We start from the raw sequence: 72,089 nt of genomic DNA, 5'->3' as shown, positions 1-72,089 counted from the left end.
GACCCCCACATGTTAAATGATCAGTCCCACAAGATTTCCCTCCACTTCAGATGCCAGTTGCAAATTCTGCACCACATGTAATTCTGACCAAATAACTGTAAACCAGGAGTTCCCATGACTGCCTCCTCTGTAATTTGCTAGAACGGCTTACAGAACTCAGGAGAACAGTTTACATACTACTACCAGTTTATTACAAAGGATATAACTCATCAACAGCCAAATGGAAGAAATGTACATTATAGGGCAAGGCATGCGGGAAGGGGCACCCAGCTTCCCTGCCCTTTCTGGGTAAGCCACTCTCCCTGCACTCCAACACATGCTTCAGCCCAGAAGCTCACCCATCCTGCTGTCTAGGTCTCTTTTTATGGAGGTACCAATTCATGATCGTGTAAATCATTGGTCATTGGGGATTAACACAATCTTTAGCCTAGTGCCCCTTCTTGGAGGTCAAGTACATAGAATTGAAAGTTCTGACCCTCTGCTCACATGACTGGCTCCTCTGGCAACCAGCCTCCATCTGGAAGCTATCTAGAGGTCCACCAAGAGGGACCTTATCAACCCAGGACCTTAAACCCCAGTATGATTGAAAGCACTCACAGCACTTCTGTGAGTTTATTATAAATAAGGAAGAACTTTCCTCTAACTGTACCACTAAGAAATTTCAAAGGTTTCAGATGCTCTGTGCCAGGAACCAGGGATGAAGGCCAGATACATATTTCTTATTATATAACCATATCATATACATTAAATATTTTAAGGAATAGGTAGACTAAAATTTCCAAATTAAAAGTAAAAGCCATAGAAGTTTCAGAATTACACTTTGGGCACCACTGGGCCCCTGATAGCTCAATTGGTAAAGAATACGCCTGCAATGCAGGAGACCCCGGTTTGATTTCTGGGTAGGGACAATCCACTGGAGATGGGATAGGCTACTCACTCCAATATTCTTGGGTTTCCCTTGTGGCTCAGCTGGTAAAGAATCTGCCTGCAATGTGGGAGACCCGGGTCCAATCCCTGGGTTGGGAAGATCCCCTGGAGAAGGGAAAGGCTACCCACTCCAGTATCCTTGCCTGCAGAATCCCATGGACAGAGGAGCCTGGTAGGTTCCCAGTCCATGGGGTCGCAAGAGTCGGACACGACTTAGCGGCTAAACCACCACCACCATTGGGCCCTGTAAATCCAATCTGGTAAGCTGATGCACTCTGCCTTATCAATCAATGGGGCTATAATACAACTCATTTGATGTTATGTCATATCCTGCTATCCCCAAACAGCCACACTGAACTGATCAAATATGTCTACTATTTTCCTTTCTATTATTACTGCTATGAATGTTATTAGGCTTCCCACTTGGCACAGTGGTAGAAAATCTGCCTTCCAGTGTAGGAGATGCAAAAGACATAGGTTTGACACAGGTTTGATCCCTGGGTTGGGAAGATGCCCTAGAGTAGGAAATGGCAGCCCACTCCAGTACTCTTGCCTGGAAAACTCCCTGGACAGAGGAGCCTGGAAGACTGAAGTCCATGGGTCTGCAAAAGGTAAGACATGACTGAGTGCACACACACATGCACACATACACACACACACATGCATGCACATATTAATATCATTATTACTCTTTTCAACAAAGACATTCATGACGAGTATATGATGTGTACTAGGCAATCGCCTAGTTTCCATTTGAAGTTAAGCCTGATAGTCTTAAGTGAGAATCAGAGGAGAAAATGGAGCTGTGCATCTAGAAAATCTAGAGAGCTTTTAAAAATTGACACTATAATTCTAGTGTTTTATAGACAAAATCTATGTCTATAATTATGATTATAATTGCAGACTTTCATTACTCATTTTGAATATTCTGACCTTCCACAATTATTTTCCACGACTCTGATTTGAAAGGTCTGGGATTGGGTCCAGGAATGTATAGTTTTGAAAGCTCATCGGGTGATCCTTCTGTGCAACTAATTTGCAAACCCTTTAATCACACAGGTGGAGGGATTAAAGCCAAGAGGGTAAAGTAACTTATCCTTTTGAGGTGAAGTTTCACCATTACAATTTACATGTTCAGAACTTCAAAACTTCTACATCATTGATATTTTAAAGGAATATTTTCAAGAATGGCTGTGTCAACTAAGGACAGGAAGATCAAGGAGTAAAACTCAAGATATGTAATTAGGGAGAGACGAGATTCCCAGAGGAACAAAAATAATGAGATTAATTCATTTTCACTTGCATTATTGTCTTTCAGAGAGCCAATGACCCAGAAAGGAGGTAAAACAGGTAGTCTTTGCACTGTTATAGGTTATAAAGATAAATATAAATATACCGTAACTGAAGGTCTTAACATTTCAGTGACTACCCGCAATCACACAATTTTGTTGCTAGAACTCTGTCATAAACCCCAAGTCAGTACATCAAACACCACATTCTTCTGACATTTGACGCTGAAGTGAAAGAAAGTGGAGTCACTCAGTCGTGTCCGACTCTTGGCGACCCCGTGGACTATAGCCCACCAGGCTCCTCCGCCCATGGGATTTTCCAGGCAAGAGTACTGGAGTGGGCTGCCATTGCCTTCTCCAGGGGATCTTCACGTCGCAGGGATTGAACCCAGGTCTCCCACACTGTAGGCTTCTGAGCCACCGGGGAAGTCCATTTGATGCTAAGTGACTGTGTAATTTCCAATTTTACCTCAGGTTGAACACTGTAGTGGGGAATGTGTACATAAGGGAGCTCATACTGGAAAAAAGAAAAATCTTAAAGAGCTCTATCTGTACCTTGTAGAAATCTTAAAATATAATGTGTTTAAAAAATATTTGATATTTCATAGCTGTCAAAAGGGACTTCCCCAAGGGCTCGGTTGTGAAGAATCCTCTTGCAATGCAGGAGAGGAGGGCTCAGTCCCCAGGTTGGGAAGATCCCCGGGAGGAGGGCCTGTCAACCCACTCCAGTGTTCTTGCTGGAGCATCCCATGGACGGAGGAGCCGGGTGGGCTACAGTCCCCGGGGCGGCGAAGAGTCAGACGTGACTGAACGACTGAGCACAGCACAGCACACAGATGTCAGAAACGTCCCATAAGCGTCTTCAGCGCAGCCTCGTCCTTTGATTTATTTTTTGCTGTCTTTCCTTCAAGCAAGTTTACTTTAAAACTGTAACCATATTATTTGTCAACTTTTCTCCATAGCATGGATATTGTGTTTATTTTTAATACAGTTTCATGGGTACTTTATTTATTCAATCCCACTCTCCCAGTGCATCCTACCTTCCCTCTCCACCTCAGTACCCATATGTTCCTTCTCTGCATTTGCTCTCTACATCTCTCTACTTAGGCTTTGCAAATAAGTTTATCTGTATCACTTTTTCTGGATACTATGTTAAAAACCAACCTCTATCCCATTGGCATGCCATAATTTAGAAACCAAAACAAATCCTAAGCATAAAATAAAGGAATAAAATGTTTTTTTATTGTATTCTATTTTCTTTTCTAGCAGAATATGTCAGGTAATAGCAATAACAGGGTAGAACTCCCAAAAGCGTTCATAGAATTTCTTAGCCAGAATCCTTAATCTGACATTCAAGCCCTCTATGATGTGTCTCAATACCTTTATTTCCAAACTTCTTCCTCACTGCTCTTCTCATATCTATCACTTTCCCCTCATGAACTGAATATTTGTGCCCCCCACCCCAGTCATATACTGAAACCAAATGCCCAGTGTGATGGTTATTAGGAAGGTGAGACTTTGAGAGGTAAGGAGCATTCAGTTCAGTTCAGTTCAGTTCAGTCGCTCAGTCGTGTCCGACTCTGCGACCCCATGAATCGCAGCACACCAGGCCTCCCTGTCCAACACCAACTCCCAGAGTCTACCCAAACCCATGTCCATCGAGTTGGTGATGCCATCCAACCATCTCATCCCCTGTCGTCCCCTTCTCCTCCTGCCCCCAATCCCTCCCAGCATCAGGGTCTTTTCCAATGAGTCAGCTCTTCACATGAGGTGGCCAAAGTATTGGAATTTCAGCTTCAGCGTCAGTCCCTCCAATGAACACCCAGGACTGATCTCCTTTAGGATGGACTGGTTGGATCTCCTTGCAGTCCAAGGGACTCTCAAGAGTCTTCTCCAGCACCACAGTTCAAAAGCATCAATTTTTCGGTGTTCAGCTTTCTTCACCGTCCAACTCTCACATCCATACATGACCACTGGAAAAACCATAGCCTTGACCAGATGAACCTTTGTTGGCAAAGTAATGTCTCTGCTTTTAAATATGCTGTCTAGGTTGGTCATAACTTTCCTTCCAAGGAGTAATAGATGAGGTCATAAAGGTGAAACCCACATGATTGGGGTTAGTGCCCTTGTAAGGGTCACAAGAGAGTTTGTTTCCTCTTTCTACTCTCTTCCATATATGAGACTACAACAAGTCAACAGTTTGCAAATCTAAAGAGGGTTCTCATCAGAATCCAACTATGCTGGCACCCTGATCTGGGATTTCCAGACTCAGAAATACAAGAAATAAATTTCTGTTGTTTATAAACCTCATCTATGGTGAATTAAGACATTTCACCTGAGCAGTTCAGGCTACCCAGGTGGTACAGTGGTAAAGAATCTGCCTGCCAATGCAGGAGCAGAAAAAGACACCCAGAGATCAAAAAAAAGAAAAGAAAAGATTCCACCCCTGGGTCGGGAAGATCCCCTGGAGAAGGAAATGGCAATTCACTTCAGTATTTTTGCCTGGAAAATTCCATGAATAGAGGAGCCTGGTGGGCTACAGTCCACAGGGTTGCAAAGGTTGCAACTGAACATAGGAAAAATGCACCTGAACAATTCCGTTTTCCCATGTAGTTCCTGGTCTTTTTACAAGAATATTTTTCCACATTCTGTTCATCTTCTCAATTTCTGGGGTATTTAAATGCTCCCTGTCCTTCCACATGTGTTGCAAGCATCACTTCTTTATTTCCCTCAGTGAAGGCTGTTCTCTTCCTCTTATATATGACATTCATAATTTCTACCCTAAACTATAGTTCTTTCTGATCATTGTTTCTCTTACAGAACGCTGCTTCATACAGTTGTCAATTATTCCTTGAATAAATTACTGAATTGATGAAATAACTAGGGGCCAGATTTTTAAATTTAGGATTCAAATTTAACTTTGTTCATTATTAAACATCTTAGTATAAACCCCAGTTTCCATGTATGCCAAAAAAAAAATTTTGCAAGAAAGTAAATCTCTTTGATTTCTGACATTTTTTATTTATTTTTTTTCTTAAAGTGATTACTATGAAGGTCACTAGGACCTATTTTTTAAGACCATAAAGAAGAGAGTGAGCAATTCGTTTTGACAGTTGTGGTACTTGAGCCAATATTTTCCAATTCGCTTTTCCCATGCCTGTATTCTAAATTAACTAAGCACAAGGAGATGCCTCAGATATAGCACTTTATTTAAAATAAGACACTGCTGTCTTAATAATTAGTAAAATGCAATAATTGTCCCTTGTTATGGTTCCATTTTATTTAAATATGATAAAAGATGCAGAATTATCTCACTCAAAATAAAAATTGAAAAAAAGTACTTATTTTAAAAAACTTAGAAATTCCCAGTTATTTTTCAACATTTTCTCTTAATGATTTTTCTTTCTGAATCTGAAATTGAGGGAGATATGTTTTATAAATATAGCATGTTTAAACAGTTATTTGTCTAATGTTTAACAGTTAGTTACAAAAGGAGCTAAAATTATAAGGGTGTGTATGATTTTTTCTAAACATTCTGCATTCGCCAAGAAATACCTTAAATTGTGTTTCTAAGAATTTTCATGATAAGTGAGAATCTTAACTTTAAATATAAAACACTAAAATAAGTAAAGAAAATTAGAGGAGAACAGAGAAGCCTGGTGTGCTACAGTCCATGGGATCTCAAAGAGTTGGACATAACTCAGTGGCTGAAAAACAAGGGCGTCAGATAATATAACTTGTTATATTATGTTGGGAAAATACTGTGCTGGTAGGGAAATTGCTGCTGTGTACTTAGGATTCTTTTGTCAGTTTTAAGTCAGTTTAGTCACTCAATTGTGTCCAACTCTTTGCAACCCCATGGACTGCAGCATGCCAGGCTTCCCTATATATCACCAACTCCCGGAGCTTACTCAAACTCATGTCCATCGAGTCAGTGATACCATCCAACCATCTCATCCTCTGTTGTCCCCTTCTCCCACCTTCAATCTTTCCCAGCATCAGGGTCTTTTCCAATGAGTCAGTTCTTCACATCAGGTGGCCAAAGTATTGGAACTTCAACTTCAGTGTCAGTTCCTCCAATGAATATTCAGGACTGATTTCCTTTAAGATTGATTGGTTTGATCTCCTTGCAGTCAAGAGTCTTCTCCAACACCACAGTTCAAAACCATCAATTCTTCAGCGCTCAGCCTTCTTTATGGTCCAACTCTCACATCCATACATGACTACTAGAAAAACCATAGCTTTGACTAGATGGACCTTTGTCGGTAAAGTAATATCTCTGCTTTTTGATATGCACTCTAGGTTTGCCATAACTTTTTTCCAAAGAGCAAGCGTCTTTTAATTTAATGGTTGTAGTCACCATCTGCAGTGATTTTGGAGACCAAGAAAATAAAGTCTGTCACTCTTTCCATTGTTTCCCCATCTATTTACCATGAAGTGATGGGACTGGATGCCATGATCTTAGTTTTTTGAATGTTGAGCTTTAAGCCAGCTTTTTCACTCTCCTCCTTCACTTTCATCTAGAGGGTCTCTTTGCTTTCTGCCATAAGGGTGATGCATCTGCATATCTGAAGTTATTGATATTTCTCCCAGCAACCTTGATTCTGAAAATATTTCTCCTGGCAATCTTGATGATAAGTTTTAAGTTATATTTAAATAAACTGATGGAGTGGGGTAAGTATCTGTGTGTAAATTAGAGTATGTCTTATTGATGCTATGGGATAAAACTAGTTATGTGACAAATTCTGTAGTAATATTAACATGAAAGTGAAAGCGTTAGTCAAAAAATGAAGTAAATAACAGCAGGCCTTAAATCAAAATGCCAATTTGTTTCTACATATTTATTCTAAAGAAAAAAATCCCAAATGTGAACAATGATTTAGCATCTCGGCAACATTTAAAAACTCAACAATGTTTACCACAGGAAAAAACGGAAGCAGCCAGTCGCTAACAAAAGTAAAACCTTTAAATTATGACTTCTATATAATGGAATAGAATGCAACATAATGGTTCTTCCCAGGTGACTCAGCAGTAAAGAATCTGCCTGGCAATGCAGGAGATGTAAGAGACACAGGTTCAGTCCCTGGGTCAGAAAGATACCCTGGTGGAGGAAATGGCAACCCACTTCAGTGTTCTTGCCTGGCAAATTCCATGGACAGAGAAACCCGGTGGGCTACAGGCCATGGGGTCACAGAGTCAGACATGACTGAGTGACTATGCGTGCACATGTGCATGCAACGTAAGATCACAGAGAACTGCTCATGTTATATCAAGTTTAAAATCAGATTCTACCTATATTTTCCTCTAAAAGTTTTATAGTTTCTGACCTTACATTTAGGTCTTTAACCCACTTTGAGTTTACTTTTGCATATGGTGTTAGGGAGTATTCTAATTTCATTCTTTTACGTGTAGCTGTGTGGTTTTCCCAGCACGATTTATTGAAGAAGCTCTTTTCTTCTTTGTATATTCTTGCTTCCTTTGTCAAAGATAAGGTGCCCATAGGTACATGGGTTTATCTCTGGGTTTTCTATCTTTTTCCATTCTATGTTTCTGTTTTGTGTCAGTACTATCCTGTCTGGATCACTGTAGCATTTTAGTATAGTTTGAAGTCAAGAAGGTTGATTCCTCCAGCTCCGTTTTTCTTTCTCAAAATTGCATTTGCTATTCAGGGTCTTTTATGTTTCTATAAACATATGTTCTAGTTCTGTGAAAAATGCCCTTGGTAATTTGATAAGGAATGCATTTAATCTGTAGACTGCTTTAGGTATTATAGTCATTTTCATAACAATGATTCCTCCAATCCAAGAATCTGATATATCTCTCCATCTTCTTGTGTCATCTTGATTTCTTTCATGAGTGTCTTATAGTTTTCTGTATACAGGTCTTTTGTCTCCTTAGGTAGGTTTATTCCTAGATATTTTATTCTTCTTGTTGCAATAGTGAATGGGATTGATTCCTTAACTTTTCTTTCTGATTTTTCATTGATAATGTATTGTAGTGCAAAGGAATTCTGTGTATTGATTTTGTATCTTGCAAAGTTACTATATTTATTAATTAGCTCTAGTAATTTTCTGATGATTTCTTTAGGGTTTTCTATGTATAATATTATGGCTGCAAGCAGTGAGAATTTATGTCTTTTCAAATCTGGATTCCTCTTATTTCTTTTCCACCTCTAATTGCCATGGATAGGACTTCACATCCTCCATCTTCTAGAGTAATGAAAATAAAAGCAAAAAAAAAAAAAAAAAAAGGCAACCTAGTTAAACTTAAAAGCTTTTGCACTACAAAGAAAACTATACACAAGTTGAAAAGATAACCCTCAGAATGGGAGAAAATAATTGCAAATGAAACAACTGACAAAGAATTAATCTCCAAAATATACAAGCAGCTCGCTCATCTCACTATCGAAAAACCAAATACTCCAATAAAAAGAATCACTGGAGGAGATAAAGGCATTTCTTCAAGGAAGACATGTGTGTGTGTGTGTGCGCTAAGTCACATCAGTCATGACTTTGAGAAGCCCAAAGGAAGCATATAGATAAACAGTAAACACACAAAAAAAGTCTCAACATTGCTCATTATTAGATAAATGCAAATCAAAACTACATATGAGGTATCACCTCACACCAGTCAGAATGGCCATCATCAAAAAGTCTACAAAAAATGAATGCTGGAGAGAATGTGGAGTAAAGGTAACCCTCCTGCACAGTTGGTGGGAATGTAATTTGACACAATTTTTATGGAGAACAGTATTTTCATCCCAATCCCAAAGAAAGGCAATGCCGAGGAATGTTCCAACTACCACACAATTGCACTCATCTCACACACCAGCAAAGGAATGCTCAAAATTCTCCAAGCCAGGCTTCAACAGCATGTGCACTGTGAACTTCCAGATGATCAAGCTGGATTTAGAAAAGGCAGAGAAACCAGAGATCAAATTCCTAACATCTGTTGGATCATCGAAAAAGCAAGAGAGTCCCAGAGAAACATCTACTTCTGCTTTATTGACTATGCCAAAGCCTTTGACTGTGTGGATCACAACAAAATGTGGAAAAGTTTTAATGAGATTGGAATATCAGACCACCTGATCTGCCTCTTGAGAAATCTATATGCAGGTCAAGAATCAACAGTTAGAACTGAACATGGAACAACAGATTGGTTCCAAATTGGGAAAGGAGTACATCAAGACTATATATTGTCACCCTGCTTATTTAACTTATATGCAGAGTACATCATGAGAAATGCTGGGCTGGATGAAGCACAAGCTGGAATCAAGATTGCTGGGAGAAATATCAATAACCTCAGATATGCAGATGATACAACCCTTATGATAGAAGTCAAAGAACTAAAGAGCCTCTTATGAAAGTGAAGAAGAGAGTGAAAAAGTTGGTGTAAAGCTCAGTATTCAAAAAACTAAGATCATGGCATCTGGTCCCATCACTTCATGGCAAATAGATGGGGAAACAATGGAAACAGTGACAGACTTCATTTTCTTGAGCTTCAGAATCACTGCAGATGGTGACTGCAGCCATGAAATTAAAAGACACTTGCTCCTTGGAAGAAAAACTATGACAAACCTAGACAGTATTAAAAAGCAGAGATATTACTTTGCCAACAAATGTCCGTCTAGTCAAAGCTATGGTTTTTCCACTACTAATGTATGGATGTGAGAGTTGGACCATAAAGAAAACTAAGGACTGAAGAATTGATGCTTTTAAACTGTGGTGTTGGAGAAGACTCTTGAGAGTCCCTTGGACTGCAGGAGATCCAACCAGTTAATCTTAAGAGAGATCAGTCCTGAATATTCATTGGAAGCACTGATGCTGAAGCTGAAGCTCCAATACTTTGGCTACCTGATGGAAGAACTGACTCATTTGAAAAGACCCTGATGCTGGGAAAGATTGAAGGCAGGAGGAGAAGGGGATGACAGAGGATGAGATGGTTGGATGGCATCACTGACTCAATGGACATGAGTTTGAGCAAGCTCTGGGAGTTGGTGATGGACAGAGAAGTCTGGCGTGCTGCAGTCCATGGGGTTGCAAAGAGTCAGACACGACTGAGCGACTGAACTGAACTGAAAGCTGCAAGGGAAACTGAAAATATAATAAACTTTACCTGGGAACTTATGTGTCCACTTAAAACGGGAGAGAACCACTGGTCTGTTACTAAAGTGAAAATGAGGAAGAGAAGAATGGGTTCTGCAAACATGTAGAATTTTGCCAAGAGTTGCATAAAAATACTATTTTTATGTATCAGATAGTCATAATACTTATGGCTAGATGATGAGATAACAACTTATTTTTAGATTTTTTTCCAACCACTTTATTTTTCCAATTTTACTTTATGTTATTGAATATTTCTCTAAAACCCTTCTGAAATTCCTTAAGACATCCTTTTGGGTCTCAGTCAGTCCAGTTCAGTCACTGAGTCGTGTCTGACTCTGTGACGCCATGAACTGCAGCACGCCAGGCTTCCCTGTCCATCACCAACTCCCGGAGTTTTGTGGAAAATAATTGTAAATGGTTCATATGTGCTGTTAAAGAATATGTTTTCTACTAATTGGGTTCATATATATCTTTTTTCATGTATATCTGGTGTATCAAGTTTGGTATTATGCTTTTCAAATCTTCAGTTCCTGTACTAATTTTTGCTTAAGAAAGAAGTAAAAAAAATCTTCTACGAAAATTATGAACTTAAACGTTTTTTGTTACCATAACATAAATATTTGTTTTCTATATTTTGAGGCAGTGTTGTCATTTCAAATACGTGTATCATTGCTTTATACTCTTAGTGAAATTTTTCTTTTGTCATTATGTACTAAGACCGTTACTATTAATGGTTGCATTTAATTCTTTTTTGTCTGAAATTAATATTGCCACACAAACTCTTTTGCCTAGTATTTGCTTAGAAAATATTTTTTTTATTTCTGTATTTTTAATGTTTCTAAGTCATATCGCTTTGTATGTGTGGGTGTGTGTCGCTCAGTCACGTCTGACTCTGTGACACGGTGGACTAACCTGCCAGGCTCCTCTGTCCATGCAATTCTCCGGGCAAGAGTACTGAAGTGGGTTTCCACTTTCTCCTCCAGGGGCTCTTCCCAACCCAGGGATCGCAACCAGGTCTCCTGCATTGCAGGCAGATTCGTTACCATCTGAGCCACCAGGGAATGTAACTTTATATATGTAAGTGTATATACACATATATGTGCATATATCTTGTTTGCTATGTAATTTCTTTTCTTACATAATCTAATTTCTGATAAGTATACTTCTATCAGTTTTTGTCTTTTATTTTTCCTTGTATTGTTTCTTTTTCTGCAATCTATTGGATTGAGTTGCTGTTTCTAATTCTCCCAAAGGACCCACTTATTCAGAAATGGTGTACTTCCTATTCTTTATCTTTTTTCATGTCTCTAATAGATAAGTAGGGTCTTTTAGATCATCTTTGTTTCCACAAATCAATTTTGGTAAGCTGATTGCTTTGATCTATTGAATTTAGCAGCATTAAATTTTTCACAACATATCACTTTTCCTTGAAATGTTTGTGGCGTTTGGAGAGGGTGGAACTCTAACATCCCAAGCACCTCTCAGCAGCAGGTATCTTAATTGTGCTCTGAGCTTCTCCATAGCAACCACGACCTGGAAACACAGCTTAGTCCCACTTTCCATTCTTTAAACAGCTAAGTTTAATTTTTTAACATGGATACTTAACAATGTTTGAAGTTAATCAATATCTTTATTGTCCTGTTAAATAATAAAATGACCTTCAAGTCCTGCGGCACTGATTTTCCATCCTCAACTACTTCTGTATCATTGCAACCCAGTAAGCAACGTAATCTATGTCTGAATTTTAAAACAGAGTTTTCCCAGCTCGATCTGCCATATTGACATGAGGGTTATTTTAGAAATCTTCTCTCATAAACTTTTATATTGTACAACAAAAAAAAGTAGATTATTTTATAGGGAGAGTTCAGTTCAGTTCAGTCACTCAGTCGTGTCCGACTCTGCAACCCCATGTACTGCAGCACACCTTGCTTCCCTGTCCATCACCAACTCCCGGAATTTATCCAAACCCATTTCTATTGAGTCAGTGATGCCATCCAACCATCTCATCCTCTGTCGTCCGCTTCTCCTCCTGCCCTCAATGTTTCCCAGCATCAGGGTCTTTTCAAATGAGTCAGCTCTTCACATCAAGTGGCCAAAGTACTGGAGTTTCAGCTTCAACATCAGTCCTTCTGATGAACACCCAGGACTGATCTCCTTTAGGATGGACTGGTTGGATCTCCTTGTAGTCCAAGGGACTCTCAAGAGTCTTCTCCAACACCACAGTTCAAAAGTATCCTGATTATCTTATAAGAGTATACTTTGGAGCATGATTTATAGATTTCAAGGCCTAAAGCTGAGGATCATGAAAAAGAAGGAAGAATCTAGAAGCTAAGCCTCCCCATCTCATCTCAGCTGTATTTCCATCTAACCTCAGAGCTTAAGCAAAGGATTGCCTACTGAAGCGACATTGTTGAGAGGTTCCAAAAGCTCTGCCTACTACCAGATCTGCCCATTCCCCATTCAGCCTAAAATCTAAAAAAAAAATCATCGAAACACTTCACTTCTATCATTTTGTTTCAAAACACCAAGTATGTAGTGGCCCAACATAAAACATATTCTGCATATTAATACATAGAATATAATTCATAATGTTTTCTACTTATCGTCATCTGGGTTTAATCAATACATTCATTTTTCTTTTTTTTCCCTAGAGTTCCTTGTCAAGAGAGCTGAGCTGGAGTCCACTATGATAATCACAGTCAGGAATCAATTTACATCTGAAAGGTATATTTACTAAAGTCAAGAACCTAAAGTAGAGTATGTTTCTGGTAATATATAAACTAAGACTACATAATTGAGATTTACCCTTTTTGACTGCAGCATTTAAGATAAACTTCTAGATATCTCAATAATGATGATGATAATTTTAGAGTCATTTCTGTGAAAGTATAAGAAATGGCATTTATATTCATCACATTCTTATAAGTGACTACTATAAGGCCATCTTACAGGGGAAGAAATTGAGACTATGAGAAAACATGTAACTTGCACAATATCATACATTAAAATATGGCAGTACTGGAATTCAGTCTTCCTGATTTCAAAGGTATGCATTTAGCAATTAAACTAAGTTACCTCCTTACTCTGAAATGTTCACACAGCATCTATACCTTTCTCTGTTCCATCCCCAAAAGGACTCCAAGAGCTCATCCCCTTTGTTTGCTTTTCCTGTACAAAATACATATGATACAGCAAGACCATGGTGTATAATTCTCACATATGCCTCAACATGGGTGCAACTGAAACCTTCTTTAATTACTGTGAGCACCCTCTAAGTGATACTGTTCAATGTGAAAGGCGATGTTGACATCAAAATTGTCACCAGGTCTGAAATAGCTGATTTTGTAACAAGTGTAACATGAGCAGTTGGTGGCAGCTTTTGGATCTTTTCCAACACAGAGGGCCCCATGCGAGTGGCAACTTCTTGTCTATTGCTTACTTTAGATAGCAGTCAGTAAGAATTTGGATAGTTAAAGAGTGTTCAATTTTTTCTTGGCATTTAGCAAGTAGAAAAAATGTCAGCACATTTCTTGACAATACCAATTTTATCATCCTCAAAGGGCTAAGATAGTCTGCTTTTTGTTGAAATCATTTGAAAAGAATCTCTAGCACTCTCAGTTTAAAGAAAAATACTTCTTTTTCACTTCTTATGTAAAAGAGTTACTGAGTGAAAGAGATGACGTTGTCATTTTTAAGACTGTCTTTTGCCTCTTTCCCAAGTGTTAGCAAGAATCAACAATAAAAAAATATTAAAAAGTAAACACTGTTTAGAAAAGACCTGCTTTCTAGCACTACAATGGCGCATATTTAGGACCCACTGGATTCTTACCTCTCTTCTCATTGTTCTCCTTATCTGACTTCTTTTATATTTTTAGCCCACTGATTACCTAGCATATTTCTGAATAAAAATATCCATGTATACAAATACCTGGATTTCTTTTTACTTCCTTAAACATCAATACACAAATATTCAAAGCAAGTGCTGTTAGCTTCTCTTCAGAAAATGTTTGTAAACATTCAAAAAATGTTATGCTTCATGTGTAATCTTATATTAGAAAAAAAATTGATGACAGTAAATTCTATTTTCTCTTGTGGATAAAAGGATTCTTACTCTTAGCATTTATTAACAAAGGTGTCCAATGGCAATAAAGTGTTATAACTCGTTCACACAGAATTTCATTCTCATAATATATTTGTTAATTTGGTAAAGATTAAAGAATTTTTTAAGGGAAAAGCTTATTTTCAAGGAGAAGCATTATACACAAAATGCTTCAGTGAATTAGTGCTTTGTAGTTCAATGACTGCCATAAAAATTGCTGGAATATGTTAAAAATTAGAGAAAAGCAGAAAGTGTTTGCTATGGTGAGAAGGCAACTGTTCAATTAAATAGTTGGTTTCATAGAAACAGAAGCTTAAATAAATCAGTTCATCTTTTCTAATAAACTCTGTCCAACTCAAAACAGTTTGTTTGGTCAGGTTTTTTCTTATATTTAGAGAAATTAGAATAAGTTCTGAGATTACGTTGAAATATGAGAACAAGGGAAACATCCAACCAAAGCAGAGCAGGTGACCTAATCTAACATATACACAGACGCCCCTTTGCACACAAGCATACCCTCAAATGCCCCACAAATGATTATGAGTCTAAAATTCAAATAATAATCAAACATATGCATGCTTCCCAATCTTTGATAGTCAATATTTAAAAAAACAAAGTAAATAAAATATTAACTTTTCAAAATATACACAATGAAAAGTACAATATCTGGCACACTGGTAACTACAAAAATCATTCACATATTTGTCATATTTGAGAAATTAAGCTCAATAACTAGGAGATCTATGAATGACTCATGATGTCATGTATTTTGACTGTACAAATGAACAAAAACCTTGAAATGATGCAAAAATAATCAGCCTACAACTGTTGTGATGTCTGCTCCTTTACAAAAATTTGTGACAATTCAGAAAAATATACTGGTGTCCATTTAGCTCAACTGTCATACGACCTAGATGGTTACTAAGCAGTAAAATTAATCCTCCCAAGATAGGACTACACAGATTGTCTTATCTGCTTCTGCTGTCTGGGTTACCCTTTCAAAAATATTCTGACTGAAAGAAAAATTGTCAGTTTTTAAGATAACATTTGATGCAATTGTTTATGGAAAGTATAGATTTTTTAGGACTTTCGTTCAGTTAAACAAAAATTGCATGTTTTCAAGAAATAACAATTGAAGGTGAAATATTTGGAAATCCTTGGGAGTTATCTAAAACAAATGTAATTACTGACTCTTGAAGAATGTGTTTGATTCTGTGCAGTATAAACTGGAGTGCCTATCTTGCCATTATCCACTAATTTGATCGTGAGGCTATATTGTGATACCCAGACAGATCAAACTTGGAACTCATATTTTCATTCTTGGCAGTGACTCAGACATTTAGAATTGAGAACATTCTGGCAAGGTTTCTGGATGAGGCCAAGCTGTATCTTTAAATGACAGACATAGATTTAAACATTTTTAAATCATTCAAAGTCTTTTAAATTTATTTTAATTTCATATTTAGAAAAAGTGAGGAAGTCACCTGTTGGGTATTGCATTACAGAGAAGAAACAAGTAGCCAAAGCTCTGATGTGACGTAGGAAAGGGGAGTACAGGCTTTGGAATTAAATTTGGGTTCTAACCATGACTCACTTCTCACACTTCTCACATGTAATATTATACCAGTCCTTCAATTTCATTAGATTTAATTCACTCTCAGTGAAATGGCAATAATAGCATATGCCTTAGAGAGTTCAACCAGCTATAAAGGGAACATGTTAAGGATAAGCATTAGTCTTCTAAGGTGTTTGATAACAAATAGCTTGACTTTGCTGTTTTCATTGAACTGATTTTGGTCAACTTCAGGAAATTCCAGCCAAATCGGTTCTTGAGATCTATATTAACACAGATTTCTTGGTTCCAGGTGCTCTTCTCTAAGTTTTTATAATGTTGTTTAAGTCATGTCTCTTTTGCGACCCTATGGACTGTAACCTGCCAGATTCCTCTCTCCATGGGATTTCCCAGACAAGAATACTGGAGTGAGTTGCCATTTTCCTCTCCAGGAAATCTTCCCAACCCAGGGATCATACCCACAGTCCCTGCATTGAATTTTTTTTACCACTGAACTATCAGGTTTATCTAATACCTGAAGGTAAATAGAACCAAAGCCCAGATATGTATATTGAATGCTAACAGTTTCAATTATTTTTAATATTCATCCAATGACAGAAACAAAGGATACTCAGCAGATACCAAGAAGAGAACTAACTTGACTTTTATAAATTGCAGTGCTATATTTTAGAGCCTCGTGGTAGCCACATGGCCAAAGTTAAAATTTTCAGCCTTGCAAGAAAGTCAGGGAACAGGCTAGATAGAAGGGTAGCTTTTTGTGGTTTTGTTTTTGCCTGGCCACGTGGTTTATGTGATCTTAGTTCCCCGACCAGGAATTGAACTCTGGTCAAAGCAGTGAACATCCAGAATCCTAACCACTAGACCACCAGGGGACTCTAATAAACAGGTAATTATAATTTCATTCCAGGAATAACACTCACTTGAAATTAAATACTAGTCTACAAACTAAACTTTAAAATGCAACCAAAGACATCACTATGAGTCTGGAAGAATACTTTAACATACAATTTAAAAATATAATTATGGTTACATCAATTTCGATTAGATAAAGCAATAGAAAATCCAGCTTTGTTCTTACAGAGGAGCCAGTCAGGCAAAAGAAGTGTGTTTTAGTTAAATGTTGTATTTAGTGAATACAATTAAAGTATCTGAACATTAATAAGCACCTACTTGGATTTCAGAAAGATTTTGCATAGAAATTTTCGTATGAATTAATCCTGTTGCCAGCTGAGATATCAATTTCAAAAAACATATTAAAAATAAAATAGTTCTTTCAAATAGTGGAGAAAAAACAATTTGCATACAACCAAGACAAGTAATGATATAACCAATTGCTTTGGAAATTAATCAGCCCTCTATATTTGTTTAGCAAATGTTGCTATATTTTAGCAACGTTGCCAAAGCTTCCCAGATTTGATTTCAATCCAAAATTTTTAGCAGAACTCAGCACTTGAGAAACAAAGGGAAAAGGTAAATCCAGTGCAGATGTACATTTCTACAATATTTAATGCGTAACAGCATAGTTACAGCATGTTAGTCATCAAAGCAATCAGCCTACCAAAAAATACTAAAGAAACCTGAAGGCAAGCTGAATATTTCTGTCCCGTCCTCTCACAACACATATTACAAAGGCTTAAATATATATAATAAATATACTCATTTCATGAGTATTAATAGTTATATTGGAATGGGTGGTGGTGGTGACCAGTTAATCAATCGTCAAATACTTAACCATACCCCCAACAAACTACTAAGCTATTTGAGTGGGAAAACAGAATAATATGATTAGTCTCTTATTTCAGGGACATAACAATTATATTGTTTTTTGTCATTCATTTCAGTTCAGTCACTTGATGGTATCTGACTCTTTGCAACCCCATGGACTGCAGTACACCTTGCTTCCCTGTCCATCACCAACTCCTGGAGTTTACCCAAACTCATGTCCATTGAGTCGGTGGTGCCATCCAACCATCTCATCCTCTGTTGTCCCCTTCTCCTCCTGCCTTCAATATTTCCCAACACCAGGGTCTTTTCTAAGGAGTCAGTTCTTCACATCAGGTGGACAAAGTATTGGAGTTTCAGTTTTAGCATCAGTCGTTCCAATGAATATTTAGGATTGATTTCCTTTAGGATTGACTGGTTTGATCTTCTTGCAGTCCAAGGGACTCTCAAGAAAAAACATCAGTTCTTCATCACTCACTTTGTAGTCCAACTCACATCCATACACGACTACTAGAAAAACCATAGCTTTGACTAGACGGACTTTTGTTGGCAAAGTAATGTCTCTGCTTTTTAATATGCTGTCTAGGTTTATTATAGCTTTCCTTCCAAGGGGCAAGCTTTTTTAAATTTCATGGCTGCAGTCACCATCTGCAGTGATTCTAGAGCCCCCCAAAATAAAGTCTCTCACTGTTTCCATTGTTACCCAATCTATTTGCCATGAAGTGGTGGGACTGGATGCCATGATCTTAGTTTTCTAAATGTTGAGTTTTAAGCCAACTTTTTCACTCTCCTCTTTCACTTTCATCAAGAAGCTCTTTAGTTCTTCACTTTCTGCCATAAGGGTGGTGTCATGTGGATATCTGAGGCTATTCATATTTCTCCTGGCAATCTTGATCCCTGCTTGCATTTCATCCAGCCCAGCATTTCACATGATGTACTCTGCATATAAGTTAAACAAGCAGGGTGACAATATACAGCCTTGATGTACTCCTTTCCCAATTTGGAACCAGTCTGTTGTTCCCTGCCCAATTGTAACTATTGCTTCCTGACCTGCATACCGATTTCTCAGGAGGCAGGTCAGGTGGTCTAGTATTCCCATCTCTTTAAGAATTTTTCTCAGTTTGTTGTGATCCACACAGTCAAAGGCTTTAGCATAGTCAATAAAGCAGAAATAGACGTTTTCCTGGAATTCTCTTGCTTTTTCGATGATGCAACAGATGTTGGCAATTTGATCTCTGGTTCCTCTGCCTTTTCTAAATCCAGCTTGAACATCTGGAAGTTCATAGTTCATGTACTGTTGAAGCCTGGCTTGGAGAATTTTGAGCATTACTTTGCTGGTGTGTGAGATGAGTGCAATTGTGCAGTAGTGTGAACATTCTTTGGCATTGCCTTTCTTTGGGATTGGAATGAAAACTGACTTTTTCCAGTCCTTTGGCCAGTTCTGAGTTGCTGTCATATTTAGTGCCAAATGCTGGTCACTCCCCTTCATAAGTTACATTTCAGTAATCGGCAATCTTTCAGGAAACGTTTATTAAATAGCTACTATGTGTCAGACTAACTACGTAAAGATGCTAAATAAGACATAGCCCTTCAAGCGTTTAAAATTCAGTGAGTGAGGACTCCCTTGGTGACTCAGTGGTAGAGATCCAGCTGGCCATGCAGGAGACACAGGTCCAATCCCTGTGTCTGGGAAGACCTCACATGAAGCGGAGCGACTAAGCCCATGCTTACTGCAACTGCAGAGTAATTCCCACTCGCCATAACTAGAGAAAAGCCCAACAAGGAATGAAGATCTAGCACAGCCAAAAACAGATAAGTAAATAATTTTCAAAAATTCAGTGGGAGAAACAACTCAAAAGGGATAATTGCAGAATTATCTATTGATAGAGATAGAGACATAGAGATATACAAGAGGAACTCCTCCTTAAATGTGTCTACACAGATCTCAGTAATTTCCCCAGTACCATGTGAGGTAAACAATGGGGTTAGTCATCCTGCCTTAAAGATGAGGAAATTGAGACTCAGAAAGATTAGGTAGTATGCCCGTGGTCATATAAGCCTAAAGCAGAAATATGAGTTTAACTTCCTTTCCATTTTATGCTTCATGAGCAACACTTCTCCGCATAGCACAGAGGACTTAGGAAGCAAAGGTGGGGCTCTTTCCTACTCTGTATGGATAGAGAACTATTATTAGTAATTGCTCTCTGCTCTTCCCCAGTAGAGCACCTTTTCACGGGGTTCATGGGGTTATCATGGCAAGAATACTGGAATGAGTCACCACATCCTTCTCCAGTGGATCACAATTTGTCAGAGCTCTTCACTATGACATGTTCATCTTGGGTGGCCCCGCATGGCGTGGCTCATAACTTCATTGAACTACGCAAGCCCCTTTACCGCAACAAGACTGTGATCCATGAGACACAGCTCCAGAAAGAATTAAGTGAGGAACAAGGCTCAGCTGTGGGTGTGTCTGGTGGTGAAATTAAAGTTTGATGCTGTAAAGACCAATATTGCTTAGAAACCTGTAACATTAGGTCCATGAATCAGGTAAACTCAATGTGGTCAAGCAGGAGATGGCAACACTGAACACTGACATCTTAGGAATCAGTGATCTAAAATGGACAGGAATAAGAAAATTTAATCCAGATGACCATTATATCTATAACTGTAGTCAAGAATCCCTTAGAAGAAATGGAGTAGCCCTCACAGTAAAAATAATAATAATAATAATAAAGAAGAGTCTGAAATGTAGTATTTGGGTGCAACCTCAAAAATGACAGAATGATCTCAGTTCACTTCCAAGGCAAACCATTCATATCACAGTAATCCAAGTCTATGGCCAAACAATAAATGACAAAAAAGTTGACTGGGTTCTCTGAAGACCTATAAGACTTTCTAGAATTAACACCAAAAACATAAGTTATTTTCATCATGGAAGATTGGAATGCAAAAGTAGGAAGTCAATAGAATCCTGGGATAACAGACATTTTGCCTTCAACTACAAAATGAAGCAGGGGAAAGGATAACAGAGTTTTGTCAAGGCAGCGTGCTGGTCATAGCAAACACTCATTTCCAACAACACAAGTGATGACTTTATACATGGATATCACCAAATGGTCAATACTGAAATCAGATTGATTATATTCTTTTCAGGTAAAGAAGCTCTATACAGTCAGCAAAAACAGGACGAGCTGACTGTGGCTCATAACATGAGCTCCTTACTGGAAAATTCAGGCTTAAACTGAAAAGAGTAGGGAAAACCACTAGGCTATTCAGGTATGACCTAATTCAAATCCCCTGTGATTATGCAGTGGAGGTAACAAAAAGACTAAGGGATTAGATCTGATAGACACAGTACCTGAAGAACTATAGATGGAAGTTTGTAACATTGTACAGAAGGCAGTGACCAAAACCACCCCAAAGGAAAAGAAATTCAAGAAGGCAAGGTGGTTGTCTGAAGAAGTTTTACAAGTAGCTGAGGAAAGAAGAGAAGTGAAAAAACAAGGGAGAAGGGGAACGATAAACCCAACTCAGTGAAGAGTTCCAGAGAATAGCAAGGAGAGATAAGAAGTTCTTCTTCGATGAACAATGCAAAGAAGTAGAGGAAAACAATAGAAAGAGAATGACTACAGATCTCTTTAAGAAAATTAAGGGTATCAAGGAAATATTTCATGCAAAGATGAGCACGATAAAGGACAGAAATGGTAAGGACCTAGCAGATGCAGAAGAGATTAAGAAGTAGCAAGAATACACAGACTTTTCAAAAAAGTCTTAATGATCCAGATAACCACTATGGTGTGGTCACTCACCTAGAGTCAGACATCCTGGAGTGTGAAGTTAAGCGGGCTTTAGGAAGCATTGCTACAAACAAAGTTCATGGAGGTGGTGGAATTCCAGCTGAGCTAGTTCAAATCCTAAAAGACGATGCTACTCAAGTTCTACACTCAATATGTCAGCAAATTTGGAGAACTCAGCAGTGGCCACAGGACTGGAAAAGGTCAGTTTTCACTCCAATCCCAAAGAAGATCAATGCCAAAAATTGTTCAAACTACCAAACAGTTGCGCTTACTTCACAGACTTCAAGGTTATGCTCAAAATCTTTCAAACTAGGTCTCAGCGGAATGTGAATCAAGAACTTCCAGATGTACAACATGGATTTTGAAAAGGCAGAGGAATCAGAAATCAAATTGCCAAGATCCACTGGATCATAGAAAATTCAAGGGAATTCCATAAAAATATCTACTGCTTCATTAACAATGCTAAATCCTTTGACTGTGTGGATGGATCACAGCAAACTGTGGGAAATTCTTAAAGATACAGGAGTACCAGACCACCTTACCTGTCTCCTGAGAAACCTATTTGCCAGTCAAGAAGCAACAGTTAGAACCAGACATGGAACAATGAACTGGTTCAGAATTGGGAAAGGAGTAAGATAAGGCTGTATGATGTTACCCTCCTTATTTAAATTTATGCAGAGAACATCATGCAAAATACTCGGCTGGATGAATCACAAGCTGGAATCAAGATTTCTAGGAGAAATAACAAAACAACCTCAAATGTGCTCATTAATGGCAAAAAGTGAAGAGGAACTCAAGAGCCTCTTGATGAGGGTGAAAGAGGAGAGTGTAAAAGATGGCTTGAAACTCAACATTCAAAAAAACCATGATCATGGCATCCAGTCCCATCACTTCATGGCAAATAGACAGGGAAACAGTGGAAACAGTGACAGACTTTATTTTGGGGGGGCTCCAAAATCACTGCAGATGGTGACTGCAGCCATGAAATTAAAAGATGCTTGCTCCTTGGAAGAAAAGCTATGACCAACCTAGACAGCATATTAAAAAGCAGAGACATCACTTTGTCCACAAAAGTCTGTATAGTCAAAGCTATGGTTTTTCCAGTAGTCATGTATGGATATGACAGTTGGATCAATAAAGAAAGCTGAGCACCAACAAATTGATGCTTTCAAGTTGTGGTGCTGGAGCAAACTCTGTAGAGTCCCTTGGACAGCATGGAGATCAAACCAGTCAATCCTAAAGCAAATAAACCCTCAATATTCATTGGAAGGACTGATGCTGAAGCTTCAATACTTTGGCCACCTGATGTGAAGGGTTGATTCATTGGAAAAGACCCTGATGCTGGGAAAGATTGAAGGCAAAAGGGAGAGGCAGAAGATAAGATGGTTAGATATTAGCACTCACTCAGTGGACATGAATTTAGCAAAATCCAGGAGAAGTTGGAGGCCAGGAAAGCCTGGTACACTGCAGTCCAAGAGGTCGCACAGAGCCTAACAGGACTTTGCCACTGTTTAACACCAGATAGAGAAGTAGGGAGAGAAAACGCATTGATTCAGAGAATTTCATGCACTGCTACCAAGTATTTTAAGTATAAACTTAAAAGCCATACATTTATGACAGACATAAATAAAAATAGCCAAGTTAGAAACTTAGAACATTAACTCGTCTACTTATCAAGAATATAGTAGTCTCTTTTAAATAAATTGAAAGTCATCTGAAGGTACCTTGTCTCATTACTGAATACTTTTTATGGTCTTTCATTTCTCAGATTCAAAAGAAAAATGCTACTACTTCAGGAATCAACAAACAAGCCCTCCAGGCATGCAGGAGTACCTGAACCCAAGTCCAAGTTCCTCTGAGGTGAGTGAAGTTAGGCCATACAGGACCAAATAAAAGACAGGGGGAATCATAAGACTGCAACATTCTAAGTCTCGTTTTTCCTCAATAATTGACTGCAGTTGTGTCAGCTTCTCAGCTTTTAAAATCCATTCTAGCAAACTTAGTATTCATGAAAAAAAGTTGCTCTTATTAAATACAGTCTCCTACCCAAGCAGACACTCCTTCCACGCCAGTTTGATTGAAGAATGCACTCTCAAACAGCTTTGCACTCAAGTTTCCAACAATCAACTGCAGATTTCCAAGAGAGCCTTAATTTGTAGATAGACAAAAGAGTTTTGTGTGTTTGTGTTCATGTGTATGTGTCTGCCCTCTAAAGTAAAAACAGACATGGTAAATTATGAAAACAAGAAAATATAAAGATGTTTCATTAATAGTGATATCATTATTTTTCATTACTTAATGTTAATAATACATGTTTTATTCTAATATAAAAATTCAAATGAAAGAAGATATGCTCAGTAGTAAATCCAGAGGTCCTTTGCACTCAACAACTACAACCACAAGTTCTCTCCCTCTCCATGACTTGTACTCAGCTTTCTGTTCTACTAATCAATACTTTTGCACACCTATATGTGTACTTACACATACGTATCTTCAGAGGTTTTTTTTAATAAATTAATCATCCTTACAAGTTTCTCTGCAACCTGTGGTTTCAATTTAACAATGTTTTTAAGCTCTTACTTTATCAATGGGTACAGATCAAATTTTTGTAAGGATTGCTTGTTATTCAAAGTATTAATGACTCATAATATATTTGCTTACTTAGTAAGTTCCTTTTATGGTGCCACTGCAAAGTGTTTCACAAAAAATCTGCCATCTTAGATCGGTTTCTTTTCAGCTCATGACTCGCCTTTAAATAATTTAAACACCAGTGTTTGACACTAGAAAAACATACTAGTAAACTAGGATGGAAGTTTCTATTTATTAATCTCATATTAGTACTGAGCTACACAGTCAGACAAGGTTTAGTGAAAGAATAACAACAACTGAGCTACACATTTATAGGAATGAAATCTGTGACACCTGAAAAAAAGCCAATAAAAAATTCATGTGTTTTAATATGATTGATCCCTAATTTTCAACTAAAGTGGTACATATAAAGAAAAAACAATATCATGACCTATTCTCCTTGAAATGACATTCATAAATTACCACTGAGAGTTTTATTGCTAAAAGGATTACAGAGTATGTAATCATAACCATTATAAACAATGAATTTTCCTTGGGGTTTACATTTCAACGTTTTACAAAGTTCTTAAGCACTCTCTCACAGCCAAAACAGCCTTATTTTTTATTTCTATTGAGAAATCATGTCAGGACTATCTCTGCTTTCATGCATTTGTGCTCAGAGGGGGATAACCCTCCAGTCCCAATAAATTGTCATCATTTGAAGTTAACATACAAGACTCGCTAAATGGGAAGAAATTAATGTTTCACAACCAAACCCCTATACCACGCTCTTTCTAGTCCAGAATTTAGTCTCAAATCTCATCCATACCAAAGAATGATCATAAATTCTGCATTGAATAAATCTTCACAATTATACTCAGAAAAACAGAATGATGTATTGAGGGTAACAGACGGTTGGTTGACAAGGCGCTGCTTACTTTTTAAAGGCACATATTTAAAAAAAAAACAAAAAAACAGATCACAAGATCAGAAGAACTGATTACTAAATTGACCAGGAACAAGTTAAATGGCCCAGCATGATCAGTACACAGAGCTAGAAAAGTCATTAGACATGGACCTTGTTTAATTGCCTCAATTCTACTTTTGCTAAGAATTACACAGAAATGACAAATCTTTATTTAAATATTTACTATCATAATATTGTGGTTTGGTTGCTAATTCATGTCCAACTCTTTGCAACCCCATGGACTGTAGCCCGCCAGGCTCCTCTGTCCATGAGATTTCCCAAGCAAGAATACTGGAATGGGTTGCCATTTTCTTCTCTAAGAGATCTTCCCGAACCCACATGTCCTGCATTGACTGGTAGATTGTTTAACATTGCATTTCTGTGAAATATAATACTGCTTTGCTGTCATCTTTCCCAGAAAAACATGAGAGGACTGAACACAAATGTAGGTTAATTTGTCCCTCCCTCCATCCTTCCCTTCCTCTCTTACCTCCTCCCTTTCTTCATTCTTTCCTGCTTTCCATTCCTCCTGTTGCTTTTTCTTTTCTTCATCCCTGTAGCACACGGTTTCTCCATCTCAACACTACTGGCATTTGAGACCACATCATTCTGTCTCGTAGGAGCCTGTCCTGTAAACACAGGAAGTTTAGCAACGTCCTTGGCCAATACCGACAAGGTGCCAGCCGTCCCTCTTCATTTTGGCAACAAAAATGTTTCAAGACATCATCAGATATACCAAGTAAAATCACCCCAGTTGAAAACCACTGTTGTAGCATTTGTGAAGTATGAATCTCCTACAGCAAATTCTTAATCCTACCCACTCTATCCACATACCTTGCAGCCCATAAACTGAGGTAACGCCTCATTGCCCACTGCACCAGGTGATGCCGCCTTAACTACTGTTCTCAACATCCTCCTCACCCCAACCAGTAGGAATATATCAAAACTATTAATAATAAAAATAATCATCAGCACCTGTTCTAAGAACTTTAATATATTTTAACATAATTTCTTTGAGTCAGTTTTCTCTTGTTTAAGAAGGAGATAACAATACTCACTACCTAAAAGATCTTTGTGAGAACTCAATGAATTAATGTAGCTAAAGCTTAAGTTGAGCACTTATTAAATGTCACTTTAAGTACTAATGATCTTTATTTTTACTGCTATTATCATCTTCTCATTCAAGTCTCTCAGCTGCCCTAATAAACAGAAGAACTGAAATGCAAACACGACTCTATCTAATACCAGAGCCTGGGCTTGTAAATATTAATGTTGTTAAAAGATGAGGCACTAAGAATGGCATATTAAGACAATTAAATCTGTGATTTAAATTTTTTTTTTTTAGGATTCAGAGTTTAAGAAGTAAAAATAAACAAGAGAAAATAACTTTATAATAGCTATTTAATCAGGTACATCAAAATATTGTCATTTCAATGTGTAAATAAAATTGTGGATGATACTTCTTTTTTTAAGAAGTATCAAAGTCTGGTGCTTGCAGCTCATCTTAATCTAAACCACACATATTTCAAGGGCTCAATAGCCAAATGTGGCTAGGGTACTCTATTGAACAGTGCAAGTTTAGACTAAGGAATATCAAGGATATTATGTTTGTGCAAACCTCACTGCCTCCTCATCACATGTCAGTCATGTGGTTGAAAGTCTTGCCTTCCTTGTTAGGTTAGATCTCCTTTAGTGAAGAAGACTATACCTTGTTAATAATAGTGTAGCACACACAACTGAATGTGCTATTTATCTAACAGAAGCATGAACCAAAAAATAAGCAAGTGAATGAGTGAAATAAAATGAAAATCAAACAGCAAAACTGCATATTTTTTATTCAGAAGCGTGTTATTTAGCCTCCATATGTTTGAATTTTTAATAGTTTTTTCCTGAAATTGAGATCTAGTCTTACTGCATTGTGGTCAGAAAAGATGACTGGAATGATTTCAATTTGTTTGAATTTACCAAGGCTAGATTTATGGCCCAGGATGTGATCTATTCTGGAGAAGGTTCCATGTGCACTTGAGAAAAAGGTGAAATTGTTTGTTTTGGGGTAAAATGTCCTATAGATATCAATTAGGTCTAGCTGGTCCATTGTGTCATCTAAAGTTTGTGTTTCCTTGTTAATTTTCTGTTTAGTTGATCTATCCATAGGTGTGAGTGAGGTATTAAAGTCTCCCACTATTATTGTGTCATTGTTAATTTCCCCTTTCAACTCAGCATTTGCCTTACATATTGCGGTGCTCCTATGCTGGGTGCATATATATTTATAATTGTTATATCTTCTTCTTGGATTGATCCTTTGATCATTATGTAGTGTCCATCTTTGTCTCTTTTCACAGCCTTTATTTTTAAGTCTATTTTATCTGATATGAGTATTGCGACTCCTGCTTTCTTTTGGTCTCCGTTTGCGTGTATTTTTTAACCTCAGAGAAGCAGAGAGTTTGAAAATCTACAATATCTATAGTAAGAATCATTTGGCTGCTGAGAGAAGAGTGCAGAACTATAACAGATGCACAACTCAGATCTCCTGCTGTCAATCTGATAAAACCCTGAATATTTTCACATTAAAAATGCACTTTAATTTTTTCTGTATTCACATCCTGCCTGTAGAATTGCATGATTTTACACAATTCTTTTTAAACTTTCTTAAGAACAGAATTTAAGCAAAGTATCTTTAGAAAAATTTACAGAAATATTACAGAAGAATGGACAAGTGATACGAATACTAAAGTCTGGATTGTGCATAGCATATCCATTTGTCAAAGGATGACTAAACAGTCTCAATTGTTTGATCCATTTTGAGCACTAATCCTTAAACACTGTTTTTTTCTTAAAACATGAAGCCCAAACCAAGTATAATGTTCTGGATAAGTGAACAAGCACAGATACAACGAAAGTATTAACTCTCTTAATAGACTTTGTGGTTATAAACCTGTTCATTACACTACATTTTAAATCAATCTTTGTCCGATTTCTACATTATATATATGGACATGAGTATACATACATAAAATTGAACTTTAACATAGAATCATATGAGTTCCTTTTAGACCTTCTTTTCTTAAGTTTCTTAAGTCATATTTCAAAATTTTTAGGTTAAAATTCATTTTAATTCTAACATCTACTACATTAACTAACTTTCCTAGTTTTATGACAACGACAAATCTGATCACCACATTGATGTCTTGAGCCAAATGTTTATGAGAATATTAAATGACAGCGTTTGGAAGTTCCGTGGAGCACCACCAGTTGTAGTAGTTCTCAAAATTCAAGTGCAGAAGAATTGCCCTGTGGAGCTTTAAAATAGACAGCTAGGCCTGCCCTCCATTAAATCGGATTCAGTTGGTCTGGATGAGGGCCTAGGAATACAAAGTTTTAAAAAGCACCCGCAAACATAAATGCTCTGGAGAAATGAGAAATAGCAAAGGAGGAAAGGCATGCTCTATTCATTCAGAGCTTACTACACCGAGGCAGTCAGCCCTGTCTCTCACATGTAACAGAGGCAGGCGTGGAGGATAAAAGGCCTTATAATGAGGGGGAAACAGAGAAAGACGTCAGGTGTTACGGACTGTGTATTTGTGTCCCACCCAAAACTTCTATATTGAAATTCCAACCAGGAATATGATGGTTTTAAAAAGTGGGGACTTTGGGAGGTAAGTAGGTCATGAGGGTGAAGCCTTCAGGAAAGAGACCCTAGGGAACTTTCTCACCCTTCCTAGTGCATGAAGACACGAAGAGTCTGTCTGCGAACCAAGAGGCGGTCTTTCACTCTGAATCTGCCAGAGCCTTGATCCCAGCCTCTAGCACTGTGAAAAATAATGTTTATTGTCTAATCTCCCCAGTCTATAGTGCTTTTGGAATAGCAGCTCCAAGAGCCTGAGAATTCAAACGTGGCCTGGTTGGAGGCTGTTGGCCTAAGGAAACTGCAGGCAGGGTAAGCGGACGTGGGACGTCCTATGTGACTGGTTGGGTGCTTTGACTTTCTCCTGTTGATCCTAAATTGGAAGCAGGGGCAAAATTAGGTCAGTTATTGACCAAGTCCTGGTTACCTGAAGCCAATTTTTAGAAGGGCTACTGTCTGGCTTCCTGGACTGTCTGACTATAGGCAGTAGTCTGACTTCCTGGACTAGTTACTCTAAGTAGGAGGTTGGCTTTCTAGGCTGATGGCCACACATTGTGGATCAGAATTCTATTTTTATATGTAGTCTAGTCATTGTCCGTATGTGTATTGTCTTTCAAGCTCCAGGAAATCCCAATACAAGAGTTTCTGAAACCGTACATGCTAGACATTTAAAGACCTACTCCTTGGTCTCCTGGTTGACTCATTAAACTTATGGTCTCAGAAAGCTGACATTTCCTTGTATGGCCCCAGTCCATAAAGATATTAAGACCTAACGACCAATTGAAATACAATCTCTGACTTGTGTAACTGTTCACAATTTACAGTATTTCACATTCTTTTTCACATTTAATCTTCATATTGCCTTTCTTTATGGACATGATTGTATTAACATGTGATAACTTGCAACAGGCTACAGATTACACCAATTAGACATAAATGAACAAAAAAAAGCACAGAAAGTTTTTCTAAACCTATTTTGCCACCAGAAGGAAGAGGTATGTGTTGGGGGGGAATTTATCCCAATACAGTCACAGAGAAGAAAAAAAAAAAAAATATATATATATATATATATATAATTTGGTGAAATTTTTGATGACTACATACCTATTAGAATGGCATAAAGAAAAACAAACAAATAAAAAAGCCTGACAATTCTAAGTAACAGAGGGAATGAAAAGTAATCGGTGCTTTCACATGTTGCTAGCGGCAATGAAAACTGGCCCAGGCACTCTCATTGGCTTCCACTTTGGAAAAACTGTTCAGAAATTTCTTGTAAAATTAGATATACACCTACCATCTGGCCCAGCAACAAAACTACAGATATTTACCCTAGAGAAATGAAAACTTATATGCATGCAAAAACCTATATGTGAGCATACATAACAGCTTTATTTATAAATGTCAAGAACCAGAAACGACTCTGATGTCCTTTAAAATTAGGGAATGGATAAATAAACTGCTCCATCCATGTGATAAAATAATACTCAGCATTTAAAAAAGAATAAACTAATGATTCAAGAAACAACGTGGATGTATCTTAATGCATTTTGCTAAGTGAAAGGCCACATAGTTTATGCTTCGATTTGTTTGACATCCTTGAAAAGGCAGAGTTATAAAATGGAAAAATCAGTTCTTGGCAGGGGGTTGGGGAGTGGGAGGGAGAAGTAAACTACAGAGGTGCAACTGAAGGGCGTTTTGAGGATGATGAAACTGCTCTTTAAAAAGCGATCGTGTTAGATACACGACTCCGTACATTTGTTAATCTCCGTAGAGCTGTATTCCACAAAGGATAAATTTTACTATCTGCAATTTTTCAAGTAAAACAAGATATAGAGGGAATCCAAGACAGAAAGAAGTCTGTGAAAAATGAATTTAAATGTGCTATAAATGAACAACACAGGGCGTGGGGAAGAAAGGAGCTGACCCAAGTAACTTTGGGGGAATGGTGGTAGGACTGGATACTGTAAAGTCAAGGATAAAAAGAACTGCATATAAAAATTTTTGTTGTTCCGTTGCTGTGTCCAATTCTTTGTCTTCCCACGGACTGTAGCACGCCAGGCTCCTCTGCCCTCCAATGTCTCCCAGAATTTGCTCAAAATCGTGATCCTTGATTTGGTGATGCTATTGGACCATTTCACTCTCTGCCACCCCCTTCTCCTCCTGCCCTCAATCTTTCCCAGCATCAGGATATTTTCCAATAACTCAACACTTCGCATCAGATAGCCAAAGTATTGGAGCTTCAGCTCCAGCAACAGTCCTTCCAATGAATATTCAGGACTGATTTCCTTTAGGATGGACTGGTTGGATCTCCTTGCAGTCCAAGGGATTCTCAAGAGTCTTCTCCAACATCACAGTTCAAAAGCATCAATTCTTCAGTGCTCAGCTTTCTTTATGGTCCAACTCTCACATCCATACATGACCACTGGAAAAAGCATTGTTGCTTTTCAATTACCGAGTGGTGTCCGACCCTCTGCCACCCCATGGACTGTGGCAGGGCTTCCCTGGTGGCTCAGCTGGTAAAGAATCTGCCTACAATTCAGGAGACCTGGGTTTGATCCCTGGGTCGGGAAGATCCCCTGGAGAAGATGGGATGGGCTTCCCATCCAGGTGAGACAGGCTTCCCAGGTGGTGCTAGCGGTAAAGAACCCACCTGCCAATGCAGGAAACATAAGAGATGTGGGTTTGATCCCTGGGTCAGGAAGACCCCCCTGGAGGAGTGCATAGCAACCCACTCCAGTATTCTTGCCTGGAAAATCCCATGGACAGAGGAGCCTGGTGGGCTATGGTCCAGCACACACATGAGAAAGTGACACAGGACAAATTCTTATTCAACTGAGGAATAAAGAAGCTGACCTCAGGAATTTATATTTTGGGGGTTTCCCAGGTGATGCTAGGGGTAAAGAACCTGCCTTTCAATACAGGAGATGAAAGAGACATGGGTCTGATCCCTGGGTCAGAAAGATCCCCTGGAAGAGGGAATGGCAACCCACTCTGGTATTCTTGCCAGGAGAATCCCATAGACAGAGGAGCCTGGCGAGCTACCGTCTATAGGTTTGAAAAGAGTCAGACACAACTGAAGCAACTTAGCATGCAGGCACAGATTACAGCACACCAGACCTCCCTGTCCCTCACCATCTACTGGAGCTTGCCCAAGTTCTTGAATCAGTGATGCCATCCAACCATCTCATCCTCTGTCATCCCCTTCTCCTCCTGCCTTCAATCTTTTCCAGCATCAAGATCTTTTCCAATGAGTCAGCTCTTCACATCAGGTTGCCAAAGTATTGGAGCTTCAGCTTTAACATCAGTCCTTCCAATGAGTATTCAGGGTTGATTTATTTTAAGATTGAGTGGTTTGATCTCCTTGCTGTCTAAGGGACTCTCAAGAGTCTTCTCCAACAGCACTATTCAAATGCATCAATTCTTCAGTGTTCTGCCTTCTTTATGGTCCAACTCTCACATCTGTACATGACTACTGGAAAAACCATAGCTTTGACTACAGGGACCACGGTCAGCAAAGTGATGTCTTTGGTTTTTAATATGCTGTCTAGATTTGCCATAACTTTCCTTCCAAGGAGCAAGTGTCTTTTAATTTCATGGCTGCAGTCATTGTCTGCAGTGATTTTAGAGCTCAGGAAAAGAAAAACTATCACTGTTTCCACTTTTCCCCTTCTATTTGCCATGAAGTAATGGGATTGGATGCCATGATCTTAGTTTTTTCAATACTGGGTTTTCAGCTGACTTTTTCACTCTTCGCTTTCACCCTCATCATGAAACACTTTAGTTCTTCATTTTCTGCCATTAGAATGGTATCATCTGCATGTCTGTTTGTTAGTATTTCTCCTGGAACTCTTGATTCCCGCTTGTAACTCATCCAGCCTGGCATTTTGCATGATGTGCTTTGTATAGAAGCTAGATAATCAGTGTGACTATATTCAGCCTTGTCATACTCCTTTCCCAATTTTGAACCAGTCTGTTGTTCCATGTCCAGTTCTAACTGTTGCTTCTTGACCTGCATACAGGTTTCTCGGAAGACAGATAAGGTGGTCTGGTACTCCCACCTCTTTAAGAATTTACCACAATTTGTTGTGATCCACACAGTCAAAGGCTTTAGCATAGATGTTTTTCTGGAATTCCCCTGCTTTCTCCATGATCCAATGAATGTTGACAATTTGATCTGTGGTTTTTCTGCCTTTTCTAAATCCAGCTTATACATCTGGAAGTTCTTGGTTCATATACTGCTGAAGCCTAAATTAAAGGATTTTGAGCATAACCTTGGTAGCATGGGAAGTGAGTGCAATTGTCTGATATTTTGAACAATCTTTGGTCCTGCCCTTCTTGGAAATTGGGACGAAGATTGACCTTTTCTAGTCCTGTGGCTACTGCTAAGTTTTCCGAATTTGCTCACATATTGAGCGCAGCACTTTAATAGCATCATCTTTTAGGATTTTAAATAGTTCTGCTGGGACTCCATCATCTCCACTAGCTATATTGGCAGCAGTGCTTCCTAAGACCCACTTAACTTCACACTCCAGGATGTCTGGCTCTAAGTGAATGACTACACCATCATGGCTATCCAGGTCATCAAGATACTTCTTGTGCAGATTTTCCATGTATTCTTGCCATCATTTTTTTATCTATTCTGCTTCTACTAGGTTTTTATTGTTTCTGTCTTTTATTGTGCCTGTCTTTGCATGAAATGTTCCTTTGATATCTCCAATTTTAAAAAAATTTAAAACTTTAATCTCCCTTATAACAAGACCCTATTACAACCTGTTATGAAGTCAGTGTATGGATTACAACAGGAAATAGTAAAATATATGTGCCAGATGATCAATAATGATAGCTTTCCTAAAGACTGCACATTATAAAGTGAAAATAAAGAGCTTCTAACTCACAACCAGAATGAGCTTACTCTTCTTCTTTTCAATGGTACTGAAGTAGATAAAATGAAGAAATTGTACTGTGGGATCATTTTCAACCTATCATAAATGAGGAAGACTCCTCCCCTCATTTAATGTAATGTTTCACAGGTGGGATCTTCTTTGCAGAGTTGCCTTACCACTTTTCACATTTATTGATAATCTACACTCTCTATAGTACTGAGTATTCTCACTGAGTTTTGTGAGCCATGTATCCTATTTTGAGTCACTCTGGCTGAATAGAATTAATGAGTATTTTGTAACTCCACAAAACTTTTCTTGGGTAGTGCTCATGATTTTTAATCAGAAATGCAAAGTAGTCAGTAAGTAAACCACAGCATCTTAAGAGTGACTGAATTAAAGTCATAATATTGAGTCCCAATCTTGCCACTTCCTTGTGTGGATAAAGAACTTACTTACTATGGGCCTGTTTCCTTGGTAGCCAAATGTTATAATAATCCTTTCTTTGATTATTCCACAGGGTTGTCATGAGGACCATGAGAAATTATGAAAGCATTAAGGTTTTATAATCTCATTACATAAAAACTAAACAATTGAGAGTTGCCATGATGACTACAAGTAGTAATCAGGAAATTCTTAAAATGAATGAAAATCAAATAAAAATTCTTTTTATATTGATAGGAACAGTACATTACTGACTGTGTACCCTGACCAAATGATATGATTCTGAAAACCATAAATATAATCATTGAAATGTCTTCTTCCAATTATAAAATATTCAATAATAAGGAAAAGAAAAGTAAATTATAATGTATTGTTTAGTCACTAAGTTGTGTCAGACTCTTTCATGACCCAATCAACTATAGCCCATCAGGCTCTTCTCTCCACGGGATTTCCCGGGCAAAAATATTGGAGTGGGTTACCATGCCATCCTCCAGGGAATCTTCCCAAATCAGGGATCGAACCTGCATCTACTGCATTAACAGGTGGATTCTTTACCACTGAGTCACCCGAGAAGCAAATAGTGTAGCAAATCAATTAAATAATTTTCCCAAGGGATCTACCTCTCTGCTCTTCTGTCTCAGCAACATCATGAAGCAGTTGAATTTCTTTTGTGGAGCTTTTTCTTCAGGACCCTGTCAAGAATTTAGGTGTTTTTCCATTGTTCTAGGGAACTGTGGCAACTTACTGTTCACTTCTCCATAAGTCAGCTGCTGAAACAAGACTTACAGACCTGATGAAGCCATGATCACTTTCAACTTCAGTTTCATTACCTGAAAAATGAGGTTGTGTTATATTGACAGGCAGATTCCTTACCACTGAGCAACAAGGGAAGCCCAGGGAAGCCTTCAATTTTGAAATTAAAAAGAAAAAGACTCTTCTTAGGGCCTTGGAAGGCACCAGGTAAGAGCCCCTCAAGAACAATTCATTAGCTTCATGCCAAATCTTGTCTCTCCAGCCAGCCTGAGCCTGCCCCTGGTCACCTGCCGGCTGAGTAGAAGGGAAACCCAGACTGTGATACAGAAGATGACACTTGAGGATTGAAGCTGAAAGGTCATGGGAAGGAACAAACTCTAGAATGCCTAGAAAAGCTCCTAGATGTAGTGGAAATGTAGTTACTACCTCAATCTTGCATTAATGACAGTATGAAAATAGACATCCGCTTTCCTCGACAGAAGAATAGGAAACTGGACTGAAACCAAATTCTGCTAAAGAATCCAGAGCACGTGCACGCCCCAGGGGATACTGCCAACTGCACATCGGCGGCAGAGTGGCAGTCACGATCAATGAATTACGGCTGTCAGGGCGCTGAAGTCTAAGGTGACCCAGAGAGTTAACGGCCTCAGCCTGACTGTGTCAGTCCAAACCAGAGAACTCGGGTAAGCTGAATCGGAGATAGCGAATAGAGATTCAAACTACATTCTTCACAGTTGGAAGAATTCAGCAAATCTTCTGGTTCTAGTATATATTTTTAAAAAGATAAAAACACAATCTCTGCCCTCATGGTGTATATATTTACATGGAAAATTGTTTTAGGTCATAGACCTTGACATGGAGATTTGTTTATGAAAATCTTATTGAGCAGTGTTCTCAGGAGGACTTCTCAGGTGGTGCTAGTGGTCAAAGACCCGCTTGCCAATGCAAGAGACATGAGAAATGCAGGTTGCATCCCTGGGTTGGGAACATTCCCTGGAAAAGGGAAAGGCTACCCCCTCCAGTATTCTTGGGTTTCCCTTGTGGCTCAGCTGGTAAAGAATCTGCCTGCAATGCAGGAGACCTAGGTTCAGTCCCTGGGTTGGGAAGATCCCCTGGAGAAGGGAAAGGCTACCCACTCCAGTATTCTGGCCGGGAGTCCATGGGGTCACAAAGAGTCGGACTCGACTGAGCGGCTTTCATTTAAAGACCATTCACCTCTGATCTCCCCAGCAAAGAACTAGCAGCCTTGTGTTTTAAAATGTAGGTTATGGTTTTTGCCATACATTGACATGAATCAGCCACGGATTTACATGTATTCCCCATCCCGATCCCCTCTCCCACCTCCCTCCCCATCCAAAAGTAATTAGCCTCCAACTAATAAAAATAAATGAAAATAAATAAATTAATTAATCAATTAAATGCAGGTTATTATTCAGGTATAGGGAATAATAGGAGATGACTGCCATTGAAAGAATAGCTTGTTAAGTTCCCTAGAGGAGGGGCAGACACAGGGGAACACCAGTGTCAGCCAGGAGGCAGAGGAAGTGGGAGGAAAGGCGTGCGGGAGCCTTGACTGTGGTTTCCTCAGAAAAGAAAGGGCTCGGCAGGGTAAGCAGAAAGCGAAGAGGAACTAAAGAGCCTCTTGATGAAAGCGAAAGAGGAGAGTGAGAAAGCTGGCTTAAAGCTCAACATTCAGAAAACTAAGGTCATGGCATAAAAACTCAGTCACTGAGTGACTTTCACTTCACTTCTCTGAACTGAGACTATAGGGCTTTCAAAACTTCCCGCCATAATATAAACAGGCCCCTTGAAAATTATAAGGCACAGTTCTAAAGACACCAATGGCCACTTAAAGAGCAGAATGAAGGTAGGTATGTTTAGATGGAGTGCGCTGCAAATGAGTATCCTCACTGGATTACAATGGAAGACTGTGACTCACCAAAGTGCTTGGTGAGAAAGAGCCCACCTGCCGATGCAGGAGACCGGGCTTCGATCCCTGGGTTGGGAAGATCGCCTGGAGGAGGAGATGGCAACCCACTCCAGTGTCTTTACCTGGAAAATCCCATGGATGGAGGAGCCTGGCAGGCTACAGTCCATGGAGTCGCAAAGAGTAGGACACAACTGAGCAACTTAGCACAAAGTGCCTTGTGAGGCCGCTGGCTACCCCATAAGGACATAGTGAGCTGAAGGAGTCATCTCCGGGAGAGAAAGAGCATTTCAGTAGAATGTGTTATCCCTTCCTACTTTACTAGTCCAGTCCTGCTGCTCATGTCCTGTTTTAAATATTCTATTTCTGTTTGACTACATTCTGTGATTCTATCCCCCGATAGCAGATGGTCCACACTTGGCAAATTCTGTGGGTAATTCAAAGATTTGTTTACCTTTGCTCTGAAGCTCTGTGACATTTGTTCTTACATTCCAGTAGAGGCAACAGAAGGAGAATAAATGCATAACATAGAGACTCAACTACTGTTCTCAAAAATAGGTTGGCTTGATATGTTTTCCCTTAACTACCGTTAAATATTTTTTATAATAGTGAAAGCCAAATAAGTGCAATGGTCCAAGAGAAAATAGGGAAAACAAATGCTAACAGGCTTCATGTATAATGCCAGTTGTATTTGGATATAATGCAACTTTGCTTTTTGAAAACTTAGAGTGGAAAATGTTATTTTCTAACATTATTCAGAAACCTTGCAAATAAAGTTTCTGTCAAGTCCTTTCAAGATTTGTACTTAAGATTGGTGGATAAATATTAGGAAGTTTTCAGGGTAGGACTGAGAAATAGTATCTGTTTTTTCACCAAGACAGGAGACACAAGAGACATGGGGTCAAATCTGGGTCAAGAAGGTCCCCTGGAGGAAGAAACAGCAACCCACTCCAGCATTCTTGCCTGGAGAATCTCAGGGACAGAGGAGCCTGATGGGCTGTGGTCCATAGGGTGGCAAAGAGTTGGACACGTGACCTAGCATGCACACATCTGTTTTTTTCAAAAACATATTCAGCCTCTCTTCTAAAGAAAACTGAGGCTAACACAGGACAACTTTTCAGTTCACAATCTATGGTTTTATAAAAATGATTTTCCTTGGAGACCATGATTTGAACTACATCATTTCTATGTTAGGGCTTCACAGGTGGTCCAGTGGTAAAGAATCTGCCTGCCAATGCAGGGGATGTGGATTAGGTCCCTGGGTCAGGATGATCCCCGGAGGAGGAAAGGGCAACCCAGTGTCCTCACTGGGATAATCCCATGCACAGGGGAGCCTGGTGGGCATCCATGGGGTCGCAAAGAGTCAGACACGAATGAGAGACTGAGCACTTCTATGTTATGTATATAAGCTGAATTCTTAAGTCAACTTTCAATTTCCAGACACAAATAACCTCTTATTTAGAGCACTGAAACTGCTTGTTGTCTTTCCTTCCTAAATTGTACCTTTTTATTTTCACAGAGCCAACTAGATCTGCCAAGTGCTAAAGTTCAAACACATTTGTGGGTTTCTGGCCAAAATAATCTTAGATCTATTTGTACTTATTTCATACATGAAATAAGGATTACTTTATATACAGCTTGCATGGTTTTTTATTATTAATAAAAAATATTTAACAAGCGTGAGAAGTCACTGCAGTCGTGTCCAACTCTTTGTGACCCTACGGACTATAGCACACCAGGCTCCTCTGTCCATGGAATTCTCCAGGCAAGAATACCAGAGTGTTAGTATACTATAATGGTCTTTATCTTTCTGGCTTACTTCACTCTGTATAATGGTGCACTAGGAAGACCCAGAGGGATCGGGTAGAGAGGGAGGTAGGAGGGGGGATCGGGATGGGGAATACATGTAAATCCATGGCTGATTCATGTCAATGTATGACAAAAACCACTACAATATTGTAAAGTAATTAGCCTCCAACTAATAAAAATAAATGGAAAAAAAAAAAAAAAAAGAATACCAGAGTGGGTTGCCATGCTCTCCTCCAGGGGATCTTCCCAACCCAGTGATCAACCTGGGGTCGTGCCTTAATTATTTCTTTCAATTTACTTTTAAATACTATTCTGTTAAGTATTTCCTTCCCAGAGAGTTAGACAGATATGCTTAAATATAGTGTAATTTTATACACTTCCATCTCAAATTAGATGGTTTTGTTTACTTTGGGGGATCCTGATTATACTCTGTTTAGTTGCTCAGCTGTGTCCGACTCTTTGGAGCCCTGTCCATGGGATTTTTCAGGCAAGAATGCTAGAGTGGGCTGCCATCTAGGTTATTTATATTTCACTTCAGTTGAATTTTTTAACATTTTTCTCAGAGTAGATGAGACTGGATCACGCTGGTCCAAGCAGGACTTTGAGAAGAGAACAATCACAGAACCGATATCCCCAAGAGTAAATAGGCACTTGTAATATAAAATTCCTCTGTCAATTATAACTGCCCTTTTGTGGTTTGTGAATCATTTTATATGTTTGAAGTAGGTCTCTATAATAAAGTCAAACCTTAAAGTTCTTTCCACTTGCTCTTAAGTGTCAATCTTTTGGGACTATAACTGAACGTAAGTTTCTCAAGAAAAGAATTCAAATTCTAGCACAAAGAGTCTCCTTTAGACATGTTAGATAACACTTAATGAAGCATTTTATATATTATTAAGGCTTTATGCTATGCAGCCTGTGTATAAAATGGTTGTTGAAATGGTTTTAATATTTTAAAACTTATATAATTTCTCATCTAAGTACTAAAAAGTCAGTACTTACACTCTGGCCACAAGTAATGTATAATATGTGTTATTCTTAGTCACTGTATTAATATTAATAATACTCATAAGGAATTAAACTATTAATTTTTGATTAGACCCCAAAAAGTCATATTATTGCACTAATTCAATCACAGGAAACACAAAGGGTGCTGGATTTAAGCTGAATGCAAATAAAATTTAAATATTTATTGTTTGCTTTAACCACACTGGTATATGCTCTAGATGTGGCTTTGCTTTTATTCTAGTTATAGAAAATAATTCAAACAACTCTCTTATTTGCATACAAAGGGAATATTTTTCCAACATGATTTTCTGTTCATCTGACCTAAAGAAATCTCTTCTACCCTGTCTTTAATCCATCTTTTAGAGCCATATCATAGCCCAATCTGAAGTGAATATTATTCCTAGGCAACCAAGTGTTTTGCTAACTCCAAAAAGTCAACTTTTTTGCATTTACACAATCTGGAGAATTTTTAATTAGAGAGAGCAACTGGCATTACCATAAACACACCCAAGCGTACCCTCTTGTAGGGCTAATAGCTGTCTGTGCCTGAGGTACAGTATTCCGCTAGCAAGCAAATGTAACTGAGTCAGACACTTCTAATAGTGGAAGAGGGGGTTGAAACACACAGCAGTACCAGAAGTCAGTTGATCCCAAAGTGAGCTCTTTCCACTCACCTCTCTTAACTGGGGCTTCCTTGATGGCTCCGTGGTAAAGAATCCACCTGCAGCGCAGGAGTGCAGGAAACTCAGGTTTGATCCCCGGGTCTGGAAGGTCCCCTGGAGGAGGGCATGGCCACCCACTCCAGTATTCTTGCCTGGAGAATCCCATGGAGAGAGGAGCCTGGCAGGCTACAGTCCATAGAGTCACAAAGAGTTGGACACAGCTAAAGCAACTGAGTGTGCACACACACAGCTCTTTCAACACTGGTCAATTCCAGGTAACTGTTGATGATCAACTGAGGTAGCATTCAAACATGACTTGTCCGGCCTGCTTAAGTCATCTCCATGCTTCACTCACATTCACTAGGGTAGGGCCTGCCTCTAGGACACTTGCCATTTTCCCACCTCCTACATCAGCAAAGTATTTCCTACTATATCAGTCAGGATGAGTTAGTTTTGGGCATTGTAACAAATTAGCCCTGAAATCTCAATGGCTGAATAGCCCAAAGATTTGTTTTGCACTCATATGAAGTCTGATAGATATCAGGTGATTTTCCAGAACATCTGACCTCTAAACACTAGACTCAGTGTGATCCAGCCATTCTATCTTGTGACTCTGCTTTCTCAACAATTGCAGAGAAAGATATCACCTAGAGATCACAGTTGCTCTTTGCACTTCAGTCCAAAAATGACACAAGCACTTGTACTCAATTTATTGGCCAGAATTAGTCGTTCAGTGCTTAATCTGAAGCCAGGACAGGTGGCCCAGAGTGTCATTTTCTGCTGGTTGAATTCCCTTTATACTCATCACTTTACCACTGTGTAATAGCATAAAAAATTTACAAAGATCAATCTTTTTTGACCCTTTAAATGAAGACAGGGGACTGACAGTATAGGCATTTCTTGAAATAACTCTTTAGTTTTGTTCTGTTGTTTTATTTCTTTATGAAATAAGTGCAGTTGCTGAATAAAATAAATATATAATTTGAACCTTCAATTAGATATAAAATATTATTTATAGAATCTGATTAAATGCTTTAGGGCTTTAAATTTACTTTAAAATTTCATTTAGAGGGACTTCCTTGGTGATCCAGGGGTTAAGACTCAACATCCCCTGTGCCCAGGTTCCATCCCCAGTCAGGGAACTAAATCTCACATACTGCAACTAAGAGTTTGCTTGCTGCAACTAACAGCCTAGGTACTGCAACTAAGACCTGGTGCAGTCAAATAAGTAAAAACAAAATAAAATACAGTACACTCCTACACTATTGGAGAGAATGCAAATTGGTACAGCCACTATGGAAAGCAAGATGGAGGGTCCTTTGAAAACTAAAAATAGAGTTACCATACGATCCTGCAACCCCACTCCTGAGCATATTTCTGGAGAAAACTATAATTCTAAAAGATGTGTGCCTCTGAACGTTCATTGCAGCATTACTTTCAATAGCCAAGACGTGGAAACAAACTAAAACTCCCTCCACAGATGTATGGATAAAGAAGTTGTGAGAGAGATATATATATAAAATATTACAATAATGGACAGAAACGGTATGAACCTGACAGAAGCAGAAGATACTAATAAGAAGTGGCAACAATACACAGAAGAACTGGACAAAAAAGGTCTTAATGACCAGGATAACCACAATGGTGTGATCACTCACCTAGAGACAAACATCCTGGAGTGCGAAGTCAAGTGGGCCTTAGGAAGCATTCCTACAAACAAAGCTAGTGGAATTGATAGAATTCCAGCTGGATTACTTCAAATCCTAAAAGATGATGCTGATAAAAGTGCTACACTCAATATGCTAGCAAATTTGTATAACTCAACAGTGGCCACAGGACTGGAAAAGGTCAGTTTTCATTCCAGTCACAAAAAAAGAGCAGTGTCAAAGAATGTTCAAATTACCACACAATCGCACTCATTTCACATGCTAGCAAGGTAATGCTCAATATACTTAAAGCTAGGTTTCAGCAGTACGTGGAGAACTTCTGGATGTACAAGCTGGATTTAGAAAAGGCAGAGGAACCAGAGATAAAACTGCCAACATCTGTTGGATCATAGAAAAAACAAGGGTGTTCCAGGAACACATGTGCTTCATTGACTACACTAAAGTCTTTGACTGTGTGGATCACAAAAACTGTGGGAAATTCTTAAAGAGATGGGAGTACCAGACCACCTTACCTGTCTCCTTTGAAACCAGTGTGCAGGCCAAGAAACAACAATTAGAACCATACATGAAAAAATAACTGGTTCAAAATTGGAACAGGAGCACGACAAGGCTGTATATTGTCACCCCACTTATTTAACCTCTGTGCAGAGTTCAGTTCAGTTCAGTCACTCAGTCGTGTCCGACTCTTTGCGATCCCATGAATCACAGCACGTCAGGCCTCCCTGTTCATCACCAACTCCCGGAGTTTACTCAAACTCATGCCCATCGAGTCGGTGATGCCATCCAGCCATCTCATCCTCTGTCTTCCCCTTCTCCTCCTGCCCCCAATCCCTCCCAGCATCAGGGTCTTTTCCAATGAGTCAACTCTTTGCATGAGGTGGCCAAAGTATTGGAGTTTCAGCTTCAGCATCAGTCCTTCCAATGAAAACCCAGGACTGATCTCCTTTAGGATGGACTGGTTGGATCTCCTTGCAGTCCAAGGGACTCTCAAGAGTCTTTTCCAACACCACAGTTCAAAAGCATCAATTTTTCAGTGCTCAGCTTTCTTCACAGTCCAACTCTCACATCCATACATGACCACTGGAAAAACCATAGCCTTGACCAGACAGACCTTTGTTGGCAAAGTAATGTCTCCGCTTTTTAATATGCTACCTAGGTTGGTCATAACTTTCCTTCCAAGGAGTAAGCGTCTTTTCATTTCATGGCTGTAGTTACCATCTGCAGTGATTTGTGGAGCCCAAAATAATAAAGTCTGACACTGTTTCCACTGTCTCCCTATCTATTTCCCATGAAGTGATGGGATCAGATGCCATGATCTTAGTTTTCCGAATGTTGAGCTTTAAGCCAACTTTTTCACTCTCCTCTTTCAGTTTCATCAAGAGGCTTTTTAGTTCCTCTTCACTTTCTGCCATAAGGGTGGTGTCATCTGCATATCTGAGGTTATTGATATTTCTCCGCAATCTTGATTCCAGCTTGTGCTTCATCCAGCCCAGCATTTCTCATGATGTACTCTGCATATAAGTTAAATAAGCAAGGTGACAATATACAGCTTTGACGTACTCCTTTTACTATTTGGAACCAGTCTGTTGTTCCATGTCCAGTTCTAACTGTTGCTTCCTGACCTGCATACAGGTTTCTCAAGAGGCAGGTCAGGTGGTCTGGTATTCCCATCTCCTTCAGAATTTTCCACAGTTTATTGTGATCCACACAGTCGAAGGCTTTGGCATAGTCAATAAAACAGAAATAGATGTTTTTCTGGAACTCTCTTGCTTTCTGATGATCCAGCGGATATTGGGAATTTGATCTCTGGTTCCTCTGCCTTTTCTAAAACCAGCTTGAACATCTGGAAGTTCTCAGTTCACGTATTGCTGAAGCCTGGCTTGGAGAATTTTGAGCATTACTTTACTAGACTGTGAGATGAGTGCAATTGTGCAGTAGTTTGAGCATTCTTTGGGATTGCCTTTCTTAGGGATTGGAATGAAAACTGACCTTTTCCAGTCCTGTGGCCACTGCTGAGTTTTCCAAATTTGCTGGCATATTGAGTGCAGCACTTTCACAGCATCATCTTTCAGGATTTGAAATAGCTCATTTCATCACATCCACATAATGCAAAATGCTGGGTAGGATGAAGCACAAGCTGAAATGAAGATTGTAGGGAGAAATAATAGTAACCTCAGATATGCAGATCATACCAACCTTATGGCAGAAAGAAAAGAGGAACTAAAGAGCCTCTTGATGAAAGTGAAAGAGGAGAGTGAAAAAGTTGGCTTAAAACTCAACATTCAGAAAACTAAGATCATGGCATCTGGTCCCATCACTTCATGGGAAATAGATGGGGAAACAGTGGAAACAGTGACAGACTTTATTTTTCTGGGCTCCAAAATCACTGCAGATGGTGATTGCAGCCATGAAATTAAAAGACGCTTACTCCTTGGAAGAAAAGCTATGACCAAACTAGACAGCATATTAAAAAGCAGAGACCTTACTTTAACAACAAATGTCTGTCTTGTCAAAGCTATGGTTTTTCCAATAGTCATGTATGGATGTGAGAGTTGGACCACAAAGAAAACTGAGCACCAAAGAACTGAAGCTTTTGAACCGTGGTGTTGAAGAAGACTCTTGAGAGTCCACTGGACTGCAAGGAGATCAAACCAGTCAATTCTAAAGGAAATCAGTCCTGAATATTCATTTGGAAGGACCGATGCAGAAACTGAAACTCCAATACTTTGGCCACCTGATGCAAAGAACTGACTCATTGGAAAAGACCTTGATGCTGGGAAAAATTGAAGGCAGTAGGAGAAGGGGACAATAGAGGATGAGCTGGTTGGATGGCATCACCAACTCAATGGACATGAGTTTGAGCAAGCTCCGGGAGTTGGTGATGGACAGGGAAGCCTGGCGTGCTGCAGTCCATGGGATCGCAAGGAGTCATATACCACTAAGTGACTGAACTGAACTGAAAAATTGTGTAGGATTATGAGATTACAGTTTACATATTCATTACTTTTATTCTCTTTTACTTACCCTAAAATGTGCCATGAGAATATAGCATACTTTGGAGAGGAAAGGGAAAATAATGAATTTCTCTGGTCTTATTTCTAACTGTTGCCTTAAGCAATGGAAGTTTCTGAATGTTTGAAACAATGAAGATCCTTAATTGCATCAAATGATTTGGCCTAAATGAAATTTTATCTATTATACCTGGTGGAATGATTTCATCTCCCTTCCTGAAGAATGAGGTAGTTAATAAGCATAGATTGAATGTGGATTCAAGTTAAATCATACATTAATATTAAATTGTATTTCCTTTAAAATTTTTTAATTTATGAAATCATCTTGTTTTTAGGAAAAAAAGAATAATTAAACTGATTTCCACCATTGCTCAGAGAATACTCCCAGCTGCAGGCAAAACCCATTAAAAGAACATCTCTATTAGAATGAAACACAAATCCAGTGAACATTTATATGCAACATTTGGAAATTCATGCTTTAGGCTTATGGAAGTGATTCAAATGACTGCCTCTCATTAAATGTTGAGAGCAAAACCGAACTGATATGCCATTCTAATGAGCAACTCTTTCAACTGTTATAAAGGGTACTATGGTGGGTATCTCAAGCATTCAGAGGCATAAATCAATCATTACATAAAGCAATGGAGGCAGGCTTAACCAGGAAATGCAAGAAATATATACATATAGCCACATTGCTAAAAATGGAATCAGTGGCTGCCATAATAAGATTATTTTGGAGTTGAGGGTCACTCTTCGGCCTGAGTAGACCAAGACAATGCTACGTGGGTTGGGTGGACGGCTGGGGGATTGGGCTGGAGAGGAAACAGTAAATTGGGAAGAGGACTCAAGGGACAGCCTGGGCGCTTGAACCAGCGTAGGAGGGTTGAGGACTGCAAGACCCAAGGTTAGAAATGTAACCTGAGAATATTGGATCCAGCCAGGGCTGGGAGAGGAACTCCGCTTGCCGAGTTACGGAGCAGTAACTTCGAGGAAATTCAGCGTCATCCTTTATACCAGAAAGCTGGCGGGCGCTATGGTGAAAAACAAAAGAAGAAGAAAGTGGAGGAGGTGCTAGAAGAAGAGGAGGACGAGTACGTGGTGGAGAAAGTCCTAGACCGCCGAGTGGTGAAGGGCAGAGTGGAGCACCTGCTGAAGTGGAAGGCGTCCTCAGATGAGGATAACACATGGGAACCAGAAGAGAACCTGGATTGCCCTGACCTCATCGCTGAGTTTCTGCAGTCACAGAAAACAGCACACGAGACAGATAAATCAGAGGGAGGCAAGCGCAAAGCTGATTCTGATTCGGAAGATAAGGGGGAGGAGAGCAAACCAAAGAAGAAGAAAGAAGAGTCAGAAAAGCCACGAGGCTTTGCCCGGAGTTTGGAACCAGAGCGGATTATTCGAGCTAGGGACTCCAGTGGAGAACTCATGTTCCTGATGAAATGGAAGAACTCTAATGAGGCTGACCTGCTTCCTGCCAAGGAAGCCAATGTCAAATGCCCGCAGGTTGTCATATCCTTCTATGAGGAAAGGCTGACGTGGCATTCTTACCCCTCAAAGGATGATGACAAAAAAGATGATAAGAATTCACTTTCTTGAATACCAGCCCCTGTCACATCTGACTGTGGGTTTCAAGTAGGGAAAGGAGGAGTTCTACTCGTCTTGACACCATAAAGGTGGCTTGAGAAGATGTCCTTTGGAGAGCCAGTATAGTTTCTCTGCCCTGCAGCAGCCCAAGTGCTTTAAAGCCGTTCCATGCTGTATAGTTTGCACATCCATCCCAGTGGAGGGGAAGGAGGGTCAATGTTTCAAGCAACCCATTCTGAACTTTGCTTAAAAAAAAAAAAAAAAAGCAGAGGGCCTTCTATGAAGGACAAAACGCAGAATGGGATGTGGGAGAGCAAGAGATACTGTAAATCTTCAAAGAGCGTCTCCACAACCCACACAGCCTTCTTCCCGGTAGTGTTAACTCTGCATTTTACAGCGTAGCATGTGTGTAGTTTTTGGCTATTACTGGTGTATTATTTGGGGTGGGTGGGGTGGGGTGGGAAAGAAGGGAGGTGGGTTAGGACCATCTTTGTTAAAATTTGGGGAAATGGTGAAACAAAAGAAAGAACAACTAATGATGATTGGGTTCTCTGTCCAGAATATTATTAAAAAAAAAAAAAAAGATTACTTTGCTCACATTATTACTCCCACAGTATTACTTTACTTTTATTATAATAGAATGATGTAATATATTTTTAAAAAGATTCTCCTGATTGATTTTTAACTTGTGTATTTATTGTATTTATTTATTGATGGAAGTTATTAAACATGTCTCAAAGAAAAACACTTTCTTTTTTCAGTTTTGAACATTTAACCAAAAATTATCAGTTATTCTCAAAATTATTTCAATAATATCAAACCCAACTAGTCTGTAGAAAAAAAGGATAAAAATCAGTTAGCTCATATATAAAGAGTGGTCAAATTATGATTTAATGACAGAGGAAGTTTATTGCATCAATTTTTAAAATAATACATTTTCATGTCAGTCAACAAAGAGAATTAAGGAGGACAGTTCTCCCTAAAAGAATATAAGGGAGGAATGGAAGAGAAAGAGTAAAAATAATTTGATGGGTATGACCACTAAAAGGAGTGGTAAGTGAGGGTAAGTAAAGTAAGTAAATATCAGTTTACAATGGCGAGAAACCCAGGCAGACTACTCAGGAAGTTTGCCCCTCTCCTCCTGCAAGTCCACCATCCTACATAAGGGGATACCTCCATATCCAATTGTTTTACAACTCTCTTTATTCCAGGGACTTTGCCCTGTCCATGCTTCATAATATCCACTAGAGTAGTTTCCTACCCGTGACTCTCAGAGTTTTCTAATTATGCTTCATGTATGGCTTTCTGATGCCCACGAAAATCTACCAACAAAGAAAAATGTCAGAACCCTTAGGTCAATCAAAAGGATACTTAAGGGGGTTCATTCTTGTGTTTTCCATTTCCAAGTGTTCTTTCAGGCTTGAGGTGATGATCAAGAGCAATGATTCAAGCCAGTTAAAGTAGATATCACGGGGAAGCAGGGGCAACTTGGAGTAAAAATGGTAGGGGACTTTGGGTGTCCATTGCCCCAACCCTACCACCAGATCCACTGTCTTCCCTTCACGACCATGCTCTCTACCACAGGAAGCTGTGTTTCGTGAACTTTATTATCCAGGCTTCTTTACCCTCTGGCTTCCATTTTGGTTTGGCTAAAAAGAGTCACCCACAGGAAAATTGGAACATAAAAGGAGAAATACTAATGGGCATTTCTGTCCCTCTTCCCTGTTTTGGCACTCTACTGTCTTCATTCTTCAATTGAACATAAAGCTCCCATCACTTCTAGTCCTCCCAGGATCTAAATTCTTTTCAGATCCAGCATCACATTCTCTCTTATTGTCCCTTCAAGCCTTTAATAACCATAGTGTCCCTTATAGCCAGTCCCTGAAACTTCAATAGTCTTTGATCATCCATTTAACTCCACCCACACCACAGTATTTGTTCTACTCCTTAACTTCTCTCTGCTCAGCCTCTTTGCTGTCAGAACCCTGACACAGCCTGGAGATTGTCTTACATCGCACATCACACACTTTTCCCTCAGGAACTCTAAGAAGTCAAAGAACTGGTCACTCTAGACCAACGCTAGAACTGAAACTTACAACTCTATAACATCTCTCCACCTTCTTCCACTGACCGGGATTCATCTACCTGAGAAATTTGTCAGAGATGATTGCAAATAGCTACAACATTTGTCTTTGTGTCATTGACAAAGAAGAGGATATTCCTAATAAAATACAGTGTGAGAACAGTGGATATTGAAATAAATGAATACAAATATTACCCATAATTTTTAATCCCCTCAAAAATGTTAAAGAAATAGTCCCTTTATGATCATTCTATGACAGTTCCCTATTTCTTTCCAGCAATATATTGAATAAGTTTGCTAATCTGCTTTTATTTATTTTTGGCTCCCTCACTGCACAGAAGCCACATGAAGGCCCATGTCTGCACTTATTATTGTGTATGCCTGGTGTCAGAGAAGAGTAGAGCACAAAATAGTCATTCAGTAACAGTATTTGTGAATAAATTAAGAACTTTATTTTCATTATTTCATGAAATTGTTCTTACCATCCTTCAATGGGTCCTGTATTACTATTATTCCCATTTACACATGAGGAAACATTATCAGAAAAGATAAGTAACTTGCCCAATTTCACACAGTTAGTAAGTAGTCAAGTTAGGACTGGAGCCTATATTTGTCTTATACTTCCCTATTCTAGTTCATGGAAGCTCTGAGCATGGTACCAATTAATTCAATTAATATTCATGTGAATACAATACTTATTTTGTATCATATACTAGTTCTGAGAGCTAGGTATATTGCAGTAAACAAAAGAGAAAAAATCTCTTCCTTCACTGAGCTAGTCAAAATTAAAATTACAAAGACAAATAACAGAAACAAATCAATAAGATATATAATAAGATATCCAAGTGATCATTTTTTGAAGAAAATTAAAACAGAGTAAGGGGATAAAAATAGTGAGTGGGTTGCTATTTTACCTTGCATTGTCAGTGAAGGCCACCCGGAGATCTGGGAAGTTGCTGGCCTATATACTATCTTTTGAGCACATTGGAAAAAGGCAGACCTTCCTTCAGGCACTTGCAACCCTTCTTGTGAACCACCATGGCTCTCTGCTTCCATGGCAATTACCATAGTCCAGCCTCTCATTTCTCGCTTTAGGTTTACTGCAAGACTTTTCTGATTTGTCTGTCTACTCCTTCTGCCCTCTGCTATCAGACTAACCTTAATTACTCTGGCCTAGCAAACCACGCAGAGGCTGGATTCTGGGCTCCATTTCAATCTCTTTCAGACAGCTTTGTGTAGAAATCAACTCAATGTGGCAGCCTGTTTCAGGAGGTGATGTTTGACCAAAGGCCTGAATAAAATTAGGGATCAAGCCATGAGAACACGGGGCAGGAAGAGCATTCTTTAATCCCTAAAACTAGATCATGTTTGGTATGTCATAGTAGAGCAAGATCAGTGTGGTGGAGGGAGCAAGGAAAATATTAGAAAAAGGAGTAGCTCTGGTAAGGACTTTGCATTTTATTTTAAGGGTATGGGAAGCCCATTAAAGTACGGAGTTATGAATTCTCTCTCTTAACATGAAAAAACTCCTTTACATAGGAGATAAGATTTGACCTGAAAATACGAAAATGAGTTGGAGTTGTCCCGTGCATAGAGATTCCATGTAGAAGAAATCTACAAATCTGCAAGGTAAGATCATATGAAAGAAACAAAAATAGGGAACCTAATCCTTGCTACTGAAAATTTCTAACACAGATGAACCTCATCCACATCACCATAGAAGCTGTTAGCAATGCAGAATCTTCGGCTTTTCTCTAGATCTACTGAACCATAATCTGCATTTTAAACAAACTTAGAAGTAAATTGTAAGCCTGGCAAGGGATAGTGGATGAGAGGAAATAAATTATAAGTGATCTAGTGTTCTCAGATTATGTGCATTAGGCAATAAGGGATGTAGAAGTTTATGAGCCTGGATAGTTAGGTTGAACTCATTGGGACTCACTATACTTTGAGTATAGTGATTGAGGTTCTGGAACATTCTGACAAAAGAAAACATTCCCATAACAATAGTCACCTCACAATGGTTGAGTACTATTGTCTGTGAAATTTAGTATGTTAAAAGTAGAGAAATTTCTTGTAATATTTCATGTAAATTTCAGTTTAAGATACTGATATAAATATGTATTTTTTTCTTTAAAAGAGGCCACATTGTCTATATGAAATAAAAACTATTATCTGGTTATATATGGATATTTATCCCATGTTAGTTTATATACATTCCTTAGAAGCCCTTAAACATGCTGAACAAACTGAGAAACAAAATAGTCCTTGTAGATGTACATCAATGAACTGTTTATTCTTTTCATTTCTCATATTCCAAAGGCCAGGCTAAATTGCAAATGTGTTATTTCTAGGAATGTAAATGTGATCAATTACACGACTTCTCTACATCTTTGTTTTGGCAAACATCCTGTTCCATCTTCTCTTGCTTATTAAAAACAATAAATAGGGACATTCAGAATTCACCAAAAGGAGCAAGGGTCAATATAGCAGATAAATTGACACATCCCCAAAATGACTTGAATATTAATTTTGCCAGAATGTTTCACGGGGTGATTTTTATTTTTCCTTATGTCTTTAAATCTTTTCTTAATGCTATTTTGGCAATCTTGTGCCTCAAGAAGCGTTAGGATGGACAGAGGTAGTAGGTATCCAAGGGCCTGGAAGATACACAGAAAGGAAGTATGAAGGACACAGTTTGCAATTTATGATAAACAAGAAGTTCCAGTCAGATTCCTTGTCTTCAGAGAAAGCTGATATCAAAAGCTGGCAGAGATTCAGTGTGAAGGAATGGACAGAAATTCCCTAGAGGAAAACCTGAGCTCTGAAGATAAAGGAGTAATCAAGAGCCAGACCTGGAAGAGTCTTATGTACGCAATGAAGAGTTTGTGCCTTGTCTTGACCTCTGAGAGGAATTTATCTTCTCTTCAAAAGCAAACATCCAAGCTATGATCAATTTTCATCCACAGTCACCTTTATTCTTGCCCTGTCCTTTGGCCCCAACTTTACTCCATTTCTCATAAAATAGCTAGAGGGGGAATCTTTTCATTTCGCTGCTAAATATTCTTCAAAGACTTCCCTGTGCACTGCAAATGAAATCCAAATTCCTTATGACTTGGTCCAACAATCTACATATGGAAAACACAACTCTACCTCTTGCTTATATAGTGACCTCCTTTATTTCTTCCAATGGGTCAAGTTATTTCATATTTCACAGCATTTCCATCATCCATTCTCTCTGCTGAAATGTCTTTCTACCTTCCACTCCACTCTTAAGATTGCTAACTCCTCTTCACTCTCGAGTTTTGGCCAATGGAACATCTCCTCCTGATTGTCCCATCCAAAGTATATAGTATCTCAATTTTCTATCTGTAATAGCTCCTTAATTATTTCCCTCACACGTCTTAATTCAACACTGCTTATCTGTTGGGAGTGGAGATCCACATGGCAGAGTGGGAAGACACTTAGCTCACATCCCCGCCATGAATTGCTCTTCTACTGAAAACAGCATGGAGACTAGAAAGACGCTTATGCAACCAAGGAAGCAAAGAGACCCACAGGAAAGGGAACGGTCTGAATCTGCACCCACAGAAAGGGACACAGAAGAGGAGGGGATGTCATGGTCTCAGGGGTCTTCCCTGGGAAACAAGGAATCTTGAGTCACACCCGAGGCAAGCCAGCCCTGGGGTCCCACAGCAGAGAGACAATCCCCCTCAGCTGGTTTGAAATCCGCGGGCGGACGAACTGGAGGGCTGTCAGAAGCCGAGACTCTGCTCCTCAGCACAGACACAGCCGCTTACTCCGGGTAACGGCAGGGAGGCGCGGGCTGAAAACTGCCTAGGGCCCGGGTGGTTCCCTGGCCCACCCCAGGGCGCACCCCAGCCCGCACCAGGTGCCAGCTCCAACGCTTGGCTCCAGCCCTGCTCTCAGCAGGGCAGAGGCTGCCCTTGCCAGGGGAGGGCAGGCACACGTGGAGGGAATGATCCCAGCCTGGACTCGACCCTGCCTCTGACCGCGGCAAAGGCAGCCCTTACCAGCGCACACAGCCCTGCGCGTGCCCACGCCCGCTCGCTCCAGGCCGCAGCGTGCAGGCCGCAGGTAAAGCTGGTGCTCTCAATGGCTCTCCACGACTGATCACTGAAACGATAACTACTGTAAGGAGCTTTTCCAAGAGGGTGGAGGACGAGGAGGATCCGGAGCTCATCTCTCCCCACAGACTCACCAGGAATACATATGCTGGCACTGCGTTGGTGCTTTGGGGATTAAGAATCCAGCTCCCAACGTGGGAGACTCGGGCTTGATCCCGGGTCAGGGAACTAAGACCCCAGACGCCGCAGAGCAGCCAAGCCCGCACATCCCAACTAGAGAGCCCGCGTTCTACAAGCAAGACCTGATACATAAAGAAAAATAAATAAATAAAAATATTTATTCACAGCTAGGTGAATAAATATTTGTAAAAATACATACACACATGAAAGGATTCTCGCAGAACACCTGCTTCACGCTAGCAGAGGACTGCAGAGACCCAAAAGGATAAGAAAGATCCCCATGCTACCAGGATGAAAGATAAATGCAGGGACAGGGAAGGGATGAGGAGGCAGGACAGGACTGGCGCCCTGGCAAAAAGCTGAAGCGGGGGCGAGGTTCCTGCATCCGGAGAAGCCCTGTCCCCAGCCGGGGAGAACAGCTGGGCCGGAAGGGGAGCTGCAGGGGCTCACGGCGGAGCCCAGCCCCGGGGCGATGGCAGAAAGGACGGAGGGAGACCTACTCAGATGTTCTGTGCAACAAACCTGTGCGCCCCACCCCTACGACGAGCGACTGCCAGGGCGTACAGGGGGCTTGGGGCAGGAACTTAGGGTTTGGAGACTAGACCCAGGGAGGGGACCGCTGCTGGCTGTGAGGGAACCGGAGGGAGGACCCAGGAATGCTGGCGGAGGAAGCCTGGACAGTACCGAGGCCAAGAGATGCAGAAAGGGCGGGGTCACCATGGCAACATCTCTTCTCGCGCTCCATACCCGCCTCCACAAGCACTAGGGAGGGCTCCCCCCAGAGCTGGCTCACCCACACCCGCCTCCCCACTCTGCCCAAAAAGGGCGACCCACTCACCCCAACCACCGCCCGATGGGCTGTCTAGTTCTAACCGCTACCCCGCACTCTTCTACCAAGGCAGCTAGCATATCTCAATCACTACCTCCTCTCCTTTCCTCCCAACTGGTTCATGCTTGGGAACCTCTGAAACGGATTTTGGTAGGAGAAGCACACGCAGAGGTGGGGACGAAACCCTAGGGGCTGAGTGATTAAAGAAGAAGAGATGAAATCATTATTCATGTGTGCACAGACGGTGAAGTGACGCCTCCTAAGTGTACAGCTTCCTAAGTTGAGCGCCCATGAAACATCTGAAAGAACAACTGCTTCTACAGTTGGGACAGGTCTGGCTTTAGCAGCTGTGGGTTTGTGGTCAGTTTTGTTGTTGTTCAGTCACTCAGTTGTGTCCGACTCTTTGCAACCCCAAGGACTACAAAACTCCAGGCTTCCCTGTCCTTAAATATCTTCTGGATTTTGCTCAAACCCAAGTCCACTGAGAAGATGATGCTCTCCAAACATCTCATCCCCCTTGTACTCTAATTTTTTAAAAAAACCTGTTTATCTATTTGTGCACATTCCTTCTTCATATATTAGTTTTCTACTGCTATAGATCAAGCTTAGCAGCTTAACACAGCACACATTTGTTCTCTCACAGTGTCTGTGAGTCAGGAGTTCAGACAGCCTAAGCTCCATCCACTGCAGGCCTGATCTTAAGGATGTCTGCAAGTATTTTTGTCACATCTGGACACTTGGCTGAGGAAGACTTCACTTAGGCTCACTTAGGCTGTTGGCAGAAGCCAGTTCCTTGTAACTGTGAGAATGAAGATCTCAGTTTCTTTCTGTCAACTGGAGACTGCTTCTTGCCACATGGCTCCCTTAATTCTTTCAAGCCTGCAAGAGAGAAAAGTCTTTAGAATAAGTGTGCTAACAAAATAGAGCTTTATATAACATAATCATGAGAATGCCCTCCCATCACCTTTGCCATATTCCATGGTATAGAAGCAAGTCACAGGTACCACTCACACTCAAGTGGAGGGGATTATATAAGGGTAAGAACATCACTGGTTGGAAATAATTGGGGTCGTCTTAAAGTCTGTTCTCCACAGCCTGCCCTTTGACCTCTAATGATTTATTGATACACCCCTCTCAAAAGCAAAATACATTCAATCCCCTCCCAAGATTCTTCTTATAGCATCCTGTTATGGTATCCTAACATAACATCAGTTCAAAGCCAAAATTTCCATCTCTAAATCAGGTCCAGGTGAAGATGACAGTCCTGGAACTAATTTGTCAAGTATAGTTCCCGGGACATAATTCCTCTCCATCTGTGGATCTGTGAAACTAAAGAACAAGCTGTTGTTGTTCAGTCACCAAGTCAAGTCCAACTCTTTGCAACCCCATGGACTGCAGCATGCCAGCCTCTCTGCCCCTTACTGTCCCATGGAGTCTGCCCACATTTATGCGCATTGAACCGGTGATGCCTCCCAGCCATCTCATCCTGTTACCCTCCTCTCCTTCTGCATCAGGGTCTTTTCAAATGAGTCAGCTCTTCATACCAGGTGGCCAAAGTATTGGAGCTTCAGCTTCAGCATCAGTCCTCCCAATGAATATTCAGGACTGATCTCCTTTAGGATGGACTGGTTGGATCTCCTTGTAGTCCAAGGGACTCTCAAGAGTCTTCTCCAACACCACAGTTCAAAAGCATCAATTCTTCAGTGCTCTCCCTTCTTTATGGCCCAGCTTTCACATCCATGCATGACTACTGGAAAGACTGCCTCAACTGCCTCAACAGGCAAGTTATCTACCCCCAATTTCCTCCAAGAAGCATCTTTGCTCTATGAATGTGGAGACTAAGCCAATCTTGTTCAGCACTTTATGGTCAAGAATGCACTATACTTAAAATGTTTAATAAATGTCCCTGAATAATTAATTCATAACCAAAATGTCAGCAAGCAGACAAAGCATGGTCCTGAGGTTTGATAAGGACCCAGAAACAGAGAATAAATATCAAGACTGAGAAGCAAACAGTCAAAACTAGAAAATAATAGTTTGAATATGAAATAAAGAAGAAAAAGAAGGAAGGAAGGAATGGAAGGAGGGAGAAAGGAGGGAAAGAGGGGAAAAAAGAAGAAAGGAAGGAAAAACATAGCAGGATCAGAGTATGTGATCAGAACAAGACCAGTAACAAAGAGGATGCTACTGAACCAGATACTTATTCACTAATTCATCTAATAAACCCTTATAAGCATTATAAAGATTTTACAATTCTAAAAATTATGGTATCTGAGATAAAATAATATACCAGATACAGTCTCAGCATTCAAAGAGCTAGTCTAATGGGAGATACAAAATGTAAGATGATAAATAGTAAAAATTAATAAACAGAGGGCTAACGAAATACATGGGGAAAATAACTACTCTTGTATGAGGGTATGTCAGATAAATTGTCCCCAAAGATATCCCCTCTAAATGTAGTTCTAAAGATAAGTAAGATTTAAGTCAACAACTGCTATCCGGATTATGCTGGAAAGGGGAAGGAAAGATGATGTTTTAGGAAGAGAAGAAAAATACATGTTAAAAAACCAACAGTGAAAACCAGCATGGTATATTCAGACAACTAATTTTTTTTTTTTAAAGTACTGGAGAGTAGAGCTGGATGATAAAAACCGATGAGAATTGAGACGGCACGCTTGATAAAGGGGACCCAGGTTATAATATGAAATTTGAACTTTATTTTTAGTATAGTGGAGAGCTATTAAAAAGTTTCCAGTAAGAAAATTTTAAAAATCAAACTTATGCTTTAGAAAGATCATTCTGACTAATGCAGAAGATCAACTGGAATGAATAAGACCTAAAGACAGACAGATTAGCGATGAGACAGTTATTTCTGGAATCTAACTAAGAAACACAGGAAGTTGGAAAAGGCAAAGAGCACAAAGAATTGAGCAACAATGAGTAGAGCTGGGGTTTAGTTGCACGCTGGGATCAGGGGAGAGACAAGAGGAGATACGGCTGAGGGCCAGTTCTCTGTTTTGAAAACTGATTGAGCAGTGGCACTGTGTGCCAAAGTAGCAAATAAAGCAAGAGAGAAGTTTAGGGTCTAGGCTGGATGGAGGTGAGCCACGCTAGAAAATCTTAGTTTTGAGTTGCCCCTGGGAATTCCAAGTGGAGACGGCTTGAAGGCAGTCAGTTGTACGTGGCTCTGGAGCTCAAGAAAAAATGCTGATCTAGGGTTACTGATATTTCCCTAACTGAGGAAAAACGTTGGCCACAGAGTTCAAGGACTAAAGAATGACTGGCAATGGAAAAGTGAAAGATGAATGCTGTCTGCTACACAAGTCAGAGGAATTTGGAAACCAAAAAAAAAAAAAAAAAATCAGCAAAATGTTTTCTAAATACTTGTCACAAGTTTTCTCATCTAATCCTACACAATACAGTGTGTAAAACATCAGTGAAGATTTCCAATCAGCCATGTCAGATGTGTTTATCTCTGCTCCTAGTGGAAATAATGCATATTAGAATGTCAATACTATCTTTTTAAAGGTTATAAATCCCAAGAAAAAAGGAAAAATGAGTGGAGGTGAGAGTCACTGAAAAATGTCAACAAATATTAACAAGTTGAAAGCAAATAGTGAGGTGGCAACTGACTTACTAAGTAAAAAAACAGTTGAAACATAAAAATTTACAGTGGGAGGCAAGCTGAAAAGTGGGATTTTCCATGTAGATCGTGAAAGATTTGGAACTTGAGACACTGGACATATTGGTTGGCCCCAGTGACGTGAGAATTAGTTGAAAAATCTGCATATGGAGTAATCAGATGCCTTCTTCCTATTCATGCCCCCCATTACCATACATAGCCAGGTTAATACCACTTTCTAGTTTGTTTAGGAAACCAGAGATTTAGTCTCTGAGAAATTGATTCTGAAAGACTCCAGACTGGAGACACCAAGAGCAATGGAGTTTGATGGTGCTCAAGTGAAGACACATTTCTGAACAGTACTTTATTATAAACTTTCCAGCAGTATTCTATTTTTAAGTAATGCAAAAGCAATAATTTAATACATTTAAAATTTTCCAAATAAAAGACTATTAAACCATTCAAGAAACCATCCTTATGCATTTTTTTCCTTTTTTTCAAAAGAGGTAGAAATATCTAAAACTATCCCGGTTTTTTGACACCAAGGTGCCTGTGGGCGTGCCCTTTACTAGCAACATAAGGGAAAAGAAAGGCACTGAGGTTGAAATCAGCATCTCTACAACAAAGCCTTTTGCTGATTCATTCAGGACCATTAGTGACAACAAAAAGATCATCAGAGACTGGAGTCCCAGAGAATTTGCATCTTCCTCTTCAATTCCTTTTCTCTCTACTGGAGGATTCTCCCAATGGAAGGACCTGGGCATTTCTTCAAATCGTGAAGAGGTTGCCAGGGAGATGAGTGTGGAATGGGAGTCCATACTTTCTCTTCCCTGCAAGCTTCTCTGACTCAGCTGTTAGAGTCCTCACTGCATGAACTGTTTTGGACTCTTACATGCAAGATATAGAATGCTGCTACATTGCCTTACAATTCCAAAGGCTGCCAAACCCCCATTTATCCAAAACTACCACAGAGATGCAGAGTATGAAAAAAGTGTTTATTTACCTCTACCCTGCTACCTATAATCTAGGTGGCCCAACCAACTCTTTCAAATCCAATTGTTTCACCCCTTTACTTCACTCCTGAAACAAACTAGCAATATTATGGCCATGAAATTCTTCTCTAAAATCATGCCCCCCTTCATGGATCACAGTCTTGTTGTGGCGAAGGGGCTTGCATAACTCAATAAAGTTATGAGCCATGCCACACAGAGCCACCCAAGATGGACAGGTCGTAATGAAGTGTTCTGACAAAATATGGCCCACTGGAGGAGGGACTGGCAAACCACTCTAGTACCCAGAGTAACAGGTAAGTTTGGTCTTGGAGCAGAAAAATGAAGCAGGGCAAAGCCTAACAGAGTTTTATCAAGAGAAAACAGTGACCAAACAAGCCCTCTTTCCCAACAAGCCGAGAGACAAATCTCCTCATGGACGTCACCAGAGGGTAAATACCAAACTCAGATTGATGTGCTCTTTGCAGTCAAAGATGGAGAAGCTCTATACAGTCAGCAAAAAAAAAAAAAAGACCTGGGGTTGACTGTGGCTCAGATCATGAGCTCCTTAATGCAAAACTTAGGTTTAAATTGAACAAAGTAGGGGAAATCACCAGGCTATGAAGGTATGAACTAGACTAAATTCCTTATGATTATACAGTGGAGGTGGTGAGTAGCTTCAAGGGATTAGATCTGATCAAGTGAATGAAGAACTGTGGATAAAGGTTCATAACATAGGATAGGAGGCAGTGACCAAAACCATCCCAAAGAAAAAGACATGTGAGAAGGTAAAGTGGTTGTCTGAAGAGGTTTTACAAATAACTAAGGAAAGCAGAGAAGTGAAAAGCAAGGGAGAAAAAGAAAGATATACCCAAATGAATGCAGAGTTCCAGCGAGTAGCAAGGAGAGATTAGGTCTTAAATGAACAATGCAAAGAAATAGAGGGAAACAATAGAATGGGAATGACAAGAGATCTCTTCAAGAAAAGTAGAGATAGCAAGGGAACATTTCATGGAAAGATGGGCACAATAAAGGACGGAAATTTGGACCTAACAGAAGCAGAAGAGATTAAGAAAAGGTGGTAAGAACACATGGAAGAAATATGCAAAAAAAAAAAAAGATCTTAATAACTGGGAAAATCTTGATGGTGTGATCACTCACCTAGAGTCAGACATCCTGGAATGTGAAGGCAAGTGGGCCTTAGGAAACATCACTATGAACAAAGCTATTGGAAGTGATGGAATTCCAGCTGAGCTATTTAAAATCCTAAAAGATGATGCTGTGAAGTGCTGCACTCAATATATCAGCAAATTTGGAAAACTCAGCAGTGGCCACAGGACTGGAAAAGCTCAGTTTTCATTCCAATCTTAAAGAAGGGCAATGCCAAAGAATATTCAAACAATTGCACTTATTCCACATGCTAGTAAGATTATAATCAAAATCCTTCAAGCTAGGGTTCAGCAGTACATGAACTGAGAACTTCCAGATGTACAAGCTGGTTTACAAAAAGAGGAACTAGAGATCAATTGCTAACATTTGTTGGATCATAGAGAAAAGCAAGGGAATTCCAGAAAAACATTTACTACTGCTTCATTGACCATGCTAAAACCTTTGTGTGGATCACAACAAACTGGAAAGTTCTTCAAGATGGAAATACCAGACCACCTTACCTGCCTCCTGAGAAATCTGTATGAAGGTCAAAAAGCAACAGTTAGAACCAGACATGGAACAATGGATTGGTTCAAAATTGGGAAAGGAGTAGGACAAGGCTGTATATTGTTACCCTGCATTTTAAATTTCTATGCAGAGTACCTCATGTGAAATGCCGGGCTGGATGAATCACAAGCTGGAATCAAAATTGCCAGGAAAAGATCAACAACCTCAGATATGCAGATGATAATATTCTAATGGCAGAAAGTGAAGAGGAACTCAAGAGCCTCTTGAAGAGGTTGAAAGAGGAGAATGAAAAGGATGGCTTGAAACTGCACATTCAAAAAGCTATGCTAGTGGCATCTGGTCCCATCACTTCATGGCAAATAGAAGAGACAAAGGTAGAAGCAGTTGCATATTCTATTTTCTTGGGCTCTAAAATCTCTGCAGGCAGTAACTGCAGTCATGAAATTAAAACGTATTTGCTTCTTGAAAGGAAAACTATGACAAACCTAGATAGCATATTAAAAAGCAGGGACATCGTTTTGCCAACAAAGTCAAAGCTATGATTTTTCCAGTAGTCATGTACCAATGTGAGAGCTGAACTGAAAAGAAGGCAGAGGGCCAAAGAATTGATGCTTTCCAAGTGTGGTGCTAGAGAAGACTCCTGAGAGTCCTTTGGACTGCAAGATCAAACCAGTCCATCCTAAACGAAATCAGTCCTGCATATTCATCGGAAGGACTGATGTTCAAGCTGAGGCCCCAATACTTTGGCCACCTGATGCGAAGAGCTGACTCATTGAGAGAGATTCTGATGCTGGGAAAGATTAAGGGCAGACGGAGAATAGGGTGGCAGAGGATGAGATGGTTGTATAGCATCACCAACTCAGTGGATGTGAATTTGAGCAAACTCAAAGAGACGGTGAAGGGTAGGGGAGGACAGGACTGGGGTGCTGCCATCCAGGCAGTTGCAAAGAGTGGGGCACAACTCACTGACTAAACAACAACATTGTGGTGTTTATTCACTCAGTCACGCCCAGCTCTTTGTGACCCCTAGGACTGTAGCCCGCCAGTCTCCTCTGTCCACGGGATTTCCCAGGCAAGATTACTGAGTGGTTGCCCCTTCCTCCTCCATGGGATCTTCCCGACCCAGGGACTGAACCCACGTCTCCTGTGTCTCTTGCATTGTCAGGCAGACTCTTTACTGCTGAACCACTTGAGGAGGACAACAGCATCAGGAGACAAACCTAATCTCTGGCACTAGCTATGTGGCCTTGAGTGATTCGGCCAGCATTCTTGTTCCTCCTTGTTTGACCTCACAAACTAGAAAGACAAACCCCATTTGTCATTATGGAGAACGAAACCCTTTTCCTTCATTAATTTCTCTTTTCTTTGTGTTTAAATATATAATATCTTGATCACTCCCCATTTATTTCTTCATCTCTTTTCTTAGATATTTCCTTTGTTTCATTGTTTTCCTTTACCTCATTTGATCCTACAGGCAACTCATTTAAGCTTCTTTCTTATTCCTAACAATATGCTTCTTAAATTGCATGCTCATGAAAACACACATACACACAGAAGTGATCATTCCCTAATAGCAGTTTTACTGTTACCATAGAGACATATCAGTTTCTTATCAAATGAGGGAGATGAATCATGACTCATGAGTATTTGTTTCACTTTGTATTTAATTAATCCATTTTTAACATCTGTGGCAAAAATGGATACTTTGTTTTCAATATATTTTCAGTTAAACTTTGTTTCTTTTAAAGACAGCATTTCTTTATCACTCCAAAACTGCAATGTAATAGTCTAATGCTATTAGGGCCATTGTACTAATAATTTGGGTTTTCCTGATGGCTCTGTGGTAAAGAATTCACCTGCCAATGCAGGAGACGTGGGTTCAATCCCTGGGTCAGGAAGATCCCCTGGAGAAAGAAATGCAGTATTTTTGCCTGGAAAATCCCGTGGACATAGGAGCCTGCTGGGCTACAGTCCATGGGGTCGCAAAGAGTTGGACACAACTTAGTGACTAAATAACAACAACTAATAAGTTGGTTTCTAAACAAGTTGATAAAGTTTAAATACATATAAATTTTTGGTACTATCATATGCTATATGTTTATTAGTCAATATACTCACCTGCAAAAGTATACATTATTATTAGGGTTTCTTCTAATTAATCACTAGATGTTTGTGCCCATTCTTGCCTACCAACTCCTGTGATTCACTTAAATGAAGAAATTTGGAAAATATCACTAAATCAAAGTAGTATTCCAATAGCATTTACCAAGTCTTGGAGGCAATTCAATGTTTTTACATTTCTTTACATTTCTGGATCACTTTTCAGTTTCCAAAGCATTCACATATGTGACAGGGTATGAGCATTCAACCTGCTTTATTATAGATACAACTGTTTTGCTCATCTTTCTTTTCTGTGATGCATTAGAGAGATAGAGTGCATATATTTCTCCACATTTCCCAAGAGTATTTGAAGTTACAGAAATTTTTTTTACTTCAAAGAAATAAAACATTTTTGCTTGATATTAATTCTAACTCTTAGTTTAAGGGACCAACAAAGCAAATGAAAGCAATGAAAATAGAGAGTTTTGGTGGGAAGGTGTGTTCATGTGATAAAATAGAGGACATAGTGAGGGAGTCAGAGAGAAAGAGCAAGTCAGTCGGGGCTGGGGAATCTGAGGAAGAATGGCCTTGGCTTGAAACAAAGCAGGTAAACAGACCCAGCCAAGGACCATACAAAAGGTGTTATTTGGATGACGGCTTTATATGGCCACCAGGAATGATGTCTTTCCATGGCTCCAAGAATATATCCAAATCCCAAAGCCTTCATAAACCAAAAGAGGGGCCTCTAGGACGAGTAGGAGAATGGTAGTGAGAAAGTCTCTTGCCAGAACTTTGGGGGCTAAACTGGATAATCTTCAGACCTTTGTGCTAGGATGGGTGACTTGCATTTGGGACACCAAGTTGATCATATATCGCTGAACTTGACAAAAGCAGAGTGAAGTGGGTTATGCAGGTGAAGTCACAGAGCAACATGGTTGGGAGCACAGACTCGGGAGCTAAGGAGATTTAGACTTTCATTCTATGTCTTTCCCTTAGAATCTGTGCTAAAAAAAGGTCAAATTTTATTTCTTTAAGCCTCTCTTTTTCCATCTGGAAAAAAAGTAGAGAAAGAAACTTCACAGAGTTGTTGCACAGATTAAGTTCAATCAAGTAAAGAACATAACCCAAAGCCTGAATCAAGATAAGTGCTCCATAAGTATTACTGTTATCATTAGTTAAAGTAGAAAGAGACCAAGCGATTTGTTCAGGGTGATGTGTCCAGCTGGCAGCCGAATGAGGGATCGTTTCATTAACCCTCAGTACTTTTGGCCCACCAAGAGGACTTCCCTTCTGCAAACTGGAAGCATCACGAGAGAGCCTGCCTCAGGTTTTACCAATCTAACTGATGATGCCTAAGAGAGTGCACTTGATTTATGTTTTCTCACTCAGACTCAATCAAAACAGCAGATTGTTTGCTCAGTCATTCCACCTGCCTTCATCGAAAGAGTAATGTCTATGAGAGTTAGAAGTATATAACCCAGAAGTCAAGGCCCTCTGCCATTTGTCCCTAAACTTGCTTATTGGAAATGTGTAATCATGATGTTGACTGGACGACACTAGCTCCTGTGTCTTGAGCTCTGAAGGCACAAAATTGCCAGTATTTTCACAAAATTGATCAGCCCTGCCAGGTATATTTTCCAGACATCCAACAAAAGATATTTTTGTTTTGTTGATTTCCTGTTTCCACTTGTAAGAATACGGCTATATGATAAACACTTCATCTTTTGATCACACTTCCTCTTAAGTTTTACATATTCCATTTCGTCTTAATCCAGTCTGTTGTAAACAAAGACAGGTGTCCTGAAATATAAGAGCAAAGTTATATATGTCTAAATTTCTCTTCATCAATAAGAGAAACTATTTCAGACTCAGGTCGTGGAGTGGCAACTATTATCTATTGCATGATTTTTATATCCCTTTCCCCTAACACTGATTTGGAGTGAAATAATACTTCTAAAATATAATTTGGAGTAATAAGGATATTTCCACAAAGATTTTTCAAAGAAACATAAAATAAACAGGAGGGGAAAATGTTCTAGGAGATAACAAAAAATAATCACAGGTTGAGAAACTGTGATTTAATTGAGTATTTGCATTGCACGACAATAAAGAGAAGAAGTTCTCAACAACAATTTATAAAGAATTTCACTTGTAACATTTGCATTATGTCAAGAATCCCTGGACTCCCATGGGATCTTACTTGGTAGCTATGCTGAAACACTTATTACAATGTCTTCAATTTGATAAGAGATCTTATGTTATTTGACTTTGCATCTCTAAGCACTATCCTTAACACAGAGAAGGGTTTCAGTGAATCTTGAGGACTTAAAGTGAATTTAAAAAGGTTTTTAAAATGTAGATTTTAAGAAAGTAATCCAGGAAGAATTGCTTTTGTTACAATACAATATGACATAATAGAAGAGCAGCTTTGAACTTTAGTTCCATTAAATCACCTAAGAGGATATATCACCTAAGAGAAGTAAAAATACTCCATGATTGTACATTTTGATTGTACAAAAATTATTTTCAACAAATTTATTAATGATTCCCTAAGTCATATACATGGCTAAACTTAAATAATCCATATGTGGTTGTGACAGAACATGTATTCTTATAATATTAAGAATGTAAGAAATTATATTTTTGATTACCAATGATGATAATTCATGATGATAACTGTTAACACCTATTATTTGTTGAACACTATTCTAGGTGATTATGATGATTTCTGATATCAACTACCCAGAGTTTGGCCAAACTTCACAGGTTCAGAGGACAGTCCTAAACAAGACTATCCTTGCTTAAGATACCAGCAGAACTTTAGAGGTCCTCAGATAGCTACAGAGATCCTCAGAAGTCAGACCATATGGCCAAATTCAGGGATTTCCACTACCCCCTCAGGTTTAATAATTTGTTAGAAAACCTCAGAATTCAGAAAAGCTTAGCTACAGGTTTTTTGAAGTAAAATCAGAACCAGCAGAGAGGAGAAACAAAGTCAGTGAGCTCTGGGAGGCATAAATATAAAGCTTTCATTGTTCTCTGTCCTTGGAGTCAGGACACATCCCCCTCCAAGTGTATCAGTGTGTGACAATGTAAAGCACTATACAATACCATTCATTAAGCGCAGAGAAGTTCACCTGAGCCCCAAGTTTAGTTTTTATTGGGGTTTCATTACATCAACAGTATTGACGGAATCATTGGTCATGAGGTTGAACTCAATCTTTAGTCCCTCTCTCCTCCTTAGAAGTCAGGCTAAACTCATGTGGTTCTAGGTTTTTTACCAGCCTCTATCCTGGGTCTCCTCATTAGCTTAAAATATCTAGTGGTCCAACACAAGCCCACCAAGCCCACTATCAGAGCCCACCAAGAACAACAAAGATTCCCCTATCACTAGAGACACTACAAGGATTTAGATGCTACCGCCCAGGAACTATTTGAGCCAACAGGAAAGGTGGCTCAGACAGTAAAGAATCTGCCTGAAATGTGGGAGACCTGAGTTTGATCCCTGAGTTGGGAAGATCTCCTGGAGAAGGGAAAGGCTACCCACTGCAGTATTCTGGCCTGGAGAATTCCATGAACAGAGGAGCCTGGCGGGCTACAGACCATGGAGCTGCAAAGAGTCAGACACAACTGAGTCACTTTCACTTTCACTTTCCTAGGAACAGGGATAAAGGTCAGACAAATTCTTTGTTATACATGAGAGATTTTTATGTCTTATCTAATATAATTCTTCTGTCTCATATATCCACCTGTTAAGGTGGGTGGTATTATTCTAGACATGAAGAAATGTACTTTTGGAGAGCTTAAATAATTTTTTCCAAGGCTATATAGCTAATGTAAGTGAAAGCCAGGATTTGAAGCCATGTCTTTCTTTTTCTAACACCTTTCCCCAAATTAGATTAATCTTTCATGTGATTATGCCTCAAGCTCAATATTTATTCGTTACGTTATAATAATTTTCTGTCTCCTGTACTATAATTACAAGGTCATGTTTTCAATGGAAGAAAGAGCATTTTATACGAAAAACATTTAGCATGTTTCAGTAATTATCCTCAAACTCAGAGGAAACAATGAAATGTTGAGGACAGTAATAGGCTTGAGTGATAATTTCTGCCAACTCATAATCAGCCCCTAAATCTGTGACCTTAGCCAAGCCGCTTACAGTCTCTGGGCAGTGGTGTATACCTGTGAATGCTCTCCTATATTCCAGGAATGTTATGGAAGTCAAATAACAAGTGTGAAAGCAGTGGCCGTCTTCCCCAAATCCCTTATTTTCCTCTATTTTTCCATAACATTTAACATCTTGTTTGAAAACCATGTCATATGATGTAAATATGTAAGTTCCATAATTAAACTAGTTTGCAAACTCCTTATGGGCAGAGAGGCAGATAACTAGTTTTTTAATGATATATCACAAATTTCTAAATTAGGTATGGTAAGTATTAGAAATTCAGTTTCCTGGAAATATTATATACTATGGGCTTCCCAGGTGGTGCAGTGGTAAAGAATCTATCTGCCAATGCAGGAGATGCAAGAGATGAGGGTTTGATTCCTGGGTCGGGAAGATCTCCCGCAGTAGTAAATGGCAACCCAGTCCAGTATTCTTGCCTGGAAAACTCCATGGACAGAGGAGCCTAGCAGGCTACAGTCCCCTGGATTGCAAAGAGTCGGACACGACTGAGCGACTGAGCACACACGCAAGCATGCGTACGTGCCTATAAGTAGCAGTGAGTAGATTGGATTTAACTCATCTAATTCAATCATCCCACTGAGGGAAACTAGAGTAACTGGAAGAAAAAATTTAATATATACATTGTGATTGTGTGTGTGTGTTAGTTGCCCAGCAGTGTCTGACTCTTGGCGTCCCGAGGACTGTAGCCTAGGGAAGATAAAATTTTTAAAAATATGTTTTAATTATTGAACCAAGGGGGAAGGAATTTCAAAGAAGCCCTGTAGTTTAGGTTTTATATATATATATATTCCACCACCACCCCCCACTAGGGAAGACATAGATGGCCAACAGGTATACGAAAAGATGCTCAACTTTACTAATCATCAAGAAAATGCAAATCAAAATCACAGTGGGATAGCACCTCATACCTGTCAGAATGGCTGTCATGGAGAGAGCAAACCAGTAATTGTCAGAAGCAATGAGGTAGGAGAATGAGTGAAATATGTGAGAGAGATTATGCTGTATGTGCTTAGTCCTCAGTCGTGTCTGATCCTTGGCAACCCCATGGACTGTAGCCCACCAGGCTCCTCTGTCCGTGGGGTTCTCTAGAATACTGGAGAATAGTATTCTGGAATACTGGAGTGGGTAGCCTATCCCTTCTCCAGGAGATCTTCCTGACCCAGGAATTGAACCGGAGTCTCCTGTATCACAGGCGGATTTTTTACCAACTGAGCTACAAAGGAAGTCCATGAAAGAGATTAAGAGGTACAAATTTACAATTACAAAATAAATGAGTTACAAGGATGACATATACCATGTGGGGAATATAGTTAAAGATAATGTAATATCTTTATTTTGAGGGGCTCCAAAATCAGTGCAGATGGTGATTGCAGCCATGAAATTTAAAGACGCTTGCTTGCTCCTTGGAAGAAAAGCTATGACCAGCCTAGACAGCATATTAAAAAGCAGAGACATTACTGTGCCAACAAAGGTCCATCTAGTCAAGGCTAGATGGTTTTTCCAGTAGTCATGTATGGATGTGAGAGTTGGACTATAAAGAAAGCTGAGCACCGATGAACTGATGCTTTTAGACTGTGGTATTGGACACTTGAGAGTCCCTTGGACTTCAAGGAGACACAAAGGAAATCAATCCTGAATATTCACTGAAAGGACTGATACTGAAGCTGAAACTCCAATACTTTGGCTACCTGATGGAAAGCATGGACTCATTTGAAAAGACCCTGATGCTGGGAAAGATTGAGGGCAGGAGGAGAAGGCGATGACAGAGGATGAGATGGTTGGACAGCATCGCTGACTCTATGGACATGAGTCTGTTATGTCAAAGTTGTTAAGAAAGTAAATCCAAAGAGTTATCATCACAAGGAAAAAGTATTTTTCAGTATAGTGAAAATACATTTTGGATTCTTTTTTAATTGAAGTATAGTTTATTTACAATAGTTTCTGATGCGCAGCCAAGTTATACATATATATATATATGTGTGTGTGTGTGTGTGTATGCGTACTCTAAGTCCCTTCAGCTCTGTCTGACTCTTCACCACCTCATGGACTGTATGTAGCCTGTCAGGCTTCTCTGTCCATGGGATTCTCCAGGCAAGAATACTGGAGTGGATTGTCATTTATTTCCTCCTCCAGGGGATCTTCCCAACCCGGGGATCGAATCCACATCACTTCTGCCTCCTGCTTGGGAAGGCAGTTCTGTACCAGTAGCATCACCTGGGAAGTAACTTCTCCTCCAGGGGATCCTGTTTCTATTTTGCATGTATGTTCATTCAGTAAGAATAACATTCTCTAGGTGCATCTATATGGCTGCAAATGCCAATATTTCATTCTTTTTATGGCTAAGTAGTATTTCATTGTGAATATATATGACTCATCTTAATCCAGTTGTTTTTCATGGACACTTGGGTTGTTTCCATATCTTGACTATTGTAAGTAGTGCTGCTACAGACGTTGGGATGCATATATCTCTTTCAATTATAGTTTTTGTCATCTCCTGGTATATACCCAGGTGTGGAATTGCTGAATCATATGGTAGCTCTATTTTTAGTTTTTCAGAGAATATCCATACTGTCTTCTGTAGTGGCTGCAACAATCTACATTCCCACCAACAATGTAGGAGTATTTCCTTTTCTCCACACCCCCTCCAACATGTATTATTTGTAAGGGGCTTCCCTAGTAGCTCAGTTGGTAAAGAATCTGCCTGCAATGTGGGAGACCTGGGTTCGACCCCTGGGCTAGAATGATCCCCTGGAGAAGGGAAAGGGTACTCACTACAGTATTCTGGCCTGGAGAATTCCATGGACTGTACAGTCCAGGGGCTTACAAAGAGTCGGGCAAGTCTGAACGACTTTCACTTTCACTTTTCAAGATATTTTTAAAATTTTTATCTATTTTTGGCTGTTCTGTGTCTTTGTTGCTGCACTCAGGCTTTCTCTAGTTGTGGCAAGCTGGAGTTATTCTCTGGTTGCAATACACAGGCTTCTCATTACAGTGGCTTCTCTTGTTGCAGAGCACGGATGGCCTCAGTGCACACTGGCTTCAGTGGTTGTGGAGTATGGGCTCAGTTGTGGCTTGCAGGCTCCAATGTGTAGGCTCAGTAGTCATGGAGCATGAGCTTAGTTGCCTCCCAACATGTGGGATCTTCCCAGGTCAGGGATTGAACCAGTGTCCCCTGCATTGGCAGGCAGATTTGTAACCACCAGACGACCAGGGAAGTCCAATTTCCAGACATTTTTGATGATAGATATTCTGACCTGTGTGAGGTGATACCTCATTTGATTCTTATTTGCATTTCTCTAATAATTAGTGATATTGAACATCTTTTCATATACCTGTTGGCCATTTGTCTGTATCCTTTGGAGAAATGTCTAGTTAAATCTTCAGCCTACATTTTGGTTTTGATTTTTTTTTTTCCTCCATTGAGTTGTGTGAGCTGTTTGTATGTTTTGGATATTAACCTCTTTTGAGTCGCAGCATTTGCAAATATTTTCCCCCATTCTGTAGGTTATCTTTTCAATTTCCTCCACTGTGCAAAAACTTTTATGTTTGAAAGTCTCATTTGTTTATTTTTTATTTTATTTTTTACCTTGAAAGAGTGATAAAAGAAAATATTGCTATGATTTATGTCAGAAAATAGTTTGCCTATGTTCTTTTCCAGTTTTATGTTGTCATGCCTTATATTTAGGTCACTGAACCATTTCGAGTTTATTGTATACTGTGTGAGGAAGTGTTATAATGTGATTGAATGATATGTAGCTGTCCAACTTCCCCAACACCAGTGAAGAGACTTTTTTTTCTGCATCATATGTTCTTGCCCCTTTTGACTTCTTTGCTGCAGATAAATCAACTGTAGATACGTGGGTTTCCTTCTGTTCTCTATTCTATTCCATTGATCTGTATGTCTGTTTCTGTGCCATTACCACACTGTTTTGGTTACTGAAGCTTTGTAGTATAGTCTGAAGTCTGGAAGGATTATGCCTCCACCTTTGGTCTTTTTCATTGGGATTGCTTTGGAAATTTTTTTCTTTCATTTTGTATCTATATGAGATGATGAATGTTCACTAAACTTGAGATAAACATTTCATGATACATATAAGTCAAATCATTACATGTGTTTGTTAGACATCTGTATGTCTTCTTTGGAGAAATGTCTGTTTAGGTCTTTTTCCCACTTTTGATTGGGTTGTTTGTTTTCCTGATTTTAAGTTGTATGAGCTGCTTGTATATTTTGGAAATTAATCCTTTGTCAGTTGTTTCATTTGCTATTATTTTCTCCCATTCTGAGGGTTGTCTTTTCACCTTGTTTATAGTTTCTTTTGCTGTGCAAAAGCTTTTAAGTTTAATCAGGTCCCACTTCTTTACTCTTGCTTTTATTTCCGTTACTCCAGGAGGTGGATCATAGAAGGATTTTGCTTTGATTTTTGTCATCGAGTGTTCTGCCTATGTTTTACTCTAAGAGTTTTATAGTTTCTAGTCTTACATTTAGGTCTTTAATCCATTTTGAGTTTATCTTTGTGCATGGTGTTAGGAAGTGTTCTAATTTCATTCTTTTCCATGTAGCTGTCCACGTTTCCCAGCACCATTTATTGAAGAGGCTGTCTTTGCCCCTTTGTATATTCTTGCCTCCTTTGTCAAAAATAAGGTACCCATAGGTGCATGGGTTTGTCTCTGGGCTTTCCATCCTGTTCCATTGGTCTATATTTCTGTTCTGTGCCAGTACCATACTGTCTTGATGACTGTAGCTTTGTAGTATCATCTGAAGTCAGGAAGGTTGATTCCTCCAGCTCCATTCTTCTTTCTCAAGATGCTTTGGCTATTCAGGGTCTTTTGTGTTTCCATATGAATTGTGAAATATTTTGTTCTAGTTCTGTGAAAAATGCCATTGGTAATTTGATAGGGATCACACTGAATCTGTAGATTGCATTTGGTAGTATAGTCATTTTCACAGTATTGATTCTTCCAACCCAGGAACATGGAATATCTCTCCATCTGTTTATGTCATCTTTGATTTCTTTCATTAGTGTCTTATAATTTTTCTGTGTACAGTTCTTTCATCTCCTTAGGTAAGTTTATTCCTAGGTATTTAATTCTTTTTGTTGCAATGGTGAATGGGATTGATTCCTTAATTTCTTTTTCTGATTTTTCATTGTTAGTGTGTGGAAATGCAAGTGATTTCTCTGTATTTATTTTGTATAAATAACAGCTTTGCTGATTTCTCTGATTAGTTCTATTATTAGAGCTAATAATTATCTTTTTCAAATTTTGCCAATGGCCATTGTTGAAGAACCCTTTTTAGAGGCAGAGATAAATATTTTCCTTTTTCCTATTCTTTAATTCTTCCTTGTCTATTTTTTCTTTTTCTTTTACCTTCAACCTACATTTCCTATTATTATATTTTTTTAAAGTTACTTCTTTCCAGAGGGTGAAAGGAGAGACACCACTGGCATTATTTAATAATCTTTTCACATTTGGAGGAAATTAGTGCATTATGAAAAGCAAACTTTATTCTAAACTAACAACTGTGACATCAGTTAAGTTAATGTGATAATAACCAATGTGCCCCACTTGTTTTCATTCAAATTAGAAGCTTGTTGCAAAAGTGATTAGCTGAACACTAATTGGATTTGGTTAGGAGTCAAGCCTCATTTTATTCATTAGTATTTATGGACTATAGATAGTGGGCCTGCTTCAGCACTAAGCAATTAGCATAGTAAAATAAATACCACCTGGGCCCTCTTTTCAAGGGAATCAAAATGTATTGGCAAAGTTTGACGTGCAAGTAGATAATTACCATGCAATGCAGAAAGACAAAGTATAGCAGAAACCTCTTCTTGCTAAAATTCCTTCAAAGTAAGATACAACTGCAGTCACAATCCTTCCCCCAAGGAAACCATTTCTCCTTCCCT

At 39.4% G+C, this 72,089-nt stretch overlaps 1 protein-coding gene across 1 annotated transcript; it reads left to right on the top strand.

Moving 5' to 3' along the window:
* The first annotated feature begins 20,037 nt into the window (after positions 1 to 20,037).
* On the top strand, positions 20,038 to 46,995 carry LOC122450959 (chromobox protein homolog 1-like). Its single transcript, XM_043483329.1, has 5 exons — positions 20,038 to 20,179; positions 23,281 to 23,372; positions 28,197 to 28,322; positions 28,914 to 28,984; positions 45,775 to 46,995. Exons 1-5 carry the CDS (start codon positions 20,038 to 20,040, stop codon positions 46,430 to 46,432), a joined length of 1,089 nt encoding a protein of 362 aa, XP_043339264.1. The 3' UTR covers positions 46,433 to 46,995.
* The last annotated feature ends 25,094 nt before the right edge of the window (positions 46,996 to 72,089 follow it).

This window comes from Cervus canadensis, chromosome 12, assembly GCF_019320065.1.
Source record: "Cervus canadensis isolate Bull #8, Minnesota chromosome 12, ASM1932006v1, whole genome shotgun sequence".
Lineage (NCBI taxonomy): Eukaryota > Metazoa > Chordata > Mammalia > Artiodactyla > Cervidae > Cervus > Cervus canadensis.
Note: the sequence above shows the minus strand (reverse complement) of the source record. Positions and strands in the feature narration are given on the sequence as shown.

Coding starts and splice junctions, on each gene's coding strand:
- LOC122450959 (XM_043483329.1), top strand. CDS start 20,038: ATGACATGTTCATCTTGGGTGGCCCCGCATGGCGTGGCTCATAACTTC. Junction 20,180..23,280: donor GGAACAAGGCTCAGCTGTGG/GTGTGTCTGGTG, acceptor TTCATTTCTCAG/ATTCAAAAGAAAAATGCTAC. Junction 23,373..28,196: donor CAAGTCCAAGTTCCTCTGAG/GTGAGTGAAGTT, acceptor TAACTTTCCTAG/TTTTATGACAACGACAAATC.